Source organism: Dama dama, chromosome 1 (genome assembly GCF_033118175.1).
Source record: "Dama dama isolate Ldn47 chromosome 1, ASM3311817v1, whole genome shotgun sequence".
Classification (NCBI taxonomy): domain Eukaryota; kingdom Metazoa; phylum Chordata; class Mammalia; order Artiodactyla; family Cervidae; genus Dama; species Dama dama.
In genome coordinates, this window is record NC_083681.1 from 48421507 (window position 1) to 48477260 (window position 55754).

The window sequence follows — 55754 nt, forward strand, 5'->3', positions numbered from 1 at the left end:
GAATAAAATTAATTCCTTAATATTTGATTTACCCAATAGTTACTTCTAGTTCCTCCCTATCATGTTGCTTTATAGATCATGTTCAGTGTGTGTTAATGCAGATGGGGTATGTGTGGAAGAGAGAAATATGGAAAGAGACCAGAGGCAAGGAGAGAAGGACAGTGAGAGAGAGAGGGAGACACAGAGTCAGAGAGAGAGAAAGGGAGGGAAGAAGAAGGGAGCAGAAGAAAGGAGAGGAGAGAACACAAGAAGTAAGTAATATTGTGTATTGAGTTCTATAATCATTTTAAAATCAGCCAATTAAATGTCATGGGAATTTAAGATGATAGCCTAGATTTTCCATCTCTTAAGTCTCAGAGAAGTGCCCTGAAAGCTGGTTTTGGGAATTAATGCCTTGTGTTTTTGTCAACGGTGCACAGACCGAAGCCACAATTCTGCCTTTCCAGACATACAGCTTCAAATTTCAGTTGAGAAAGACTGCCCCTTTGTTCTTGATAAATCAATACCATAGCCTACTTTTGAGGTAAATAAAAGCTAATTCTGAATGAATTAAAACCTGAGCCCTGTGGAGGAAATATTAATGGAATTGATAAACAGACATTAACTGTCCTGTAATAATTAGGATATATTTTATCAAAATAGTGGCTATATTGATTTTACTGTTTTTAGAAAGAAATATGACTTTTTAAACATGAATTAAACTATACCATTCCTAAAATATTCTGTTTATGACAACTGTTTCTATGAGTTCTGCTCTTCACAAAGCATTTACTTTTTTTGTTGCTGCTGTTGTTTTATTTTATTTTACTTTATTTTTTAAACAGTGCTAAAACTGAGGTAAATAAGATCTGTACATCTGGGGAAGAAAAGTAAATAATAACCGCTTTATCTTGTAATAAATATTAATGGAAAATAACCAAAAAAATAGCTACTTGACCCAGAAAAATATAGATTAGATTGCTGAACCATTCTACTTGGGTAATTAAAAACTGAACAGCAGAACATGTACAAAAGAATTCTAGCTGAGTGAAATTTTTTAACCAAATACTGAAGCCACACATCTCTGGATGAAATGTCACGATTCTCCTGAAGAAAGTCAATATTAATCCTCTTAATTATACTCAGAATAGGCCCATCCTGGTATAAAACATTAGGAATTAGGTGACCTTGCCAGACTGGAATAAAGGAAAAAAACAAAAACAAAACACAACTGTCTCTCTCTCTGTGGACTTGTGTGTGTGTGTATGTGTATGTATGCTCAACAGGGCTTTAATCGAAGTAGAGCAGACATGCTGTGGATCCCTTCACAGAGTACAAGAAAGCTCATGATGGTGAAGATGGTAGTGGGCCTAAGAAGCGTTCCAGAACTTTTTAGTGGTGACCTGGATTTGCACTTTAGTCTCTGAACATAGCCCCATTTATATAACTATTCATTTTTCCTTATGTTTGCCTGAACATTTGATGTCTTATAACAACTTGCAGCCTTGTCCTTGAAGAGTTATGGCAATAGAAGGAAAAACCCATTTCACTCTTTGATCATACCAAGTAGCAAGGGTGAAAGACAGCAACTCTTGCCCCGAGACTTGCATGATGGTGGCTGCAGCAGTCAGTACAAAAGAGGGGCTCATAGACCATTCATGGCAAAGGAAGATTTAAAAAAGAAGACACAGTAGAAGAATTTGTGTATGTATATACATACACACACACAAACATGTATACAGAAATATTCAGTTCAGTTCAGTCGCTGAGTAGTGTCCGACTCTTTGTGACCCCATGAACTGCAGCTTGCCAGGCCTCCTTGGCAAGCCCTGGCAAGGCCTCCCAGGCCTCCTCCATCACCAACTCCCGGAGTCCACCCAAACCCAAGTCCATTGAGTCAGTGATGCCATCCAACCATCTCATCCTCTGTTGTCCCCTTCTCCTCTTGCCCTCAATCTTTCCCAGCATCAGGGTCTTTTCAAATGAGTCAGCTCTTTGCATCAGGTGGCCAAAGTATTGGAGTTTCAGCTTCAACATCAGCCCTTACAGTGAACACCCAGGACTGATCTCCTTTAGGATGGACTGGTTGGATCTCCTTGTAGTCCAAGGGACTCTCAAGAGTCTTTTCCAACACCACAGTTCAAAAGTATCAATTCTTTGGTGCTTAGCTTTGTTTATAGTCCAACTCTCACATCCATACATGACTACTGGAAACACCATAGCCTTGACTAGATGGACCTTTGTTGGCAAAGTAATGTCTCTGCTTTTTAATATGCTGTCTAGGTTGGTCACAACTTTCCTTTGAAGGAGTAAGTGTGTTTTAATTTCATGGCTGCAATCACCATCTGCATGATTTTGGAAACCAAAAAAATGAAGTCAGCCACTGTTTCCACTGTTTCCCCATCTATTTGCCATGAAGTGATGGGACCAGATGCCATAATCTTCATTTTCAGAATGTTGAGCTTTAGTCAACTTTTGCACTTACCTCTTTCACTTTCATCAGGAGGCTCTTTATTCTTCTTCACTTTCAGCCATAAGGGTGGTGTCATCTGCATATCAGGTTTTTGATGCTGGAATATTACTCAGGTATAAAAAAGAATGAAATTTTGCCAGTTGCAACAACAGTTCCAAAAACAACTTGGAGCTGTAGGATATTATGCTTGGCGAAATGTCAGACAAAGAAAGACAAAATCCTGTATGTTGCAACTTATATGAGGAACACAAAAAGCAAAAGAAACAAATTAATATAAAACAGCAGAAACAAACCCATAGGTACAGAGAACAAAATAGTATTTACCCATGGGGAGAGGGGAGGGTCAGGATAGGGGTAGGAGATTAAGAAATATAAACTACTGTGTATAAAATAGATTAGCAACAAGGATATATTGCACAGAACAGAAAACATAGTCAATAATTTATTGCAACTTTAAATAGTGCATAGTCCTTAAAAATACTGAATCACTATGTTGTACACCTGAAACTAATATAATATTATAGGTCAAAGATTTACAAATAATTAATTCAAATCAATGAATTAGGGAAATCTCTGAAAACAAAAAATGAGAGGGGAAATCTTTAAGTGCATGCTAATTTCTGTCAGTCAACACAGCAAAATTGTAGCCGTGATAATTTATCTCCTTTACAAGAAAATATAGGAATAGACTATACTATTATTTAGTAAGTTCTGTGAGTTTTCCATAACACTGACTTCCTGAAAAGACATGTCCAAAGTTTCCCAGAAGAAGTCCTTTCACTCACATATGCTTGACTTCTGATATCAGGGGTGTGAAATAGGGTCTTTCAAAGAGTACAAATATAAAACAATGATAAAGCTAATGGAGATTTCAATTTAATCAGTTGAAACTCAAAACCTAAAGGTGAAACCAAATGTAGTTTTTTGTTTGCTTTATGTTTTTAACATTTAAAATATTTGAAAGATTTCTTTTCCCAGAAGTCAACATGTGGAAATTTTTTTCTAAGTATAGACCAATAGTTAGAGCCTCTCTGTGTGAGGGTTACAGAAAAGAGTGAATATAAATTGAAAATGTTTAAATTCTATATTTTTTACCCCTATCATCTTTTATGGGCATATAATTCTACCCTAACTTCCAGAGAGCCAGGCAAGAGCGAAGACTTTTCTGCATGTCTGAAAATATCAGATTTTATTTGTTCACAAGTACTTGATGGGGAATGGGCCAGGTCAAAGGGGTGAGGAATCTTCATTTACCTAGCAATGATGGAAAACATATTTTGGAGGATGGAGTAACGAAAGCTGGACATTTATGAATTTCTTTGTAACAACTAGAAGTGCAGAGTCCTTTCCTTCTAGTTTACCTAAAAATATATCAGTTGGAGTTACAGAGACATAGAGCTGATAGAGTGAGAGATTTTTTTAAAAACATGTTTTGTCAGTGATGTCAAAGGTGAGAGAGAGGTGATTCTAGACACCAAGTTGTCTGAATCAGGAGAAGGTTCTAAGGAGAGAGATCATGGAAAGTAAATATATAGGCTCCTTTCCTTACTGAAAGGAAGTAGAAATTGAAGAAGAAGGGAAGATGCAGAAAGTAGAGATGGTACAAAGTAGAGGACCCTCAGGGAACTCTGAAGTTCTGCTGAGCTCAGAAATGCTTGCTGCTTTTGCTTTTTTCATTGAATCTTCTAGTACTAAGAAACAGACCTCTGTACTTTACAAGCTTTTTCTTGCTTAAGAAGGTAACAGGATTTATTACATGGGTGGGAGGACAGGCAAGGAGAGAAGAAGTATTTGAAAAGTAGATAATGAAGAACAAATTTTAGTGAAAGAAGGTGTAAATAAAGTATATAGAAAAAACAAAGTTATGGATGATAAATAAAATAGAAGTAATTCTTATGAACACAGTACTCTTAGAGGCTTAGAGGAAGAAAACAAATATTCTGATTCAAGCTGGAATACCTTTCCACAATTTTATCCCTCCTTTTAAATCACAGAGAAGCTTCTCTGTTCTTCCAGACACTTTCCCAGGTCAGTCCATGAGAAAACAATTTATAAGCCTGTATTTAGTCTTTGAACACATTGCCTTTCTCAGCGTTATTGAAACCTTAGGGTTACAATTGATTTTTTACTTATTTGTATTTCTTACTACATGGAGAGGTCTCTATGTTTTTACCTATGGATTAATGGAGTAAGTATTTCACAGGACCTCTCGATCCATACTTATTCTATTTTTCTATCATTATTTATTTGGTCATAAATTAAATTAAGAAAAAATTGAATGAGTTGATAAGAAAATGAGTATTTGTTTCCATACCAGAACGATTTAATCCCAAACAAGCGAACAAAAGAGATGCATATTTAGAAGAGGAGCAGAAGTTTTATCCATGCTGTCCTTGTAATTCTTTTGCATATTCTGAAGGCACAGGAGATGATCCATCCACATAGTCTTAAGTTGAATCATAGTGGACAAATCCTTTCCACTTTCTGGACCACGGATTCTTCATTTGTGTAGTAAGAAACTTGAGGAGGTGGTTTCTAAGAGGTTTTCTTTTTGTGATTCTAAAATCTCTACAAGCAAACTTGCTAAAGGAGAGGATTTTAGTAGCAATTTATATTGCTGGAATGACTGAGACCTAGAGATGCCCAGAAAAAGGGCTGAAGGTCTGAAGTCAGTGTCAGGAAGACTAAGGAGAGGTATGACTATCATGATTCAAGCCTCACCCTGTGGAACCACAACTTGGCCTGAGCCAATCTGCTCACAGAAGCAGGGAGGGCAGGAGGCAGGGCTGGGCATAAAAGGAAGAGCTGGGCCAGCTGCTGCTTACACTTGCTTCTGACACAACCGTGTTCACTAGCAACTACACAGACAGACACCATGCTGACTGCTGAGGAGAAGGCTGCCGTCACCGCCTTCTGGGGCAAGGTGAATGTGGATGTAGTTGGTGCTGAGGCCCTGGGCAGGTGAGTGAATGGCGCCTGGGCCTGTGAGGACAGAGGTGTCTGCTGAGATTCTGAAAGCTGCTGAGTTCCTCTGACCTTGTGCCCTTTTCACCCCTAGGCTGCTGGTTGTCTACCCCTGGACTCAGAGGTTCTTTGAGCACTTTGGGGACTTGTCCACTCCTGATGCTGTTATGGGCAACCCTAAAGTGAAGGCCCATGGCAAGAGGGTGCTAGACGCCTTTAGTGACGGCCTGAAGCATCTCGACGACCTCAAGGGTGCCTTTGCTCAACTTAGTGAGCTGCACTGTGATAAGCTGCACGTGGATCCTGAGAACTTCAGGGTGAGTTAAGGAATCCTCAGTGCTCTCCTCCTTCTTCTTTTTATGGTGAAGCTGGTGTCGTGGGGAGAGGTCTGAATGGCAGGACGTAGTTTAGAATGGAGAAGATGTATTCTGGTTAGAGTGCTAAGGACTCCTCAGAACCGTTTAGATTCATTTAACCTCTTTGCTCACAACCATCATTTCCTCTGATTCATTCTTGTTCTCTGTTGTCTGCAATGTCTTCTCTTTTTAATTATACTTTTTATTTCGAGGGTTTAATTTGAAAAAAATTATTTCTTCTTTTATCAACTTTAAAAATGGTAACTAATATTTTCCCCATGTCTGTTTCTTACAAGGGGTAAAATGTTGCATTGCTTTTTGAAATGATTCAAAATAATAAAAATGATAAGAAGTTATGGATTAAGGTACAAAGAGAGAAACATTTCTAAATATAAATTCAGGCTGATATGGGTAGCTTCACATCAGTAGTAACATCTACACTTCAGTCATCTTTGTGCTTATATCCTATGGTCACAGCTTGGGATGAGACTGAAATACCCTGAATCTAACCTTGGGCTTCCCTCATAGCTCAGTTGGTAAAGAGTCTGCCTGCAATGCAGGAGATCTCAGTTCGGTTCCTGGGTCAGGAAGAATGGCTGGAAAAGGGACAGGCTACCCACTCCAGTAATCTTGGGCTTCCCTTGTGACTCAGCTGGTACAGAATCTTCCTGCAGTGCAGGAGACCTGGGTTCAATCCCTGAGTTGGGAAGATCCCCTGGAGAAGGGAAAGGCTACCCTATCCAGTATTCTGGCCTAGAGAAATCCATGGACTGTATAGTCCATGGGATTGTAAAGAGTCAGACACGACTGAGCGACTTTCACTTTACTCACCAGCACTAACCCTGCCCTTGCTTAATGTCTTTTCCACACAGCTCCTGGGCAACGTGTTGGTGGTTGTGCTGGCTCGCCACTATGGCGGTGATTTCACCCCGGAGCTGCAGGCTGACTATCAGAAGGTGGTGACTGGTGTTGCCAATGCCCTGGCCCACAGATATCACTAAGCTCCCTTTCCTGCTTTCCAGGGAAAATGTTTTTATTCTCAGAGCCCAAAAATTGAATATGGAAAAATTATGAAGCATTTGGAGCATCTGGCTTCTGCCTAATAAAGACATTTATTTTCATTGCACTGCTGTATTTAAATTATTTCACTGTCTCTTACTCAGATGGCACATGGGAGGGCAAAGCACTGAAGACATAAAGAAATGAAGGGCCAAGTTGAGACCTTGGGAAAATATATCAGTATCTTGGACCCCATGACAGGAGTGGTTGTAAATAGGAGATGCTATGGAAAACAAGCTCTGCTCCTTAGCCTTACTCTCCCTTAAAGAATTAAATTGCAGCTTGATCTGGAAGTTAGATCATTGCTGAGTTTTAAATAAATTATGTCATTTAGCCTTGTAAATGTCTTCTCTCTCTTTAATTATCCAGAACATTATTTAGATTCATTAAGTTCTGCCTAATGACACCAATGTTTTAAGATTTTCTTTATGCATTTTACTGTCCCCATTGCTCTTTCTCCCCTGACCTCTTTTTATCCTATTTTCTCTGTCATCTTATAAAGATCTACTAGAAGGACAGAACCTTCTGTGCTGGATTCTGGAAACGACATATGAATTTTGAATAATCTTTGTTCACTCTTGCATCCTAACTCTGAATCTCAGTTCAGTTCACTTCAGTGGCACAGTTGTGTACAGTTCTTTGAGATCCCATGGACTGCAGCATGCCAGGCTTCCCTGTCCATCACCAACTCCTGGAGCTTGCTTAAATTCATGTCCATCGAGTTGGTGATGTCATTCAACTATTTCACCTTCTGTCATCCCCTTCTCCTGCCTTCAATCTTTCCCAGCATCAGGGTCTTTTCAAATGAGTCAGTTCTTCACATCAGGTGGCCAAAGTATTGAAGCTCCAGCTTCAGCATCAGTCCTTCCAATGAATATTCAGGATTGATATCCTTCAGGTTTGACTGGTTTGATCTCCTTGCACCCCAAGGGACTCTCGAGAGTCTTATCCAGCATCACAGTTCAATAGAATCAATTCTTTGGCAGCTGGCTTTCTTTGTGATCCAACTCTCACGTCCATACATGGCTGCTGGAAAAACCATAGCTTTGACTAGATGGACCTTTGTTGGCCAAGCAACATCTCTGTTTTTTAATAAGCTGTCTAGATTTGTCATAGCTTTTCTTCCAAGGAGCAATTGTCTTTTAATTTCATGGCTGCAGTCACAATCTACAGTGTCTTTGGAGCCCAGGAAAATAAAGTCTGTCACTATTTCCATTGCTTCCCCATCTCTGCAATCAAGTGATGGGACCGGATGCCATGGTCTTTGTTTTGTGACTGTTTTGTGAGTTTTAAGACAGCTTTTTCATTTTCTTCTTTCACTTTCATGAAGAGGCTGTTTAGTTCCTCTTTGCTTTCTGCCATAAGGTGGGTGTCATCTGCATATATGAGGTTATTGATGTTTCTCCTGACACCCTTGATTCCAGCTTGTACTTTATCCAGCCCTGCATTTCTCATGATGTACTCTGCATAGAAGTTAAATAAGCAAGGTGACAACATACAGCTTTGTCCTATTCCTTTCCCAGTTCTGAATCTAGTTGAGGAGATTCTGAAAGTAACACATCTAACAAGTGACTGTAAATGAGTGTATTCAAGGTTTGTATGAGGTCAGATGATGAAGCCCTTGGTATGAAATGGGTGGCAAAGGTAAGTAGTATAGACAACTGTCCAAAAGACAAGAAGACAAAAGTCAGAAAAGAAAAGGAGGATAGCACAGGCCAAATCACTGATGAATAATGTGTTTGTGTATTCTAAGAATTTCAGGTAAACAGGAAAGACAATTGAAGCAAAACTGCATGGAATTAATAGAATAGATAATATATTTTGGTGTACACTGTGGACTCATTCTTAAAGTTAAAAATTCACAAACAAGAAGATACCATCTAGATATTACTCACAGTATGTTTGCAATGCTAATTGACAAGTAAAGTAAGGTGGTTTAACAATTAAGAAGATCATTTTGAAATCAGACATTCAGGACTGAAAAAAAAATTACTACTCTGACCTTGTGAAAAATCAGCTACCATTGTCAATTTGGTATATAATGTCAGTTGCAGAAAAATGAAAAAAAAAAAATGTCTCAACACAATTCCCTACTTTGGCTTTTAACAGAAGTTAATGTCAGGTGAGAATTTACAAAGAGTAAGTTGACTCATTTAACATCTCTTCCTCAATGCAAAAGATCTCAGGCTGAAATAGCAATATTGAAGAGTAGGGAATTTTGGAGCCTTCTTTTTAACGGATCTTAACAACAAGGCAACCATGCTAGCAGCATCCATGTTTAAAAGAAAGTTGAATTGCTATGTACGTCTGGAATCAACAAGTTAAAGAAAAGTCTCTCATTTTTAAGTCAAAGGTTTTAGGGGGGTCAAATCAGAGATGAAATTGTACTCTTCATTGTCATGTGTGGACTTCTCATTACAGTGTTTTTTCTTGGTGGAGCACACGCTCTTGGGTGCACAGGCTTCAGTAGTCTGGTGAAGGCTCAGTAGCTGTGGAGCACAGGCTTAGTTGCTTTGCAGCATATGGAATATTCCCAGACAAGGGATCAAACCCATGTCCCTTCCTTTGCCAGACAAATTCTTATCTACTTTACACCAGGCAAGTCCTAGGTCTCATATTTTTAAGATTCCACATAGTGTACATCCTCTTTGCAGGGTTCTATGCTTATGGACTGAGATATGAGGATGAGAGAGGGGGGCATGAAACAGGAGCAGGAAAGCATTGTTCACCACTTTAGGGCACCCCCGACATCTGCTGACAAAGGGCCCGTGACATGCTGGGCAGATCTGACTGAGGATGACCCCAGGCAACGCTGACTTAAGGAACATCTCAGGCCCATCTTGGTGCTACTGCTCTCACGGGACAATGTCTTACATTCTTGGCCTCTGATCAGCAGCCACGAAGAGCTGTCACTGTTCATGTCACTTTGGCTAAAATTTGGATGTGTGAACATGCTCCAGAGGTATTTTCTGACTTTCCTACCTGCCTATCCCCCACCTTCATTTTATTTTATTTATTTAATGTTGGCTGCCCTAGCCCTTCATTGCTGCATGTAGGCTTTCTCTAGTAGCGGCAAGCAAGGGCTACTGTCCAGTTGAGGTGCTTAGGCTTCTCACTGTGATTTCTCTTGCTGTGGAGCATGGCCTCTAGGGTACATAGGCTTCAGCAGCTGCGGTGCATAGGCTCAGCAGTCGTGGCCCACGGGCTTAACTGCTCAGTGGCATGGAATCTTCCTGGATTTATCAGGGATCGAACCTGTACCCCCTACACTGGCAGGTGATTTCTTAACCACAGGACCACCAGGGAAGTACCACTATCCTCATTTTAAAGCAAGAACTCTGAGACCATTAGTGTGATGAACAAAGGAACTGACAAACCTCAACATAAAGAATCTCCTTGTCTGGCTTTCGCATCCTTCTACACAGATACTCGCACTCAGAAATTACCATGTACAAGAGCATGTGCATGCATGCATGCTCATACACACACCAACAGCTCAGAAATTCCACATCCTATTAGAAAATCCACTTTGTGTTAAACATTTATTTACAGGTTGACCCATTGCGACCACCTCCCTGGTGTAAGGCAATGTAATCTCCACCTAGATGCTTACTACAGACTCCTAACTGATCTTTCTACCACTGCTCTTGACAGTGTCTTCCCAATATAACAGTCAAAACACTGGGAAAACTGCAAATTGTGTATGTTAATCTCTTTGTCCAAAGTTATCTGGTATTTTCCTGCATCACTCGTAATAAAGCCAAATTTCCTACAATAACAATTGCTGATATTTATATTTGCACCTACAGACTTTCTCTGTGGCTCAGTAATAAAGAATCCACCTGCAATGCAGAAGTCACAGGAGACTCAGCTTTGATCCCTGGGTCGGGAAGATCCCCTGGAGGAGGGAATGGCAACTAATTCCATTATTCTTGCCTGGAGAATCTCATGGACAGAGGAGCCTGGCAGGCTACAAGCCATAGGGTCATAGAGTTGGATGAGACTGAAGTGACTTAGCATGCATGTATGCTTGTTGGCACCTATACATTTAAAAAGGCTTCTCTGATGGTGCTAGTGGTGAAGAACACACCTGCCAAAGCAGGAGACTCAGGTTCAGTCCCTGAGTTGGGAAGATACCCTGGAGGAGGACATGGCAACCCACTCCAGTATTCTTGTCTGGAGTATCTCATGGACAGAGGAGCTGGCAGGCTACAGCCCAGGTTGCAAAGAGTTGGACATGAGTAGCAGCATGAACGCATACCTAAGCACCCACCACTACATGCATACCAAGACATCAGTGGAGTAATGCCAGAAGAGGCAATGCCGACCAGCGCTATTTAGACTTCAGCAAACAGGGCCTTGATTGAATTAGTTAGTTTCAGATTGTGGCCCATTTGTTTGCAGGTTGAGATTGACTCTTAAAGACTTATTTTGTTCAAAATAAAAGTCACACAAGCCTAAAAAAGAAATCAATGTACTTATCTATTAATTTACATTGGGATTTACAACTTGAATTTTCATGTCTTTGTAATACATGCTTTCCTTGTATCAATCGAGTAACAGTAGAGGAAGCAAACTGTTACAAGGCAAGTAGCTGGATTCAATCATGCCAAGGAAGCATCTTGACAGTAAGTTCAGACATGGCTTATTCATCCTCTTCATGGGAAAGATAGATATGGCCTGAACATAAATATTATGTGAGGTTCAGCGTCTCTAGATTTTAAGCCAACAGAGCAACCTTCTTTTTCCTATACTTCCCTTGTTGTTCAATTCTCTAATGAGTAACACATTTGTAAACATTGGAACATTAAGATGTTCTGGCCTGGGAAGCATTCTTTTTCTTTCAGGTGATGCTGTGTCTGTTTTTTTGTATTTAAATTAGTTTTCATAACTTTTTAAACTAAGTTTATTTTTAATCGCAATTAAAATTAGAGTGAAATTTGTTCCTCTGGCTTTCAAGGTCTTGTATGTTATCTAGCCACTGTTGCCTTCATATTTTGACAGTACTCACATATTTATAAACATACACACACAGACACATATATTTTACACAGGGCATATTGACCTGGCATTTCTGAACAGTTAACCATGCAAGATCCCCAAGCACAAACCCATAATCTCTTTCACTTATCTACTTGTATGGAACTAAGGACAGAGTGTTTGAAAGCAGTAAGAGAAGCACCCTGGCTTTTATTGTCTTTAGCTGGTCCTCTCCTTTGCCACAGCTCTCTGTACTCCTGAACCCTTATCTATGTTCACACTTTCTGATCCACTGAGCTATCTCCAGCCCAGGTATGCAGAAGAAGAAAACCATTGGGTCTGTCTATCTCTATTAATTAAACACACCAAAATAAAATAAATGCCTCACACCATTCCAAGCCCCAGAAAGCATGTGAACACATAGAAGAAATAGGAGATGGAGGAGAAGAATAAGACAGAAGAGAAGAACAAGGAGAAGGAGAGGAGTAGGAGGAGGAAAAAGAAGAAGGGGAAGAATAAAGGAAAGGGAAAGAAAAAAACTAAACAAAACAGGTGCAGGAAATAATTGGTGGCGCTAATGCCTGAATGGGCTTGAGTAGAAAGCAGGGCTACAGTAGCTTATTGGTCTAGGGACCTAAGAAACTTTCCTTTCCCTCAGAGATACCTCAGACTCAGTAAGATAGGGGCTGTGAAAATTTGGTTTCAGAAAGAGTTTCTGGGGCTAGAATTAGGAAAGTTTGAACGGGGCTTGGGGCTTCCCCTGTGGTGCTGGCGGTGAAGAACCCACCTGCCGATCCAGGAGACTTGAGGTACAGGTTTGATCCCTGGGTCGGAAGATCCCCTGGAGGGGGGCATGGCACTCACTCCAGTATTCTTGCTTGGAGAATGCCATGGACAGAGGAGCCTGGCAGGCTATAGTCCACAGGGTCGCACAAGTCAGACATGACTAAAGTGACATAGCATGGCACAGCATGGAAAAGGGCTCGGGAGAGGAGCAATCTCTAACTGCCCTAACTAGACGAGATAATACAAAGGATCCTAGTTTCTTATAATTTCTCATAGTAGATGATCTTGTTAATGGGTAGGATCTAAATGTAAGCATCACTGCTTCCATTTAAGCCCTGCTTAGTTAGTAAACTTCAAATCTATCCTGTTTCAGATATGTGTAGATTTCTTTTTTGAGAGCCATGCTTTGTCTTAGTTCATAGACTACATTCAGTTCAGTTCAGTCACTCAGTCATGTCTGACTCTTTGCTACTCCATGAACCACAGCTTGCCAGGCCTCTCTGTCCCTCACCAACTCCTGGAGTTTACCCAAATTCATGTCCATTGAGTCTGTGATGCCATCCAACCATCTCATCCTCTGTTGTCCCCTTCTCCTCCCGCCTTCAATCTTTCCCAGCATCAGGGTCTTTTCAAATGAGTCAACTCTTCACATCAGGTGGCCAAAATATTGGAGTTTCAGCTTCAACATCAGCCCTTCCAATGAACACCCAGGACTGATTTCCTTTAGGATGGACTGGTTGGATCTCCTTGCAGTCCAAGGGACTCTCAAGAGTCTTCTCCAATACCACAGTTCAAAAGCATCAGTTCTTCTGCACTCAGCTTTCTTTATAGTCCAACTCTCACATCCATACATAACTACTGGAAAAACCATAGCCTTGACTAGATGGACCTTTGTTGACAAAATAATGTCTCTGCTTTTTAATATGCTATCTAGGTTGGTCATAAATTTCCTTTCAAGGAGTAAGTGTCTTTTAGTTTCAAGGCTGCAATCACCTGCAGTGATTTTGGAGCCCAAAGAAATAGTCAGTCACTGTTTCCCCATCTATTTGCCATGAAGTGATGGGACCGGATGCCATGATCTTAGTTTTCTGAATGTTGAGCTTTAAGCCAACTTTTTCACTCTCCTCTTTCACTTTCATCAAGAAGCTCTTTGGTTCTTCTTCACTTTCTGCCATAAGGGTAGTGTCATCTGCATATCTGAGGTTATTGATATTTCTCCCGGCAATCTTGATTCCAGCTTGTGCTTCTTCCAGCCCAGCGTTTCTCATGATGTACTCTGTATATAAGTTAAATAAGCAGGGTGACAATATACAGCCTTAACGTCCTCCTTTTCCCTATTTGGAACCAGTCTCTTGTTCCAAGATCAGTTCTAACTGTTGTTTCTTGACCTGTATACAGGTTTCTCAAGAGGCATGTCAGGTGGCCTAGTATTCCCATCTCTTTCAGAATTTTCCACAGTTTATTGGGATCCACATAGTCAAAGGCTTTGGCATAGTCAATAAAGCAGAAATAGATGTTTTCTGGAACTCTCTTGCTTTTTCAATGATCCAGCGAATGTTGGCAATTTGATCTGTGGTTCTTCTGCCTTTTCTGAAAACAGCTTGAACACCTGGACGCTCACAGTTCACATATTGCTGAAGCCTGGCTTGAAGAAGTTTGAGCATTACTTTGCTACTATGTGAGATGAGGACAATTGTGCGGTCGTTTGGACATTCTTTGGCATTGCCTTTTTTTGGGATTGGAATGAAAACTGACCTTTTCCAGTCCTGTTGCCACTGCTGAGTTTTCCAAATTTGCTGACATATTGAGTGCAGCACTTGCACAGCATCTTCTTTTAGGGTTTGAAATAGCTCACCTGGATTTCCATCACCTCCGCTAGTTTTGATCATAGTGTTTCTTTGTAAGGCCCACTTGACTTCCCATTCCAGGATGTCTGGCTTTAGGTAAGTGATCACACCATTGTGATTATCTGGGTTGTGAAGATCTTTTTTGTACAGTTCTTCTGTGTATTCTTGCCACCTCTTCTTAATGTTAGTATTTAAACTGGACCTAAAACCCCTGGAATTTCTCAAAAATTTAATCATAAAAATAAATGAAAGCAACGGGCTTTCCTCATAGCTCATCTGGTAAAGAATGTGCCTACAATGCAGGAGACCTCGGTTCAATTCCTGGGTCAGGATGATCAACTGGAGAAAGGATAGTCTACCCACTCCAGTATTCTTGGGCTTCCCTTGTGGCTCAGCTGGTTAAAGACTCTGCCTGCAGTGTGGGAGACTTGGGCTCAATCCCTGGGTTGGTAAGATCCCCTGGAGAAAGGAAAGGCTACCCACTCCAGTATTTTGGCCAGGAAAAATCCATGGACTGTGTGGTTCACGGGGATGCAAAGAGTTGGACATGACTGAGTGACTTTCACTTTCTTTCACTTTTGCCTAAGGTAAAAAAAAAAAAAATCAATGAAGCAAAGAAAGTAAAGTTATAAAATGGGAAAATGAGAAGTTTATGACTTTTCCAAGTTGCCAGATTCCAGCTTTAACCTTCAAAATTCATTATGTAGACAAGTGTGCAATAACTGACTGGTTTTGATTTTCCATTCCCTCTTCCTAGTAAAGATTCTTCTTGTTTAATTAATATTCTTAGGCATCTCTGGATATGCCTAAGTCACAGTGGTCCCAGAGGTCCTTCAAACCATCGATACATGTGCTGTCAGCCACCAACATAAAGAAACCCCTCTAGGAATGGACCCAACTGGGATTCAGGGTTGCCATCAATCTTTGTGAGAACTGGTGCAGAGGCCCTGTGTTTACAGAGCAAGATTGTTGTCAGTCTAGTAGTTGTGCCTATTCTCTAATTCATTGCAATTATTAATATAACAAAAGATATTCATTGGCTTACTGCCTGGCAGCCATTACAATTTCCAGCTACTAGTGGTACCCAGGGGCTTCCCTGGTACCTCACAGTAAAGAATTCACCTGCAATGCAGGAGATCTGGGTACAATCCCTGGGTTGGGGAGATGCTCTGGAGAAGGAAATGGCAATCCATACAAGTATTCTTGCCTGGAGAATCCCCATGGACAGAGGACCCTGGCAGGCTGCAGTCCATGGGATTGCAAACAGTTCAACAGGACTGAGTGATTAAGCACAGTGCTATCCAGTTTATTCTAGGCTAATGCAACACTCAGTAGGAGCTTTGATCTTATCTATTTCTACAATAGAAGATAAATTCAGATTGTAATGAAAGCAGACTAATTTATAGCCTCTCTAATCAAGAATACTAAGCAGCCTCTTTTGTATCTTCAGTGGTTTATAAACCCTGTTCATAATTTTCCAATTTTAAAATGAAAATAAAAAACTGCATTTGTGATGAAGAGTAATTTCTGAAGTACATTTTTTTTCAGCTAATAGTATGAAAAAATGTAGTGAAATCAAAGATATATTTTTATCTCTTAACAATTTATAATTTATATAATTCTCCATGTTAATAGCACCTAAGGATAATACACTATTTGACTATATACACATTATACTAATTAAGGATTAGTATATATGTCATATTTAGCTAGCAAGGTTTAATAAGATATTTTACTTTTCCTTGCTAAAAAGAAGCACCTTGTATTTTCTTAGAATCCTGAAGAGAGTTTACCAAAGTACCAATGCTACAAAATACAAAAGAGGCAAGAACAATCTTTGTCAAATTTTAAAATTTCTTTTAAAAAGTCTTTTTTATTTAAATACCTTTAGATATGATATTTTTATTTTATTAATTTTAATTTATAGGCAATAAATGAATAACCTTAACTTCTTCTGACCATTTAATCTTTCTGATGTATCATGGATAGTCATATCATTTATCGCTCTAAACTTTGGGTTTTTCACCTAGGAACAAGAGACAATAATCATGGTACTTCATAGGAGGAATAAGTAAAATATTTCAAAATGGGCAGCTGAAATAATAGCTTTAATCAGCAAGCACCCAAGTAAAAATGAAACTCTATTCAGGCTATGTGACTTCAGAATCAGAATTCATAAGCCCTCACCAAGCTATAGGCATACTGCCTTTCAACCCTATAGCCTTTTTTAAAGCCCTTTTCTACAACCTTTAGTAATAAGAAAGCAAGAGATGGATCAGATCCCTGGAGGCAAGCCAGTTCTGTCCCCAAAGGCAGTTTCTAGAGAAGGATATTGAGCCCTGAAGTGGGTATGAGGGAGAAGGAGAGGGACCAGCCTCACATCCTGAATTTAAGAGAAGACTGGTGTCCACACTCTGGAAAGAGAATGGGATGTACACAAACTGTCTGCTTCAGATAGGGTTTCTTTTCCCAACTCTTGGTTTTATAGAATATGGTTCTTGTTCCCTGGGCTTTGACAATGTCTGATCCTCATATCCAAGGTCTAAGGAAAGAGTCACTGTCCTTATACTGTGGATCTGTAGAAATTTGCCTTGGAATCCTAGAGCCCTAAGTCTACTAATTAATTTATCAAATGTAATTCAAAAAAATACATGCACCGCTATGTCTGAAGTAGCATTATTTACAATAGACAAGTAAACAATCTAAATGCCTGTCAACAGATGAATGGATAAAGAAGATGTGTGTGTGTGTTGTGTGCTGTGCTTATCTGCTTAGTTGTGTCTGTCTCTTGCGACCCCATGGACTGTAGCCCACCAGACTCCTCTGTTCATGGGGGTTCTCCAGGGAAGAATACTGGAGTGGATTGCCATGCCCTTCTCCAGTGGATTCTTCCAACACAGGGATCAAACCCAGGTCTCCCGCATTGCAGGCGGATTCCTTACCATCTGAGTCACCAGGCAAGCCCTGTATATATATGTGTGTATGTGTGTGTGTGTGTGTGTGTGTGTGTGTGTACTACTGTTGTTCTTTACTCACGAAGTTCTGTCTGATTCTTTAGCAACCCTATGGACTGTAGCCTGCCAGACTTTTCTGTCCTTGGGATTCCCCAGGCAAGTGTGGGTTGTCATTTCCTCCTCCAGGAGCTCTTCCTGACCCAGGGGTCAAACTTACATCTCCTGCACTGGCAGGTGGATTCTTTACCACTGAGCCACCAGGTAAGCTCCTGAAAAGATGATACAAATGAACTTATATACAAAAGAGTAATAGACATGCAAACAAAAACTTATGGTTACCAAAAGGGAAATGTGAGCAAGGGATAAATTAGAAGGTTGGGATTAACATAAATATACTATTATATATTAAATAGATGAACCTACTGCATAGCACAGGGAACTATATGCAATATTTTGTAATAGAATAAAAGGGAAAATAATCTGAAAAAATGTATATATATATATATATATAAACATTAAGTCCCCTCTATATGAATGAGTTCAATTCTGAAGGTCCAATCCTAGGTCCAACAAGGTTAGCCTAGGTACCGAACTAACAAGGCATTCCAGGTGGCTCAAGCTGTAAAGAATCCACATGCAATCCAGGAGATGCAAGAGACACAGGTTCAATCCCTGGGTTAGAAAGATCCCCTGGAAAAGGAAATGGCAACCGACTCCAGTGTTCTTGCCTGGAAAATCTCATGGACAGAGGAACCTGGCAGGTTACAGTCCATAGGGTTGCAAGGAGTTGGACATGACTGAGCATGCACTCAGTCAACTGAGATAATCAGCTAATATAAGCTGACATATAGTACTGTATGCAATGTGTTATAATACTTTTTACACAAATAATATAAAAAAACAAACCAATACAAAAAATAAAGAAAACATTTTTGATATTAAAGTATACTGTCTTGAAAACTACAGTACTACAGCACAGCAGCTGGCAAACAAGGGCTGGCACTGAGTGAACAGGCAAGAAGAGTTACTGCCTGGAGGAGGGAGAAGAGGTGGGAGACGGTAGAGCTGAAGGATCATCAGCAATAGGAGATGGAGAACAAACTGCAATTCCACTCACACCTGAAGTTGATGGAACACAAATTCACATCTTTGAAAGTTTGCAACTTGAAAGTTCATACATAGGGGCTTACTGTATAACTGAATCACTTTGCTGAACATCTGAAACTAACATAACATTGCAACCAAATATAGGGGAAAAAATACTCTTATTCACACAAGGGCTATTCTTCACAGTATAGCCAGACATTTCTTGTCCTTTCATTGGTCTTCTATTTCAGTGATACAATATCTGCTCTCTTGACCTAGAATTGTGCCATCCTAGGTTTGAGTTATTTCTAATCCTAAAAGTTGATGTTGTGACAGTGCTGCCCTCAATATGCCAGCAAATTTGGAAAAGTCAGCTGTGGCCACAGGACTGGAAAAAGTCAGTTTTCATTTCAATTCAAAAGAAAGACAATGCCAAACAATATTCAAACTACTGCACAATTGCACTCATCTCACATGCTAGCAAACCAAAATTCTCCAAGCCAGGCTTCAACAGTACATGAACTGTGAGCTTCCAGATATTTACGTTGGATTTAGAAAAGTCAGAGGAACCAGAGATCAAATTGCCAACATCTGCTGGATCATTGAAAAAGCAAGAAAGCTCCAGAAAAACATCTACTTTTGCTTTATTGACTACACCAAGCCTTTGCCTGTGTGGATCACAAGATACTGTGGAAAATTATTCAAGACATGGGAATACCAGGCCACCAGACCTGCCTCCTGAGAAATCTGTGTGCAGATCAGGAAGCAACAGTTAGGACTGGACATGGAACAGCTGACTGATTCCAAATCAGGAAAGGAGTACATCAAGGCTGTATACTCTCCCTGCTTACTTAACTTATGCAGAGTACATCATGTGAAATGCCAGGCTGGATGAAGCACAAGCTGGAATCAAGGTTGCTGGAAGAAATATCAATAACCTCAGATATCAGATGACACCACCCTTATGGCAGAAAGCAAAGAAGAACTAAAGAGGCTTTTGATGAAAGTGAAAGAGGAGAGTGAAAAAGTTGGCTTGAAACTCAATATTCAGAAAACTAAGATTACGGCATCCGGTACGATCATTTCATGACAAATAGATGGGAAAACAATGGAAACAGTGTCAGATTTATTTTCGTGGGCTCCAAAATCCGGGCCGATGGTGACTGCAGCCATGATTAAAAGACCCTTGCTTCTTGGGAGAAAAGCTATGACGAACCTAGACAGCATATTAAAAAGTAGAGACATTACTTTACCAACAAGGATCCATCTTGTCAAAGCTATGGCTTTTCCAGTAGTCATGTATGGATGTGAGAGTTGGACTATAAAGAAAGCTGAGTGCCAAAGAATTGATGTTTTGAATGGTGGTGTTGGAGAAGACTCTTGAATGTCCCTTGGGCTGCAAGGAGATCCAACCAGTCAATCATAAAGAAAGTCAGTCCTAAATATTCATTGGAAGGACTGATGCTGAAGCTGAAATTCCAATACTTTGACCACGTGATGTGAAGAGTCAACTCATTGGAAAAGACCCTGATGCTGGGAAAGATTGAAGGCAGGAGGAAAAGGGGACAACAGAGGATGAGATGGTTGGATGGCATCACCCATATGATGGACATGAGTTTGAGTAAGCTCCGGGAGTTGGTGATGGGCAGGGAGGCCTGGCATCCTGCAGTCCATGGGGTCGCAAAGAGTTGGACACGCCTAAGCAACTGAGCTAACTGACTGAGGTTAGGTAGCCTATCCCAGGGTGTCTTTTTTATTTTTCTGAAGGGAGGGGGAACCTTAGAAATACTTGTGAAGGCCACAGCCCAGGAAAACTGATCCACTATGGCTGATTTTTAATTATATAATTATAGGCTTCTTCTGCTCCCCAATTCCTTACCATCATATCAGTAGGACTCCAGTATAATAACAGCGGGTTGCAGATGACAAAGTTGTAAGGTGCAGACTCTATTTCATGATGATGTTGTGATCTTAGAAAAGCCTACAGACAACAGGGACATTAAAATACAAAATGAAACAAGGACACTAGAGAATTTTGAAGTCTCCATCGCTGATGGCTTCAACAAAAATTAAACACATTCCAACACCTAACATCTCATTTCAACTCATTTATTCCTCAGTGTGATCACAAGTCCTGGTTTTAAATAATTTCAGACTTCTTAGCTGCCTCACTGGTGTAGATAAGCAGAGAAAATCAAGAAGAACACTCAGGGCAATATCTCTAGAGTAGACAGTTTCTCTTGTTGTCACAGAGAAATGGACAGAGGTCCCTGGAAGCACAGGATGTAAGCTTATTCTGCCTGATCTCTCTAAAAATACCTTTGGATATTTAAATTCAGGATTGAGCTCTTAGTTCTATTTTAGATCCCTTGCATTTCCATTCAGCTTCATGAAGTAACCATAACTGCCTGTTTTGTTTGGTTCTTTTCCCTTGGAAAACTAAAATCCAGAGCTTGGCTATAATCCACTCCTCAAGAGAGCTAGAGCTGATTGAGCTTCCTGTTTCCAATTGTATTTTTTATCTTGTGCATGTTTTTGTCTTTGTCACCATCTTACCATCCTTAATGAATACTAAAATGGTTTGAATAGAACTCCTTCTTTCTCCGGTGCTTAGCTACAGTCTATGCGTCATTCTGGGAGAAGGAGAATGGGAAAGATGGATGCCATCGTGGAGGAGGACATGGGAAGAGCTGAGGGGGAAAATGGGGAATGAGTGGAAAATAATGTTGAGGATGGAGGAGGACCTAACAAAGGAAAGATGTCTCAGGAACCAACACGTTATCACACACTCAATATACGTCTTCCTTGCTGACCATCAGCTGACCTGACTCCACCCTTGAGGGACCCAGCCTAACCTTGACCAATGGCTTCAAACGACAAGGGAGAGCAAGGGGGCAGAAGTTCAGCAGTAAAGAATAAAAGGCCACAGCATCCCGCAGCAGCACAGACTTGCTTCTGATGCTTCTGTGATCACCTGTAGCTCCACGACTTGACATCATGGTGCATTTTACTGCCGAGGAGAAGGCTGCTATCACTGGCCTGTGTGGCAAAGTGAATGTGGACGAGGCTAGAGGCGAGGCTCTGGGCAGGTAGGAAGCGGACTTCATGGGGGAGGATGGTGAATATGAGCCTGGCAAATTGATCAGCAAATCCGTCAAAAATTTTTGAGTCACTGATTTTCCCTCTGCTGTGTTTCCATCTCATAGGCTCCTGGTTGTCTACCCCTGGACCCAGAGGTTCTTTGACAGCTTTGGCAACCTGTCCTCTGCCTCTGCCATAATGGGAAACCCCAAGGTCAAGGCCCATGGCAAGAAGGTGCTGACCTCCTTCGGAGAAGCTAGTAAGAATCTGGACAACCTCCAAGGTGGCTTTGCTAAACTGAGTGAGTTGCACTCTGATTAGTTGCACGTGGATCCTGAGAACTTCAGGGTGAGTTCAGGAAGTGTTCATGTGTTCCCTTGGCTTTTAACTTTGGAATAATAATGAAAGTTGAGTGTTTTATTGGAAAGACTAGCAAAGATCTCAGAAATCATAGATCAAACTAGGTGTTAGGAGGACAGACTTCCAGTGGGCATACCGAGACCACCTTGATTCAGGACTAGTGACATAAAGAGCTCAAGCAGCCTTATAGTGCATGCATGCTAAGCCTCTTTATGTGTCAGATTCTTTGTGACTCCATGCCTGTAGCCCACCAGGCTCCTCTGTCCATGGAATTCTCCAGGCAAGAATACAGGAATGTGTTGCCATTTCTTTTTCCAGGGGATCTTCCCGACCCAGGGATCAAATGTCTATCTCTTACATCTCCTGCATTGGCAGGTAGATTTTTTATCATTACAGTCACAGTGAACAGCCTTAAAATTTCTTAAAAATTTTCTGGAACTTCTATCAGAACTAGATGTATTTACCCCAGAGAATATCAAAGAATAGCATATTTATTCAAGGAGAAATAAAATCTGGCTTTTGGTAGATGAAGCCCAATCTCAAGGAAGGAGAAATATCTTATGTGATTCCTGATGACTGAAGTTAGGAAAATATTTGGGAGAATAACTTTTAGACATTCATCCCAAAGAAAAATAGATCAATTCTCTATTAAATTACCCTTTAGTATTGTGACTGAGTGGAGGCTTATTGCTGCATTGGTTGGAGGCTTTACTAAACTCATTCTAGGAACCCATGCAGTCCTGAAATCCTATGAATATAAAAGTTAGAGGGAGGGAGAGAGGCAAATAAAAATAGTGAAATAGGAGAGGCAGGGGATATAAGTAGACAAATATTGAATGGAGGGCTCATAGAATTTAAATTAAACTGAAGGATAAGCTCGTCTGAGTTTATTGTATAGGTCCAACCCATGGAGCAGTTTAAGATGTGGACTTGGGAGTGGGTGTAGTTACTAAGCCATTGTTTTCTGCAACTCTTTTAGGAAACTTCTACTTGGGATACTTAATTGTCATTCTGTCTCTCACCCAATAGCTCCTGGGCAATGTGAATGTCATTGTTCTGGTTACTCACTTTGGCAGAGAATTCACCCCTGACATCCAGGCTGCCTGGCAGAAGCTGGTGTCTGGTGTTGCCACTGCCCTGGCCCACAAATACCATTGAATCCTCTTTCAATTCACCATTTTGTGTCCCCAGTGCCTTCCTTCTGCCCATGGGGACTGGGGTTTGGCCTTGCGACCCCATCTTCTGTTTAATAAAGTGCATTCTATTCAGGGATCAAAAATTAACATTGTATCTTCTCTATCATCTCATCTTGTGCTGAAGGAGAAATGGTTCATTACCTGAAGGATGGGGAGAGACATAGGAGGAAGTAACAGTTCTTTGAGAAGCATTGGGAAATTCATCAGTGGGAGACAGACATTCTGGTAAGATTTAGGATTATTGAGAGAAAGTTAAGGTGGAGAAAGAAGTTTTCTGGGGTTGGAAATGCTTATTTTAGTGGTTGGGGACTGACTGCCACAGGGCAGTGTGGCAAAAATTTACTGTAGCAGGAAGGCAGACGTAGTGAGTGGTATCTGAGAGGTAGATTTATGGTACATGTCAGAGAGTTTGCAGAAAAAAATAAAAGTTTTGTAGGGATTTATCATCTATACTCAGGTTACTATTTCAGTTTACACCAATGTACATTTTGAGTCAACTAAGTTATCATATATCTTATGAAACTGAATGGAGATAAGATCAGTTAAAGGATGGTTGAGAATTTTCAAAAAATCTCCATGAACCAACAATAGCTTACCCTTTTCTAAAGGATTCCACTGTCTCCTTACAAAGCCAAGTCTAATACAATTGAAATCATTCTGCATCATATTCTGATTGAATGTAATATGTACTAAAGTAAAATTAGACTTAGGATAGTATATGAATTTGGATGAACAGGGGGACGACCAAGACTTCATTTAGGAGATAAGATACTAACTAAGTCTCATGGTCTAAAATTAGCCAGCCAGTGGTTTGCAACATGCATGAAAATGTCTCTCTGAAAGTGGGAGAGAGAGTAAGACATAGGTAGAGGATTAGGAAAGACTAGATAATATAAGTCTTTGAACATAAAAATAAAACTTATTACTTTGATAGTAGTAACAGTAAGCAATAAATATTCTTAGAACTTTAAATGACTCAAAGAGTAGGTTCTGTAGGGGGCAAGTAATCTGCTTAATTCACACAAAATGAATTGAAAATTGCAGAGACTAGGCATGGATGCTAGTTGAGGAGAATAGACATAATGGCCTCAATCCAAGAAAAGCAGTGTGTTTATTTGTGTCTGACTTTTTGTGACTGTGTGGACTATAGCCCACCAGGCTCTTCTATCCGTGGGATTTTCCTGGCAAGAATGCTGGAGCTGGTTGCCATTTCCTCTCCAGGGGTTCTTCCTGACCCAGTGATGGAACTTGCATCTCTTGCTTGGCAGGCAGATTCTTTACCGCTGACCTCTGGGGAAGCCCTGAAAGATGATCAAAGAGATCTGCAAAAAGTGAAGGATGAAGAAATGGAGAGTGAAGAGGACATATTTTCTGATTGACTGGGGTGGATGAGAAGGAAGGGGGTGGCAGCAGATGAGAAAACTCACAGCCTGGCTCTAAAAGAAGAGGCCTGCAATGTCCTGGGGACTTCATGTAAGAGAAGCATTAACTGAATTATTCTTGAGGGTGTCACTGCCAGATTGCTTAGGGAATCATGAGCTCCAGGCTTTGAGTCAAACTGTCCTCTTGAGGACTGGCAAATTTAACTCTATGAGGCATTCATTACTTCCATACATTAATTACAATCAGTTCAGTTCAGTTCAGTAGCTCAGTCTTGTCTGACTCTTTGTGACCCCATGGACTGCAGCAGGCCAGGCTTCCCTGTCCATCACCGACTCTTGGAGTTTACTCAAACTCATGTCCATTCAATCAGTGATGCCATCCAACCATCTCATCCTCTGTCGGCCTCTTCTCCTTCTGCCTTCAAGCTTTCCCAGCATCAGGGTCTTTTCAAATGAGTCAATATGTCTTGTGAATTACCTTCTAATTTGGCCCTTTATCTTCACAATGGGGATAAAAGACCAGTGATTACATTGTTGCAGACTGTCAACACACAGGTCTGTCTGTGCTCCCTTGCCTATTTATATATTTGACTGCATTGGATCTTAGTAATGGATGGGAGATCTTTGTTGCATCATTTGAGCTCAGTAGTTACATCTTTGGGTTTAGTTGCCCCACAGCATGTGGCATCCTAGTTGCCCAACTAGAGACTGAATCCATGTCCCCTGCATTGTAAGATGAATTCCTATCCAGGGGACCACCAAGAAAGTTCCCCATTGCCACTTAATTTGCCCCTAAATAGAGTAAAGAAAGGCTCTCTGTGACATGAAAACTTCTCATCCAGTCAGTCAACGATTAACAGCTAAGTACTCCTTAAAATCAATCGATCTCCTTTTTATCCTTTTTGCCTCTCAACTATTATTCTTACTCTGAATATCAAGGAATCAGGGATGGTGATAGTGAAGGAGCAAACAGAAGATACATTCTTCAACCGTTAGTGATCTAGGTTTAGATCTGGACTTTGCCAGTTCAGGATAATTGAACTGAAAACAAAAGCATATAATTTACACACACACATGTATATGCAAATATTCAGGTCTAGAGGGCTCAAATCTTTAATAGATGAACAGATGTCTAATTGTTGATAGACCATAAAAGTCAGCTGAGAAAAATAATGTGATAACACAATTATCTGGGAATAATAATCTAAGTAAGAGTCAGAGGGTTTAGAGATCGTCATTACTAGGTTTAAAATCCTATAATGACTTCTTATTCCGTATCACTGAGGAGAAGTTCTAAGTTATTAGGTTTATGGTTTCTCTACAACAGTATTTTCTGCCATTCTCACTTTTACTATTTACATATCAAACAGCACATCACTCATATCTCTAGCATACCACACGTTTGTTTTACCTTCCTTAGAGGTTTGGATCCACTATCCCAACTCTCAGGACCTCTGTACCAATGCTCTCCACTGACAGATTCCTTCTTTTCATTCTGGGTTGCCTCAACTATGATCTTCTTAGTAAGACTTATTTCTGATGGAATTGTGTCCCTTTCTCATTATATCCAGATATTAATTTCCTTAATTACAAATGATAATAGCTCAAATTATTTGTTGATGGGTTTACTTATTCATTTTCTGTATCTCCCACCCCAAAATTAGATTCTTCTTTGTCTATCTTAAATCTCCAGTACATAGAACAATTATAACACAAAGTCATTCAACAAAGAGTTATTGAATGTACATTTGAGGACCCATGGAAATGAAAGTTTGAAAAAACGTTATAGCTAATTTTATTTGATGTAAGAAACATAGTGTTTGATCAGCTGTCCTGAGATGGAATGTGTTTCTCAGAGTACAATCAAGAGCCTTTGGCCTTTCCCCAGTGTTGTCATTTGTATTAATGGGGAGCCAGCCTTAAGACCTTAGAACCTGCTGTTTTGTTTTGAATTTGAACATCCTGCTAGCTCTACAATTTGAGATGCATCACTTAAAACCTTAAGCTCTCATTCACTGATCATGTTTATCTAAGTTCATTTTTTAGAGAATTAAATGCATTAATATATCCCACATCTTTAGTTCACTACTTGGAACATAAGCTCTCTTTATCTCTTTCTCTAAAAATAATTGACTGTATCTATACTTCTATCTTTTAGCAGTAGTATTTATGTTATCTATAAATTCTATCTATATGCATTATATATGTGTATGTATTCATAAATATATGTGATCTTTTGTTTCTAATAATAATACTTTAAAAATTTAGCTATAAGGAGAGTTATCATTGTTGAAACTGAATGAGCTTTGGTGGAAATAAAAGATTATTTGGTGAAGAAATGGAAAATTCAAACCCTGAATTTGAGAAATCAGCAAGACAGGTCTAGAGGAAAGAGAAAAGATGAGTCCAAAAACAGAGGGATGGTAAGGAAGCAAGAATAGCTGTGGGAGGTGAAACTTTTGGAAATACTGAGGTTGAAAGGAAAGAAACTCCAGAAGACTGAACTAAGACCAAGAGGTAACGCATCAGGGACTAGAGACTGCTTTCAGAAGTCTAGAGGGGTTTGTTTGGACTTTGTTTACTTTTAGAAGAAACCTATATAGGGATGAGGAAAGTGTCTTCTGGAAAGTATAACTGTATGAAAGGAACTGTGCCTTTGTTATTTTTCACTTTTCAACTCCTGGAAGCAGGAAAAAAAAATGCCAAGGAGTAATGTCTATGCAGCATATACTGGCTCTGTATAAGGGAAAGTACCTAGAGTTCACAAATATATTGCTAAGGCTATTCATACATAAGGGCTTCCCTGGTGGCTCAGATGGTAAAAAATCTGCCCTCAATGTGGGAGACCTGGGTTCCATCCCTGGGTTGGGAAGATCTCCTGAAGGACGGCGTGGCAACCCACTTCAGTATTCTTGCCTGGAGAATCCCCATGGAGGGAGGAGCCTTGTGGGCTGCAGTCCCTGGGGTCGGACATGACTGAGTGACTAAGCATACAGCACATTCATACACTGGCTGAGCATATGTACAGAATTGTTTCTAGACAGCCATTTCAAGTTTGCATCCTATAAGTCCAGAAGTGGGATAAGTGTCTCTGAGGGAGGAAAACAGCTGGAACATGTGGGTTGGAGTGAGTACAGTAATAAAGTTGTGAGTGTTTATTCTTATGCCCACAAAATATGAAATTTCTGGTGCTAGGCATATAGGAGGGAAATCATGGTCAAGTCCTAGTCTAGCAAGGGGAACAAACTAGCTGTGCTTAGAGAAAAGGCAAGACCCCAGGCTTTGTGGGAAGTTGATATCACTCAGTTCAAAATGGGATGGAGAGGCCAGCCTGGAACTCTCTGCTCACTGTGCACATCTGTTATCTCTCGCCACCCCCACAGCTCCTGAAAATTGTGCTAGCGATTGTCTGGCAAATCACCTTGATACAGAATCAACCCCCCAGTGTGGGCTGCCTGGAAGATGACAGTGACTGGGCTGGTGAACACCCTGGCCCACAAATATCACTGAAGGCCCTGCCTAGTAGTACAGTGTCACCAAGGAAAAGCTTTATTGAATTAATAATAATAATAACAGCAACAAGAGAAGCAGTAGCAGTAATGCCCTGCTAAGAGTTCTTCTCAGAGTAGTTGTCCTCAGGTCTGCTTTTCTCATATGCTTTTAAATACGTGAAAACCTTAGGGATTCTATGTTGAACCGTATTTGGGGTGGGGGGGATTGGAGAGGCTCACCATTCAGTTTTGCATGAAGTAGAAATTTCTGCAGGAAAATTAAACAGAGCACCAAAGGGATGTGGTTGGGACATACACTTGGGAGAAATACATACTCGTGAGTTTTTCTAGTTAAAGATATAGTAGCATTCAGGTGGTAGGGGAGGGGTATCAGGAGACAAGAACTCCTCAGGATCAGATGGTTAAGTGGGTCTGAAAAAAGACTTCAGTGAAGGCAAAGGTTCTGCATGGAGGTAGAGTAGCAAAGTGGAGATTCTTTACAGGAAAATTAGCCAAGGTCTTAAGATGGCGATGTCCAGGTAAGGATGTCATTCCATTCTAAGAACACATTTTCTGAAAGTAGCTGGCTTGTCCCAGCCCTTGTGAAGAGAGATTCGGATGGGAGGGGTTGGAGATCGGAGCAGGGGGATACCTATTTTCAAAGTCGACTTCAAAGAACTGCACATGGGTTTTACTAAAGAACTGTCTGGTTAAAGTGAAGAGAGCTGCTTGAGGAAGGCTAATTACCACGACCTACATATTCCCCGCCCCCCCGCCCAGGACTCTTTTGTTTTTTTAATATTTATTTTTATTTATTTATTTGGCTGTGCCAGGTCTTAGCTGTGGCAGACAGGATCTTTGACTTTGCACCATGCAGGAACTTTAAATGTGGCATGTAGGATCTAGTTCCCTGACCAGGGTTGGAACCTGGGGCCCCCTGCATTGGTTGTCGGGAATCTTAGCCACTAGACCACGAGGGAGGGAATGTTAAATTGATTGTTGCTATGAAGAGACACACGTGAGCAGGCTGGCTATAGCATTTCAAGGAAGAGAGACCATTGTAAACTGCTCAGAGTGAGGGACTGTCTAAAAAGTGTGAGAGAAAATCAGGAGTTAGAGGCAACTTCCAGAATCATTGCCTGCTTTGCTGAAAAGATGGGCAGTTATTCCCCAACATTCAGAGCTGCAGAAGCCCCTGAGTCTGGGGCCTTACAGGGGGCACATACTCTGCTGAAGATGGGCATCAGGGCTAGAGATAGACAGTATCCAGAACCAACCCTGCAGGCCAGACCCCAGCTGAGTGTGAGTGATTTTCCTGGCTGTGGTCATAGTTTCCTCTTCTTTCTTTTATTTCTCTGACCTCTTTCCTTGAAGCAAATCCTTTTGGCATTAATCCAAACTATTTTCTTTATTCTCTGTGCCAAAGTGCTCGAATGAATCAGTGCTCACAGATTATCCACTCTGTCATGGTAAACCAGCTTCCAGAAACAGAATTTTTTTATCCACATTTTACATTGAAGTCTTTTCCAGGCTGAAGAGATAAAAGTGTCTCACTATATCAAATAGACAGAAAGGATTTATTTTCTAATAGTAGAAATTTGGCTATTAATTCAGTACGCTGGGTTGAACTCTAAATTTTAGAGTCCCTCTATAAATACACATGAAAACTATTTTTATTATATGTACATATATTTGTAAGAGTGATCTCAGAGAGAAACAAACCAGCTTTCTGGAGGTCAAAATGTGGGAGCAACAAATTCTGAGATAAAATGAATCATTCCCTCTCCCACTATAAATGTGTCTTTTCCAGTCTTGTAAATGCTTATTTGGATGCATGAGAACAAAGTACCTTAGATCACAGTGGCAGTGGTGTGTGGAGTACTGTCAGTGAGGGTTGCCTCTGACTGATTAGATACAGAGAAAAGCCACACTCGGCCAGGAGTGTGGACCCAGCACATGAGACAACTCCGTTCATCCGGAGTCACTGCCAAGGAGAATTCTTATACCCTCTTCATTAAACACAGAATCACCTATTCCCCAATATTCAATAGTGTGTTCTCTGATAGGAATGCATAGATACATGTCCTGGCCAGAGACACTTTCCATATAATCAGAGTGAAAAGAATTATTCAGACAAGTGTACCTCGTACTGACAGAACTCAACTACAAAGGGGTGATGTTAAATTCTTCTCTAAATTACCGAGTTCTTACCTATCTTTTATCTAAATTGATGCTGGATTGGGATCATTTTTACTTGGTTACAAGAACTACAAAATATGAGCCCCATATAAGCTTTAGGAGCATTGGTAACCCAAGAAGAGCTGTGGCTTCTTCTATTAATATACCCTGGCTGAACAGCAGAACAGTGTCTTGTAAACACCTGACACAGTGCTCACCAGAGTTCTAAACGTTGCTCTTCCTAACTCTAGCTATGCTTCATGGTCAGCTTACTGGTCACTTCAGGAACAGTGGTGGGGACTTTGAGATATGAATTGCACAGTAGAGGGTAGGGGGGAAAACAGCAGAGTATCCCTGATAGAGCCACCAACACTATCAGAGACACAAATGTCCATCTTGCTGACCCTCCCTTGCCCAAGTCCCACCCCTGGTGGTGGCCACCCATCTTTGACCAATAGTCTCATTTTATTGGGAGAAGGATGGGCCTGGGGACAGGAGATGAGGAATAAAAGGCCACACAGTGAAGAAGCAGCATGGACTTGCTTCTGGCCCATTAGGCTCACCAGTAAGCTCCCAGACACCATGGTGCATTTTACTACCGACGAGAAGGCTGCTGTTGCCAGCCTGTGGGCCAAGGTGAAAGTGGAGGTGGTCGGCGGTGAGAGCCTGGCAAGGTAAGCACTGGACACAGGTTGGACAGGATGTAGAAAGGCAGAAAGTGTTCCAGAAAAGAGGGACTGGTTAGCTTTCTTACATACTCTGACTTCTCATCTGTTCTGTGACTATGATCATCCCATAGGCTCCTGATCGTCTACCCATGGACCCAGAGGTTCTTTGACAGTTTTGGTAACTTATACTCTGAGTCTGCAATAATGGGCAACCCCAAGGTCAAGGCCCACGGCAGGAAGGTGCTGAACTCCTTTGGAAATGCCATTAAGCACATGGATGACCTCAAGGGCACCTTTGCAGATCTAAGCGACCTGCTCTGTGACAAGTTGCACGTGGATCCCGAGAACTTCTGGGTGAGTCTGGGCATGTCTGTGCTTTGTTCTTTCATCCAGGTGTCTGTGCTGTGGTTATAATAGCGAACACTGACTTAAGTCTTGTGTCTATAGAAATATTTTTTGGAGGTAATATTTCATATAAAGGCTGGATTTTGATAGATTGTTCCGGAGGTCAAAGGTAAGACCAAGTTATTACTCTGTGAGCAGTGGAAGCCACTGGCCATCTGATAATTCTGAAGAAAAAAAAAAAAATGTTGTGAAGAACACTAATCAAACTTGAGCTGTATATTTTGGCCTGGCGAACATAAATTGAGCCAAGGAAAAGAATATCTTGACTTTGATAACTGAAGTTTTTGATGAAAATTGATGAATACATTTCTGCATGGTTTTTGAGTTTTGAATCAGGACTAAACAGAGCAAAATAAGAGCAACTTTTCAGGGTTTGGACCTCCTCCTTTCATCTCCAGCAATGAAGAAATGTTCTTCTATACAAGGTGCTGGATTCTTTGTCAAGCAGGTGCCCAAACAACCTGAATGTATGTAATATCTGATGACAAAATAAGCATATCAAGTCCCATTTGAGCACTATAATCTTACTTTTAAAAAAAGGAGAGAAGCAATCCATAGCAATGCTCTCCATTTGGAAGTTGACAGAGAAAATGGGAGAAGGATATAAAATAATGGGGGTTCAAGCTGGGAGTCACTGAAGCTAACGTCAAGTCTATAATGATGCACTTTTGTGGGAACATGGATATGAAAGCTGCTCAACCTCTTATGAAGAAGGAAATGGATGTTGTATCTATTTGCTGGAAGGGCAGCTTGAGACCTTCTCTTCATTATGTACTATCTTCTTTTTATTCCCAGCTCCTAGGCAACATGATATTGATTGTCTTGGCAACCCACTTCAGCAAGGAATTTACCCCTCAGATGCAGGCTGCCTGGCAGAAGCTGACAAATGCTGTGGCTAATGCTCTGGCCCGCAAGTACCACTAGTTGCCTGGCCAACCATGTTGGTGCCTATCTGAGGGCTCAGTGTCCCAGCAGTTCATCTCCTGAAGACAGAGGGAAAGAACCCTGATTCCAGACATAACTCCAATATAATACAAATGAAATAAAAGTCATGGTCTACAATGAATGTCCTTGTATTTTCTCTTTGTTTTTATTTTTTATAAGTTGATTTATCTAAATGAAAGCATTCTTATTGGAACTGGGAATATTGGAGATTGAGAGTTTGTGGAGGTTATAGAAGGAACACTAATAAGATTCTGTAAGTGTGGTTTCAATGGGTAGTCAATCCTAGGAGGGGAAAGTAGACTCCAGAGGTGGACAAAGTCTTTAGAAAAAGGAAAGAAATGGAGTTACTTTTGAGAGACGCAAAATGATTGCTAATAGTGAGTTGTTAGGACACAAAGTAGGGTTACCTGTATAGTTTGCAATTTGTATCAATTCAGGATAAGAGCTCTTTTGGGACCTCTTTTATTTAATATAAGAATCATATTTTTAATAGTTATTAAGTGCAATGAAAATGGTACTTTTTAGACATCTAGTCAAGGGATTTACTCTCAACTTTTTCCTTGCATCTTCAATGGTACAAATGCTATGTTACTCTGGAGCTCTGTGTCCTGGAACACATTTTTAATTCTACTAAGGCTTTGGTAGAGATAAAGTCTATTTATGAGGAAAAATGACAAATTCAAGATTCATCCTGTCAGATCTAATTGTCAGAAGAGAAATTGGCCCTTTAAAAACAGTGGGGTAGTATAAAGTTAGAGAATTTATTAGGGAGACCAGAAACATCAGGAAAAGAAGCTATTGTTGCATGTAAAAAGAACCAGTGAAGTTTCTCGCACAGAAGAGTGACATAATGAATAGGATATTGTAGCGAAATTGATCCACGTGTGTGTATAGACCTGACAAGGCAGAATCTACCCTGAATCTGGGCTTAGGAATTGGCTGTGATTATAATAAAGCGATTGGTAAAAGACTCAACTTGACAGGAATAACGGAACTATGGAAAAATATATATATATATATATATATATAAGACCATTGTGGCAAAGATGCCTGAAGACTTGAAACAGTGAAATGAGAGTGGAGAAGTCATGGTTGACAGCCAGGTCCCCTGTCTGGTGAATGAGAAGAGGAAATTCCTTGAAAGAGGAAGAAAAAACCTAGATGTCTCTTGCTTGGAGCTGGTAATGGGCATAGCCACCTTTGTAAAAATTTTTTCAAATTTCTGTACTGAAACCACTGACATAAAGTGAAAAGCCAAAACTTCAGAATTAGCAGACAAGGTCTAAGTATTGCTCCAATACCTTGAAACATTTAGTTAATATTTTTTAGAATTAATTTCCTTGTTTGTGAAGTGAGATAATGATCTCTCCCTCACAAATGATCTCTTCCTCCCCTACCTCTAAGGTTCCAAGGAGATGTTAGTAAAGTGTGTTGTCTGTCATTTTGCAAAGGTAGCGGTAGTGGTTTATATGATGTACTATGATCTAGTTCTCTGTGCCCTGTTTCATTGTATATTCTTGAATTGATTACATTGTTTCTGAGCTTCATATCTAGATATCTAACTGTTTAATATCCCATTTTGGATTGCTCAAATGTGAATCAAATATAGTATGTCCAAAACTGAACTCTTGATCATTTCCTAGTTTATTTACACTAACTGAGCCTTCTTTTTGTGTTCCCCATCTTAATGACTATGATGCTCAAGCCTGAAAATAGAGATGGTATTTCTTCTGTCCACAGAATTCTCCAGACAGGAATACTGGAGTGGCTTGCCATTCCTTTCCCCAGGAGATCTTCTTGACCCAGGGACTGAACCCTGGTCTTTCACATTGCAGGCAGATTCTTTAATATTTGAGCCATGAGGGAATCCCGATAACATCTTAATGACTATGACATCATCAGTTGCTCAAGCCTGAAAAAAGAGATGATAATTTTACTTTCCTACTACAATATCATTCTATATGTCTCTTGTTTATTTTATTCCTATATCCATTTATACCCTGAAGCCACAATAATTTTTGACGAATACAAATCAATTATGTCACTTCATTCCTTGAATTATTCAATAGTTTTACTTGACTTTCAGGTTAAAGGAAAAAATCTGTAATATAGTGTAAAAATCATTCATGGCATCTTCCTATCAAAACGTTCCCCCTTGTTATCTGAATCTTGGTCACACTGTCCATCTTTCTATATTTAAATTACATAATTTGAATTATTGTTCCTGGTAATTTTTAATCAGCATTATTTTATACAATGAATCTGGAATATAGCACATGATACAGATTCTTTTCATTGTTGTGTAATCATTCATTGTTTTACTGTACCATAATTTATCTGTTCCACTAAATTAGGACCATTAAAGTTGCTACTGAATTGAGATTCTGAAGCATGTTGATGCTGTAAGTGTTCCCATACGTGTCTTTGGATGCATACAAACATGCTTCTCAATTGCCAGATCATAGGTGTTACACATCTTCTGCTTCAGTAAATGAAAGTCAAAGTCAAAGTCACTCAGTCGTGTCCAACTCTGCAACTCTATGGACTATAGAATGCATGGAATTCTCCAGGCCAGAATACTGAAGTAGGTAGCCTTTCCCTTCTCCAGGAGATCTTCCCAACCCAGGGATCAAACCCAGGTTTCCTGTATTGCAAGCAGATTTTTTTTTTTTTTTTTCACCAGTTGAGCCACCAGGTAAGCCCAAGAATACTGCAGAAGGAAGTTTCTCCCTTCTCCAGGAGATCTCCCCAACTCAGGAATCCAGCTGGGGTCTCCTGCATTACAGATGGATTCTTTATCAGCTGAGATACCAGGGAAGACCCTCTGCTTCTGTAGACCCCACCAAATACTTCCAAAATCAGTTATACTGTTTTATATTATCACTAGTAAAATAGGAACATTTTTCCTTATCTACAGCCTTGCAAAATTTTGGAATTGTCAAGCTCTCCTCTTTTTTATATTCTTTTCCCTCTTCTTTCCCTTAATTCCATTATTTTCCTTTCTTTTAAACCCTTCTTCCATCCAACCTTCCTTCCTTCCTCCCTCTCTCCCTTTCTTCTTCTTTTCTTCCTTCCTTCCAGGTTTGCTGGTAGTATATATTTGTATATCATTATAGTAGTATTTGAATTGAGAAGAATGAAATTTGCTTTGAATTGTCATTCCTGGGTCCAATTCCACTTTTTTCCTGAAGATGCAGATGTAGAAATTTCTGCATTTGGTGCTTTTCCAGAAATCCTGTCAGACTTTAGCAGGCTGAATAAGATAAATCTTGCTTGCAATTCCTCTGCATTTTCTCTACCGTCATATCATAAGTATCAGATTTTATTCTTTATTTCTCATTAAATTGTTCCCATTTTCATCCATGTTCCATAAACCTATTTCAGTAGCTGCTAGAAAGACATTATTTATTATTTTTAATTAACTTAATGTACATCTATTTCAATGAAGGGATGGGGGAAACAGAATTTTGTGACCCAAAGTATTTATACAAGGAGAAAGCAAGCAAGTTAAATCTATGACAAAATATTCATCAATTTCAACCTCTTACAAATATTTCTAGAAACAGAATGAAGCTCCATATAAAATCAGCTTGATATAATTTTTGCTTTCTAGGTCTTAGTTTTCTTACCTATGAGTTTAACTTTTTAAATTCATAGGTAAACTGTAATTCATAGGTTTAAACTGTAAGATACATTACACAATATCAGACTAAAATATTTATGCATGAGTGAGATTGGAAATGTATTTGTAAAAGCAATGGATGAAAGAAATGAAGCCAAGAAACAAGAATAGGGAGAGTAGAATTTCTGAGTCTAGTCATACTGGATCAGCCAATCACAGATGAAGGGAACTGAGGAACAAGAGTGCATCTTAACATTCCCCCAAACCAATGAACTTGTGTTGTGCCCTGGGCCAATCTGCTCTTAGAAGCAGACAGATCAGGAGGCTGGGTGGGGCTCACAAGGAAGACCAGGGCTCCTGCTGCTTACACCTGCTTTTGACAAAACTTGCAGCTACACAAACAGATATGATGGTGCATCTAACTCTTGAGGAGAAAGCTACTGTCATTGCCTTGTGGGGCAAGATAAGGTTGGATGAAGTTGGTGCTGAAACGCTAGGCAGGCAGGTATTCAGCTTACAAGGCAGGCTTAAGGAGAGTGAATGTCAGCTGGGCGAGTGGGGACAGAGCCGTCGCCTGAGATTCTGGCAGGCACTGACTCCCTCTGACCTTGTGCTGTTTTCACCCCTTAGGCTGCTGGTTGTCTACCCCTGGACTCAGAGGTTCTTTGAGCACTTTGGGGACTTGTCCTCTGCTGATGCTGTTATGAGACACCCTAGGGTAAAGGCCCATGGCAAGAAGGTGCTAGATGCCTTCAGTGAAGGCCTGAAGCATCTCGACTACATCAAGGATTTCTTTGATCCACTGAGTAAGCTGCACTGTGAGAGGATGCATGTGAATCCTGAGAATTTCAAGGTGAGTCTATGGGACCCTTAAAGTTTTCCTTTTTTTGGTGGTCAAGCTCCTATCATGGGAGAGGGCTAAGCAGCAGGACACAGTTCAGAATGGAGAAGAGGTATTATGACTACATCACCATGAACTCCTCAGGACCTGTTAGTTTCTTTTACCTTCTTTGTTCTCAGCCATTATTTCCTCTTATTCATTCTTGTTTTTCTCTGTTTGTTCTCTGCAGTATCTTCTTTATATTTAAACATTTTGAGTGTTTAAGTGTTAAGATCTTCTTCTTTTTAAGTCACTTAAAAATTTTGTCTCATGCTTTTCCCTTATCTCTTCCTTTCAAAGCAACGAAGACAAAATGATGTATTGCTTCTTGATATAGTTCAAAAGAATAAAAAATGATAAGTTCTGAATTAAGACAGAAAGAGAGAAACATTTCTAAGTACAAATTCAGGCTGATATGGGTGGCTTCACATCAGTAGTAACAACTACACTTCAGACATCTTTCTGCTTATATTCTAGGAGCAAAGCTTGGGATGAGACTGAAATACTCTAAGTACAAATTGGGTGCCTCTGCTAACAGTGTTCTTGTTTTTTATCTCTACCACACAGCTCCTGGGCAACATGCTGGTGATTACACTGGCTCGATACTTTGGCAAGGAATTCACCCCAAAGTTGCAGGCTGCCTGTCAGAAGATGGTGGCTATTGTGGCTAATGCCCTCACCCACAGATACCTTCGAGATCCTGTCCAATTTCTTTTTTAAAAAATAATATTAATTTCTAATTGATGGTTGGTTTACAATACTGGTTTGATTGCTACCATACATTAAAATGAATCAATCATAGGTGTATATATGTCCCCTCCCACCTGAATCTCCCTCCCACCTCTGGCCATTCCTGCCCCTCTAGGTTATTACAGAGCTCCCGTTTTAATTCCTTGAGTTGATGCCCATTGTGATAGCTTATGTTGAATGGTGTCAGATTTGTGGCTTCCAGAGGAGACAGTTTTGATCCAGGGCCAGAGACAAGGCTTGATCACTCAGAGCTTTTGTGTGGTAGAAATTTTATTACAATGCAAAAGGGACAGAGAAAGCTTCTGACATAGACATCAGAAAACCCACTTCCACAACATACATTTAAAAATACCAGGATTAGTCAGAAGGTTCTTAAGAAGGAGGTGGCATCACCAACTCGATGGACATGAGTTTGAGTAAACTCCAGGAGTTGGTGATGGACAGGGAAGCCTGGCATGCTGAGTCCATGGGGTGGCAGATAGTCAGACACAACTGAGTGACTGAACTGAACTGAAGAAGGAGAACCATGTCCTCAAGCAACGTGCATTGTTGCTATATAACCATTAGTACAAAGTTTAAGGAAAAACATACCCCTGAGCAAGATGAATTATTTTGTTGTGCAATCATTAGCTCTAGGTTTAAAGAAAGCTAATCTCAAAGACTGTTGTCATAACAACTCAGAGTTTAAGAAAAAATGTCTCATGTGACTAAGACAAAGTAATGTAGAAAAAAGTAATCTGCCCTTTTCTCCTGGAGAGTTCCAGATTCCTTATCAATCTACCTAAGAATTAACTGTCTCAACTGGAAGACCCTATTTCTCTATAGTCTTATATTTGTTAACAATTTAAATTTTTTAAAGTCATTTTTGAGTTACAATATTGTTTCTGTTGTTTTTTAATGTTCTGGTTTTTAGGCCACAAGGCATGGGGCTCCCTGAACAGAAATCAAACTCCCATCCCCTGCATTACACTAAGCCTTAAACACTAGACTGTGAGGGAAGTCCCAGTATTTCCCCAGATTTTATCTTCTGAACTTGAGGAAATAATGTCCACCCTCAACGATATGGCTTCTTCCTAATAAAAAACTTTCAACTCAATATCCTGATTCATTTTACTCATTTTTGTTGGTTTGTTTGTTTGCTTTTTCCTCTAAGGATATGGGAAAGCCCCTGAGGGTCTACAGATAGGGAGCCTTTGTGTCTTATACAAAGAGAACAAGGGAAATGAGAAAACTAAGGAGCCCACACACAGTCAGTAATGGATGACATTTCTGCCTCAAAGCGTAAGAACTATAAGAAGGTTTAAAATATAGTGAAGATACTAGCATTACAGGGGCTCGTGGGAAACTTCAAATCTAGACAAAAACTTCAGGCTAACACTCTGATCCATATCCACTAATTACTCAAGAAATAATGTGTTCAATCAGAGACATAATGATTGCTCAAGAAACTGTTATTAACATTTCCTTTTTTCATACTTCTCTTGCCTGCATATTGTAGGCAACAATGGTATGTTATATTAGATGTTCCCATTCCAATACACATCCTCCCTCTCCCACTTGCCCCAAAACACTTCCAAAATTAACCCCAACCTCCCATTTCAGGCAAAGCTCAGTGCTCACATAACACTTGCTTGAATCTTTTGACCCTGCCATCAGTGAAATTTCCATTACTGCCTAAGGAAATCCTTCCAAACCCTTCCACTCCACATTTTTCACATCTCTTCCTGTCTAGCATACATCATGACAAACACTGGGCTGGAGGAAGCACAAGCTGGAATCAAGATTGTCAGGAGAAATATCAAAAGCCTCAGATATGCAGATAACACCACCCTTATGGCAGAAAGTGAAGAAGAACAAAAAGGCCTCTTGATGAAAGTGAAAGAGAAGAGTGAAAAATTTGGCTTAAAGCTCAACATTCAGAAAACTAAGATCATGGCATCTGGGCCCATCACTTCATGGCAAATAGATGGGGAAACAGTGGAAACAGTGTCAGATTTTATTTTTGGGGGCTCCAAAATCACTGCAGATGGTGATTGCAGCCATGAAATTAAAAGACGTTTACTCCTTGGAAGGAAAGTTATGGCCAACCTAGATATCATATTAAAAAGCAGAGACATCACTTTGTCAACAAAGGTCTGTCTAGTCAAGGTTATGGTTTTTCCAGTGGTCATGTATGGATGTGAGAGTTGAACTATAAAGAAAGCTGAGCACCGAAGAATTGATGCTCTTGAACTGTGGTGTTGGAGAAGACTCTTGAAAGTCTCTTGGACTGCAAGGAGATCCAACCAGTCCATCCTAAAGGAGATCAGTCCTGGGTGCTCATTGGAAGGACTGATGTTGAAGCTAAAGCTCCAATACTTTGATCACCTGATGTGAAGAGCTGACTCATTTGAAAAGACCCTGATGCTGGGAAAAATTGAGGGCAGGAGTAGAAGGGGAAGACAGAGGATGATATGGTTGGATGGCATCACAGACTCAATGGACATGGGTTTGGGTGGACTCCAGGAGTTGGTGATGGACACGGAGGCCTGTCATGCTGTGGTTCATGGGATTGCAAAGAGTCGGACATGACTGAGTGACTGAACTGAACTGAACTGAGATACTCACCCTTTGTGCTGTGTAAGGGTTTGTGCCTTTTGTTCTATCCTACAGGATTGCCATGTCTTATACAGTAGATCCTCCATAGACAGTAAATGTATGTTTATTAAGTGAAATAATCAGTGAATGAACAATTATTTCTTGTGTCAAAATACCTGGCAGTAAACGACAATCTGAAAAGTGCACAATTGCATAATGTTTCTTTGATGTTAGTGCTACAATATACAATAAGGAAGCACACAAGAAAGTAAATCATTGATTAGATGTTTGCTTTTTGATTATAGGTAGTACAATATCTTTGGAAACATTTTTACTTTTCATTTTATACAGCGTATATCCAATTAAAACTGTTGTGATAGTTCAGGTGCACAGCAAAGCAATGAACCATATATGTACATGTTTCCATTCTTCCCCATATTCCCTCCCATCCAGGCTGGCACATAGCATTGGTCAGACTTTCCTGTGCTATACAGTAAGACCTTGTTGGTTATCCATTTTAAATACAGTAGTGTGTACATGTCCATCCCAAACTCCCTAACTATCCTTTGTGAAAGTATTTTTGTCATATGTAAAATTGACTTCTAGAACCTTCTAACTTGTATGCATTTCTTTAAATCTATATCATAGTCCAGTTGATCAACTTTAAACTTGACTGCCTGAAACAGAACATATTGCTTGCTTCTATAAAAAGTATTTTTAGAATAATTCTATCTTACTACCAGGTTATAGACAATGCATTACAGTTTACTGTTTCACCACTATATTTTGAATTGTCTGAAGGTAAATAAGTTTTTAAACATTTATTTGTTTCTTCTCATGTATTTATACATAGTAGGCACAGAGAATCCTTTACACCCCAACACTATATTTAATAACCACAGGGTCACATCCCAGAAGCAGAGACATCTTAGGAAAATTTTAGGAAGTTTCCTTTCACTCTCCTGAGCACAGAACAGTCATCATAAGAATTAAACATTAGGAGATAAAGAGATTTTCAAATGATTTGAAAGAAGGTAAGAGAAACTGTTAGTTTCACAATCTGGACTTGGATAAAGTTTAAACGGTATTGTTGGTGTTGGTGTCTCCACGTTGGGACTGAGGAGGAGGTCAAGGGATGGAAAGAGACTTGGCAACTTGTTGTATGTTTTCACTCCTTGTTAAAGCAGAACTTCAGTATTTGATTTTATTTGATAATTTACCCAATAATTACTTCTAGTCCCTCCTTATCATGTTGCTTTATAGATCATGTTCAGTATGTGCTAATGAAGATGGGGTATGTGTGGAAGAAAGAAAGATGGAAAGAGACCAGAGGCAAGGAGAGAAGGACAGTGACAGAGGGAGATAGAGAGTCAGAGAGAAAGGGAGCGAAGAAGGGGGGTGGTGGGGAAGAAAGGAGAGGAGAAAGACAGAAATGGAGCGAAGAAGCAGGTGGGGGTGGGAGGAGAAGAGAGAGAGCGAGAAGTAAGTAATGTTGTGCATTGATTTCCATAATCATTTTAAAATCAGCCAATTGAATGTCATGAGAATTTAGGATGCTATTCTAGATTTTCCATCTCTTAAATCTCAGAGAAATGCCCTGAAAGTTGGCTTTGAGAATTAATGCCTTGTATATTTGTCAAGGGTGCCACGATTCTGCCTTTCCAGACATACAGCTTCAAATTTTACTTGAGAAAGACTGCCCCTTTGTTTTTGATAAGTCAATATCATAGCCCACTTTTGAGATAAATAAAAGCTAATTCTGAATGAATTAAAACCTGAGCCCAGTGGGGGAAATATTAATATGGAATTGATAAAGAGATACTAACTGCTCTGTAATAAATAGGATATATTTTATCAAAATTATGGCTATATTGATTTTACTGTTTTTAGAGAGAAATTTGACCTTTTTAAACATGAATTAAACTATATCATTCCTAAACTATTCTGTTTATGACATCTGTTTCTACGAGTTCTGCTCTTCACGAAACATTTACTTTTTTTGTTGTTGTTTTCTTTTATTTTACTTTATTTTTGAAACAGTGCTAAAACTGAGGTAACTAAGATATTGTATATTTGAGGAAAAAGAGTAAATAATAACTGCTGCAGCTTGTAATAAGTGTTAATGGAAAATAACTGAAGAAAATAGCTATTTTATCCAGAAAAATATAGATTAGATTGCTGAAATATTCTACTTAGATAATTAAAAATTGAACAGCAGAGCATGCACAAAAGAATTCTAGCTGAGTGAAGTTTCTGAACCAAATGATGAAACCACACATCTCTGAATGAAATGTCATGATTCTCCTGAAAAAAGTCAATATTCATCCTCTTAATTTTACACTCAGAATAGGCCCATCTTGGTATAGAATGTTAGGAATTAGGTCACCTTGCCAAACTGGAATAAAGGAAAAGAAAAAAAAAATGTTTGTCTCTCTGTCTGTGGACTTGTGTGAGTGTGTGCATGCTCAACAGGGCTTTAAACAAAGTAGAGCAGATATGCTGTGGATCCCTTCACGGAGTCCAAGAAAGCTCATGATGGTGAAGATGGTAGTGGGCCTAAGAAATATTCCAGAACTTTTTAGTGGTGACCTGGATTTGCACTTTACGCTCTGAACATAACCCCATTTATGTAACTATTCATTCTTCCTTATTTTTGCCTGAACTTTTGATGTCTTATAACAACTTTCAGACTTGTCCCTGGAGTTAGAAGGAAAAACCCATTTCACTCTTTAATCATATCAAGTAGCAAGTGTGAAAGACAACAACTCTTGCCCTGAGACTTGCATGATGGTGGCTGCAGCAGTCAGTACAAAAGAGGGGCTCATAGATCATTCATGGCAAAGGAAGACATGAAAAAGAAGACACAGTAGAAGAATTTGTATATATATACATACACACACACATATGAATACTGGAATATTATATATTATTCAGGTATAAAAAAGAATGAAATTTTGCCAGTTGCAACAACTTGGATGAACCTGTAGGATACTATGCTTGGTGAAAAGTCAGACAAAGAAAGACAATATCCTGTATGTTGAAACTTTTATGTGGAACACAAAAAGCAAAATAAACAAATTAATGTAACAAAGCAGAAGCAAACTCACAGGTATAGAGAACAAACTAGTATTTACCCATGGGGAGAGGGGAGGGTCAGGATAGGGGTAGGGGACTAAGAAATACAAACCACTGTGTATAAAGTAGATTAGCAACAAGGATATACTGTGCAGAACAGAAAACATAGTCAATAATTTATTGCAACTTTAAATGGTGCATAGTCCTTAAAAATACTGAATCACTATGCTGTACACCTGAAACTAATATAATATTATAGATCAAATATTTAAAAATAATTACTTCAAATCAAATGAATTAGGGAATCATCTCTGAAAACAGAAAATGATAGGGGAAGTCTTTAGGTACATGCTAATTCCTATCAGTCCAGACAGCAAAATTGTAGCCCTGACAGTTTGGCTCCTTTACAAGAAAACTTGGCTCCTTGACTTCCCTGGTGGCTCAGACAGTAAAGCGTCTGCCAACAATATGGGAGACCCGGGTTCGATCCCTGGGTTGGGAAGATTCCCTGGAGAAGGAAATGGCAGCCCACTCCTGTACTCTTGACTGGAAAATCCCATGGACGGAGAATTCTGGTAGGTTCCAGTCCATGGGGTTGCAAAGAGTCGGACACGACTGAGCGACTTCACTTTCTTTTTTTCTATACAAGGAAATATAGGAATAGACTATACTATTATTTAGTAAGTTCTGCGAGTCTTCCATAACACAAACTTCCTGAAAAGACATGTCCAAAGTTTCCCAGAAGAAGTCCTTTCACTCACATATGCCTGACTTCTGATATCAGGGGTGTGAATTAGGGTCTTTAAAAGAGTACAAATATAAAACAATGATAAAGCTAATGGAGATTTCAGTTTAATCAATTGAAACACAAAACCTAAGGTCAAACCAACTGTAGATTTTTGTTTGCTTTTTGTTTTTAACATTTAAAACTTTGAAAGATTTCTTTTCCCAGAAATCAACATATGAAAATGTTTTTCTAAGTATAGACCAATAGTTAAAGCCTCTTTCTTTGAGGGTTACAGAAAAGAGTGACTATAAATTGAAAATGTTTAAATCTATATTTTTTACCCCTATAAACTTTTATGGGCATATAATTCTGCCCTAACTTCCAGACAGCCAGGAAAGAGCAAAAACTTTTCTATATGTCTGAAAATATCAGAATGAATTTGTTCACAAGTGTTTGATGGTGAATGGGCCAGGTCAAAGGGTGAGGAATCTTCATTTACCTAGCAAAGATGGAAAAAATATTTTGGAGGATGAAGTAATGAAAGCTGGACATTTATAAGTTTGTTTTTTTTTTTTTTTGTAACAATTAGAAATGCAGAAGTCCTTTCCTTCTCAGTTCAGTTCAGCTCAGTTCAGTCACTCAGTCATGTCCGACTCTTTGTGACCCCATGGATCGTAGCACGCCAGACCTCCCTGTCCATCACCAACTCCCGGAGTTTACTCAAACTCCTGTCCATCGAGTAGGTGATGCCATCCAGCCATCTCATCCCCTGTTGTCCCCTTCTCCTCCTGCCCCCAATCCCTCCCAGCCTCGGGGTCTTTTCCAATGAGTCAACTCTTCACATGAGGTGGCCAAAGTATTGGAGTTTCAGCTTCAGCATCAGTCCTTCCAATGAACACCCAGGACTGATCTCCTTTAGGATGGACTGGTTGGATCTCCTTGCAGTCCAAGGGACTCTCAAGAGTCTTCTCCAACACCACAGTTCAAAAGCATCACTTTTTCAGCACTAAGCCTTCTTCACAGTCCAACTCTCACATCCATACATGACCACTGGAAAAACCATAGCCTTGACTAGATGGACCTTTGTTGGCAAAGTAATGTCTCTGCTTTTTAACATGCTATCTAGGTTGATCATAACTTTCCTTCCAAGAAGTAAACATCTTAATTTCATGGCTGCAATCACCATCTGCAGTGATTTTGGAGCCCAAAAAAATAAAATCTGACACTGTTTCCACTGTTTCCCCATCTATTTGCCATGAAATGATGGGACTAAATGCCATGATCTTAGTTTTCTGAATGTTGAGCTTTAAGCCAACTTTTTCACTGTCCTCTTTCACTTTCATCAAGAGGCTTTTTAGTTCCTCTTCACTTTCTGCCATAAGGGTGGTGTCATCTGCATATCTGAGGTTATTGATATTTCTCCTGGCAATCTTGATTCCAGTTTGTGCTTCATCCAGCCCAGCGTTTCTCATGATGTACTCTGCATATAAGTTAAATAAGCAGGGTGACAATATACAGCCTTGACGTACCCCTTTTCCTATTTGGAACCAGTCTGTTGTTCCATGTCCAGTTCTAACTGTTGCTTCCTGACCTACATATAGGTTTCTCAAGCTAGTTCACGTAAAAATATATTAGTTGGAGTTACAGAGACATAGAGCTGAAAGAATGAGAGATTTTTTAAAACATGTTTTGCCAGTGATGGCAAAGGTGAGAGACAGGTGATTCTAGACATCAAGTGGTCTGAATCAGGAGAAGGTTCTAAGGAGAGAGATCATGGGAAGTAAATATACATGCTCCTTTCCTTATTGAAAGGAAGTAGAAATTCAAGAAGAAGGGAAGATGCAGAAAGTAGGGGACCCTCAGGGAACTCTGAGATCTAATGCTCGCTCAGAAATGCTTGCTGGTTTTGCTTTTTCCATTGAATCTTCTAGTAGTAAGAAACAGACCTCTATATTTCCGAAGTTTTTTTCTTGCCTAAAAAGGTAAGAGGATTTATTACATGGGTTGGAGGAGGGGCAAAGAGAGAAGAAATATTTGAAAAGCTGTAGATAATGAAGAATAAATTTTAGTGAAAGAAGGTGTAAGTAAAGTATATGAAGTGAGGTGAAATGAAGTTGCTAAGTCGTGTCCGATTCTTTGAGACCCCCTGGACTGCAGCCCACTAGGCTCCTTCGTCCATGGGATCTTCCAGGCAAGAGCACTGGAGTGGGTAAAGTATATAGAGAAAACAAAATTATGGATAATGAATAAAATAGAAGTAATTCTTATGAACACAGTACTCTTAGAGGCTTAGAGGAAGAAAACAAATAATCTGATTCAAGCTGGAATGTCGTTCCACAATTTTATCCCTCCTTTTAAATCACAGAGAAGCTTCTCTGTTCTTCCAGACCCTTTCCCAGGTTAGTCTATGAAGAAACAAGTTATATGCCTCTACTGAGTCTTTGAACACATTGCCTCTATCAGGGTTATTGAAACCTTAGATTTATGATTGATTTTTTACTTCTTTGTATTTCTTACTACATGAAGAGGTCTCTGTTTTCATCTATGGATTAATGGAGTAAGTATTTCAGAGGACCTCTCGATCCATACTTATTCTATTCTTCTATCATTATTTATTTGGTCATAAATTAAATTAAGAAAAAAATTGAATGAGTAGATAAGCAAATGAATATTTGTTTTCATACCAGAACGATTTAATCCCAAACAAGCGAACAAAGAGATGCATATTTAGAAGAGGAGCAGAGGTTTTGTCCATGCTGTCCTTGTAACTCTTTTGTATATTCTGAAGGCACAGGAGATGATCCATCCACATAGTCTTAAGCTGAATCATAGTGGACAAATTCTTTCCACTTTCTGGACTCCAGAATCTTCATTTGAGTAATAAGAAAATTGAGGAGGTGGTTTCCAAGACGTTACCTCGTTGTGATTCTAAAATCTCTACAAGCAAACTTGCTAACGAAGATGATTTTAGTAGCAATTTGTATTGCTGGAATGACTGACACCTTGAGATGACCAGAAAGAGGGCTGACAGTTTAAGTCAGTGCCAGGAAGACTAAGGAGAGGTATGACTATCATCATTCAAGCCTCACCCTGTGGAACCACAACTTGGCCTGAGCCAATCTGCTCACAGAAGCAGGGAGGGCAGGAGGCAGGGCTGGGCATAAAAGGAAGAGCTGGGCCAGCTGCTGCTTACACTTGCTTCTGACACAACCGTGTTCACTAGCAACTACACAGACAGACACCATGCTGACTGCTGAGGAGAAGGCTGCCGTCATTGCCTTCTGGGGCAAGGTGAACGTGGCTGAAATTGGTGCTGAGGCCCTGGGCAGGTAGGTATCCTGTTTACAAGACAGGTTTAAGGAGAGTGAATGGCACCTGGGTGTGTGAAGACAGAGCCGTCCCCTGAGATTCTGAAAGCTGCTGAGTTTCTCTGACCTTGTGCCCTTTTCACCCCCTAGGCTGCTGGTTGTCTACCCCTGGACTCAGAGGTTCTTTGAGCACTTTGGGGACTTGTCCTCTGCTGATGCTATTATGCACAACGATAAGGTGATAGCCCATGGCAAGAGGGTGCTAGATGCCTTTAGTGATGGCCTGAAGCATCTCGATGACCTCAAGAGTGCCTTTGCTAAGCTGAGTGAGCTGCACTGTGATAAGCTGCACGTGGATCCTGAGAACTTCAGGGTGAGTTTGTGGAATCCTCATGCTCTCCTTCTTTTTATGGTGAAGCTCATGTCATGGGGAGAAGTCTAAATCTCAGGACACAGTTTAGGATGGAGAAGATGTATTCTGGTTAGAGTGCTAAGGATTCCTCAGAACCGTTTAGACTCTTTTAACATTTTTGCTCAGCCTCCATTTCCTCTGATTCATTGTTGTTCTCTGTTGTCTGTAATGTCTTCTCTTTTTGCTTATACTTTTTATTTTGAGGGTTTAATTTGAAAAAAATATTTCTTCTCTTATCAACTTTAAAAATGGTATCTAGTATTTTCCCCTTATCTGTTTCTTTCAAGGGATAAAAGTTTGTATTGCTTTTTGAGATGATTCAAAATAATAAAAATGATAACAAGTTCTGAATTAAGATAGAAAGAAAGAAACATTTCTAAATATAAATTCAGGAAGATATGGGTAGCTTCACATCAGTAGTAACATCTCCGCTTTAGTCATCTTTGTGCTTATATCCTATGGTCACAGCTTGGGATGAGACTGAAATACCCTGAATCTAACCTTGAGCTTCCCTCATAGCTCACTTGGCAAAGAGTCTGCCTGCAATGCATGAGATCCCAGTTAAATTCCTGGGTCGGGAAGAATGACTGGAAAAGAGATAGGCTACCTACTCCAGTATTCTTGGGCTTCCCTTGTGCTCAGCTGGTAAAGAATCTGCCTGCAGTGCAGGAGACCTGGGTTCAATCCCTGGGTTGGGAAAATCTGCTGGAGAAGGGAAAGGCTACCCTCTCCAGTATTCTGGCCTGGAGAAATCCAAGGGGGTTGCAAAGAGTCAGACATGACTGAGCGACTTTCACTCCACTCACCTGCACTAACCTTGCCCTTGCTTAATGTCTTTTCCACACAGCTCCTGGGCAACGTGCTGGTGGTTGTGCTGGCTCGCCACCATGGCGGTGAATTCACCCCGGTGCTGCAGGCTGACTTTCAGAAGGTGGTGACTGGTGTTGCCAATGCCCTGGCCCACAGATATCACTAAGCTCCCCTTCCTGATTTCCAGGAAATGTTTTTCATCCTCAGAGCCCAAAAATTGAATATGGAAAAATTATGAAGCATTTTGAGCATCTGGCCTTTGCCTAATAAAGACATTTATTTTCATTGCACTGGTGTATTTAAATTATTTCATGATCTCTTACTCAGATGGCACATGCAAGGGCAAAACTCTGAAGACATAAAGAAATGAAGGGCTAAGTTGAGAACTTGAGTCCAATATCAGTATATTGGACCCCATGACAGGAGTGGTTGTAAATAGCTGATGTTATTGGAAAACAGACTCTGATCCTTAATCTTACTCTCCCTTAAAGAATTCAAGTTGCAGCTTGATTTGGGAGTTAGATCATTGGTATGTTTTATTTATATAAATTATGCTATTTAGCCTTTCTTGTAAATGTCTTCTGTCTCTTTAATTATCCAGAATATTACTTAGATTCATTAAGATCTTCTGCCTAATGACACCACTGTTTTAAGATTTTCTTTATGCATTTTACTGTCCCCATTGCTCTTCCTCCCCTGACCTCTTTTTATCCTAGTTTCCTCTATCATCTTATGAAGATCTACAAGAAGGGCAGAATCTTCTGTCCTGGATTCTGGGAATGACATATGAATTTTGAGTAATCTTTGTTCCCTTTGCATCCTAATTCTGAATCCCAGTTCAGTTCACTTCAGTGGCTTGGTGTGTACGATTATTTGCGATCCCATGGAATTCAGCATGCCAGGCTTCCCTGTCCATCACCAACTCCTGGAGCTTGCTTAAATTCATGTGCATCGAGTTGGTGATGCCATTCAACCATTTCATCCTCTGTCATCCCCTTCTCCTGCCTTCAATCTTTCCCAGCATCAGGGTCTTTTCAAATGAGTCAGTTCTTCATATCAGGTGGCCTAAGTATTGAAGCTTCAGCTTCAGCATCAGTCCTTCCAATGAATATTCAGGACTGATATCCTTCAAGTTTGACTGGTTTGATGTCCTCGCATTCCAAGGGACTCTCGAGAGTCTTCTCCAACATCACAGTTCAATAGCATCAATTCTTTGGCAGTCAGCTTTCTTTATGATCCAACTCTGACATACATACATGACTACTGGAAAAATCATAGCTTTTACTAGATGGACTTTTGTCGGCCAAGCAATATCTCTGCTCTTTAATAAGCTGTCTAGGTTTGTCATAGTTTTTCTTCCAAGGAGAAAGTGTCTTTTAATTTCTTGGCTGCAGTCACCATCTGCAGTGACTTTGGAGCCCAGGAAAATAAAGTCTGCCACTATCTCCATTGCTTCTCCATCTCTTTGCAATCAAGTGATGGGACCAGATGCCATGGTCTTCATTTTTTGAATGTTGAGTTTTAAGCCAAATTTTTCATTCTCTTCTTTCACTTTCATGAAGAGGCTCTATAGTTCCTCTTTGCTTTCTACCATAAGGGGGGTGTCATCTGCATATATGAGGTTATTGCTATTTCTCCCAGCAATCTTGATTCCAGCTTGTGCTTCATCTAGCACTGTATTTCTCATGATGTACTCTGTGTAGAAGTTAAATAAGCAAGGTGATAATACACAGCTTTGACCTATTCCTTTCCCAGTTCTGAATCTAGTTGGGGAGATTCTGAAAGTAACACATCTAACAAGTGACTGTAAATGAGTGTGTTTAAGGTTTTTATGAGATCAGATGATGAAGCCCTTGGTATGAAATGGGTGGTAAAGGTAAGTAGTATAGACAATTGTCCAAAAGACAAGAAGACAAAAGTCAGAAAAGAAAAGGAGGATAGCACAGGCCAAATCACTGATGACTAATGTGTTTGTGTGTTCTGAGAATTTCAGGTAGACAGGAAAGATAACTGAAGCAAAACTACCTGGGATAGAATAGAATGGATAATATATTTTGGTGTACATTCCAGACACATTCTTAAATTTGAAAATTTACAAACAAGAAGATACCATCTAGACATTACTCATGAGATGTTTGTACTGCTCATAGACAAATAAAGTAGGGTGGTTTAACAGTTTAGAACATCATTTTGAAATCAGACTGCCAGCACTGAAAAAAAGTTACACTCTGACCTTGTGAAAAATCAGTTACCCTTGTCAATTTAGTACATAATGTCATCTTTAAATGTTGCAGGAAAATGAAAAAAAAAAAAAAGTCTCAACACAATTCCCTGGCGAGAATTTACAAAGAGTAAGTTGACTCATTTGACAACTCTTCCTAAATGCAAAAGATCTCAGGCTGAGATGGCAGCCTATACTTCCCTTGTTGTTCAATTCTCTAATGAGTAACACACTTTTTACACATTGGAACATTCCAAAGATTATAATTAGGAGTTTCTGGTCTGGGAAGCATTCTTTTTCTTTCGGGTAATGTTGTGTCTGTTTTTTGTATTTAAATTAGTTTTCATAACTTTTTAAACTGAGTTTATTTTTAATCGCAATTAAAATTAGAGTGAAATTTGTTCCTCTGGCTTTCAAGGTCTTGTATGTTATCTAGCCACTGTTGCCTTCATATTTTGACAGTACTCACATATTTATAAACATACACACACAGACACATATATTTTACACAGGGCATATTGACCTGGCATTTCTGAACAGTTAACCATGCAAGATCCCCAAGCACAAACCCATAATCTCTTTCACTTATCTACTTGTATGGAACTAAGGACAGAGTGTTTGAAAGCAGTAAGAGAAGCACCCTGGCTTTTATTGTCTTTAGCTGGTCCTCTCCTTTGCCACAGCTCTCTGTACTCCTGAACCCTTATCTATGTTCACACTTTCTGATCCACTGAGCTATCTCCAGCCCAGGTATGCAGAAGAAGAAAACCATTGGGTCTGTCTATCTCTATTAATTAAACACACCAAAATAAAATAAATGCCTCACACCATTCCAAGCCCCAGAAAGCATGTGAACACATAGAAGAAATAGGAGATGGAGGAGAAGAATAAGACAGAAAAGAAGAAGAAGGAGAAGGAGAGGGGTAGGAGGAGGAAAAAGAAGGAAGAATAAAGGAAAGGGAAAGAAAAAAAACTAAAGAAAATAGGAGCAGGATATAATTGGTGGCACTAATGCCTGAATGGGCTAGAATAGAAAGCAGGGCTACAGTAGCTTGCTGGTTTAGGAACCTAAGAAGATTTCCTTTCCCTCAGAGACACCTCAGACTCAGTAAGATAGGGGCTGTGAAAATTTGGTTTCAGAAAGTCTTTCTGGTGCTAGAATTAGCAGAGTTTGAAAGGGGTTTGGGGCTTCCCCTGTGGTGCTAGTGGTAAAGAACCCACCTCCCAATGCAGGAGACTTAAGAGGTACAGGTTTGATCCCTGGGTCAGAAGATCCCCTGAAGGAGGGCATGGCGCTCACTCCAGTATTCTTGCTTGGAGAACCCCATGGACAGAGGAGCTTAGCAGGCTGCAGTCCATAGCGTCGCACAGAGTCAGACATGACTAGAGTGACAGCATGTCACGGCGCGGAAAAGGGCTTGGGAGAGGAGCAATTGCTAACTGCCCTCACTAGACCATACAATACAAAGGATCCTAGCTTCTCATAATTTCTCATAGTAGATGATCTTCTTATAATGGGTAGGATCTAAATATAGGCATCACTGCTTCCATTTAAGCCCTGCTTAGTTACTAAACTTCAAATCTATCCTGTTTCAGATATGTGTAGATTTCTTTTTCAAGTGCCATTCTATGTCTTAGTTCATAGACTACATTAGGTAATAGTATTTAAACTGGACATAAAACCCCTGGAATTTCTCAAAAATTTAATCGTAAAAATAAATTAAAGCAATAGGCTTCCCTCATAGCTCAGTTGGTAAAGATTCTGCCTGCAGTGCAGGAGACCTGGGTTCAATCCCTGGGTTGGGAAGATCCCCTGGAGAAGGGAAAGGCTTCCCACTCCAGTATTCTGGCCTGGAGAAATCCATGGACTCTGTAGTTCACGGGGACGCAAAGAGTCGGACACAACTGAGCTAGTTTCACTTTCTTTCACTTTTGCCTAAGGTAAAAAAAAAAAAAAAAAAAAAATCAATGAAGCCAAGAAAGTAAAGTTATAAAATGGGAAAATGAGAAGGTAATGACTTTTCTAAGTTGCCAGATTCCAGCTTTAACCTTCAAAGTTCATTATGTAGACGTGTGCATGGGTTTTTTTAATTATTATTTTTATTATTTTTCATTTATTTATATTAGTTGGAGACTAATTACTTTACAATATTGTAGTGGTTTTTGCCATACATTGATATGAATCAGCCATGGATTTACATGTGTTCCCCATCCTGATCCCCCCTCCCACCTCCCTCCCCATCCCATCCCTCTGGGTCATCCCAGTGCACCAGCCCTGAGCACTTGTCTCATGCATCAAACCTGGACTGGCGATTGTTTCACAATTGATAATATACATGTTTCAAAGCTATTCTCTCAGATCATCCCAGAACTGGCTGGTTTTGATTTTCCATTCCTTCTTCCTAGTAAATATTCCTCTTGCTTAATTAACATTCTCAGACTATGCCTAAGTCACAGTGGCCCCAGAGGTCCTTCAAACCATCTATGTCTGTATTGTCAGCCAACAACATAAAGACATCCCTCTAGGAATGGACCCAGCTGGGGTTCAGAGTCACCTTCAATCTTTGTGAGAACTGATGCAGAGGCCCTATGTTTACAAAGCAGGATTGTTGCCTGGCTAGTAGTCGTGCCTATTCTCTAGTTCATCGCAATTATTAATATAACAAAAGATATTCATTGGCTTCCTGCTTGGTAGGCATTACAATTTCCAGCTACTAGTGTACCCAGGAGAAGGAAATGGCAACCCACTCCAGTATTCTTGCCTGGAGAGTCCCAGGGACAGAGGAGCCTGGTGGGCTGCCGTCTATGGGGTCGCACAGAGTCGGTCACGACTGAAGTGACGTAGCAGCAGCAGCAGCATTGTACCCAGGGGCTTCCCTGTTGGCTTAAACAGTGAAGAATCTGCTTAGAATGCAGGAGACCTGGGTTCAATCCCTGGGTTGGGGAGATCCTCTGGAGAAGGAAATGGCAATCCACACCAGTATTCTTGCCTGGAGAATCCCCATGGACAGAGGACCCTGGCAGGCTGCAGTCCATGGGATTGCAAACAGTCGAACAGGACTGAGTGATTAAGCACAGTGGTATCCAGTTTATTCTAGGCTAATGTAACACTTGATAGGAATTTTTATCTTATCTATTTCTACAATTAAAAAGAGAAATTCAGATTATAATGAAAGCAGACTAATTTATAGCCTCTCTAATCAAGAATACTAAGCTGCCTTTTTTGTATCTTCAGTGGTTTATAAACTCTGTTCATAATTTTTCAATTTTAAAATTAAAAATAAAAAAAACACATTTGTGATGAAAAGTAACTTCTGAAGTACTTTTTTTCTCAGCTAATAGTATGACAAAATGTAGTAAAATCAAAGATCTATTTTTATCTCTTAACAATTTATAATTTATATAATTCTCCATGCTAATAGCACCTAAGCATAACACATTATTTGACTTAAAGGATTAGTATATATGTCATATTTAGCTAGCAAGGTTTATTAAAATATTTCACTTTTCCTTGCTAAAAAGAGGCACTTTATATTTCTTAGAATCCTGAAGAGAGTTTACCAAAGTACAAATGCTACAAAATACAAAAGAAGTGAGAACAGTCTTTGTCAAATTTTAAAATTTCTTTTAAAAAGTCATTTTTATTTAAGTATCTTTAGATATAATATTTTTATTTTATTAATTTTAACTTATAGGCAGTTCAGTTCAGTTCAGTCACTCAGTCATGTCCAACTCCTTGTGACCTCATGAACCGCAGCACGCCAGGCCTCCCTGTCCATCACCAACTCCCAGAGTCCACCCAAAGCCATGTCCGTCGAGTCGGTGATGCCATCCAACAATCTCATCCTCTGTCTTCCCTTTATCCTCCTGCCCTCAATCTTTCCCAGCGTCAGGGTCTTTTCAAATGAGTCAGCTCTCCGCATCAGGTGGACAAAGTATTGGAGTTTCAGCTTCAACATCAGTCCCTCCAATGAATACCCAGGACTGATCTTTAAGATGGACTGGTTGGATCTCCTTGCAGTCCAAGGGATTCTCAAGAGTCTTCTCCAACACCACAGTTCAAAAGCATCAATTCTTCGGTGCTCAGCTTTCTTTATAGCCCAACTCTCACATCCATACATGACCACTGGAAAAACCATAGCCTTGACTAGATGGACCTTTGTTGTTAAAGTAATGTCTCTGTTTTTTAATATGCTGTCTAGGTTGGTCATAACTTTCCTTTCAAAGAGCAAGCAATTTTAACTTCATGGCTGCAATCACCATCTGCAGTGATTTTGGAGCCCAGAAAAATAAAGTCTGACACTGCGTCCACTGTTTCCCCATCTATTTGCCATGAAGTGATGGGACCGGATGCCATGATCTTAGTTTTCTGAATGTTGAGCTTTAAGCCAACTTTTTCACTCTCCTGTTTCACTTTCATCAAGAGGCGCTTTACTTCTTCTTCACTTTCTGCCATAAAGGTGGTGTCATCTGCATACCTGAGGTTATTGATATTTCTTTTAAAAAGTCCTTTTTATTTAAATATCTTTACATATAATATTTTTTATTAATTTTAACTCATAGGCAATAAATGAATAATCTTAGTTTTTTCTGACCATTTAATCTTTCTGATGTATCATGGATAATCATATCACTTATCTCTCTAAATTTTGGGTTTTTCATCTGGGAAAAAGAGACAATAATCGTGGTATTTCATAGGAGACATAAGTAAAATTTTCAAAATGGGCAGCTGAGATAATAGCTTGAATCAGCAAGCACCTAAGTAGAAATGAAACTCTATTCAGGCTATGTGACTTCAGAATCAGAATTCATAAGCTTTTACCAAGCTATGGACATGCTGCCTTTGAACACTATAACCTTTGGAAATAAGAAAGCGAGAGATGGATCAGATCCCTGGAGGCAAGCCAGTTCTGTTCCCAAAGGCAGTTTCTAGAGAAGGATATAGAGCCCTGAAGTGGGTATGAGGGAGAAGGAGAGGGACCAGCCTCACATCCTGAATTTAAGAGAAGACTGGTGTCCACACTCTGGAAAGAGAATGGGATGTACACAAACTGTCTGCTTCAGATAGGGTTTCTTTTCCCAACTCTTGGTTTTATAGAATATGGTTCTTGTTCCCTGGGCTTTGACAATGTCTGATCCTCATATCCAAGATCTAAGGAAAGAGTCACTGTCCTCATACTGT

At 39.9% G+C, this 55754-nt stretch overlaps 4 protein-coding genes and 1 pseudogene across 4 annotated transcripts; all 5 read left to right on the forward strand.

Moving 5' to 3' along the window:
- Positions 1–5264: 5264 nt before the first annotated feature.
- Positions 5265–6898, forward strand: LOC133060881 (hemoglobin subunit beta-3). The gene is made up of 3 exons (XM_061148770.1): positions 5265–5413; positions 5511–5733; positions 6645–6898. Exons 1-3 carry the CDS (start codon positions 5328–5330, stop codon positions 6771–6773), a joined length of 438 nt encoding a protein of 145 aa, XP_061004753.1. The 5' UTR covers positions 5265–5327; the 3' UTR covers positions 6774–6898.
- A 14583-nt stretch (positions 6899–21481) lies between these two features.
- On the forward strand, positions 21482–23083 carry LOC133060887 (hemoglobin subunit epsilon-1-like; annotated as a pseudogene).
- Positions 23084–30754: 7671 nt separating this feature from the next.
- Positions 30755–32169, forward strand: LOC133060894 (hemoglobin subunit epsilon-4-like). The gene is made up of 3 exons (XM_061148793.1): positions 30755–30846; positions 30972–31194; positions 32041–32169. The coding sequence occupies exons 1-3, from the start codon at positions 30755–30757 to the stop codon at positions 32167–32169; spliced, it is 444 nt and encodes a 147-aa protein (XP_061004776.1).
- Positions 32170–36221: 4052 nt separating this feature from the next.
- Positions 36222–37412, forward strand: LOC133055597 (hemoglobin subunit beta-like). The gene is made up of 3 exons (XM_061140767.1): positions 36222–36313; positions 36443–36665; positions 37260–37412. The coding sequence occupies exons 1-3, from the start codon at positions 36222–36224 to the stop codon at positions 37410–37412; spliced, it is 468 nt and encodes a 155-aa protein (XP_060996750.1).
- A 9583-nt stretch (positions 37413–46995) lies between these two features.
- LOC133060900 (hemoglobin subunit beta) lies at positions 46996–48641 on the forward strand. Its single transcript, XM_061148808.1, has 3 exons — positions 46996–47150; positions 47280–47502; positions 48389–48641. Exons 1-3 carry the CDS (start codon positions 47065–47067, stop codon positions 48515–48517), a joined length of 438 nt encoding a protein of 145 aa, XP_061004791.1. The 5' UTR covers positions 46996–47064; the 3' UTR covers positions 48518–48641.
- Positions 48642–55754: the final 7113 nt, after the last annotated feature.

What these genes read in the sequence shown, in the direction of transcription:
- LOC133060881 (XM_061148770.1), top strand. Translation starts at nt 5,328, where the DNA reads ATGCTGACTGCTGAGGAGAAGGCTGCCGTCACCGCCTTCTGGGGCAAG. An exon ending in GGTGCTGAGGCCCTGGGCAG is followed by an intron (nt 5,414 to 5,510) that starts GTGAGTGAATGG and finishes TTTCACCCCTAG; the next exon opens with GCTGCTGGTTGTCTACCCCT. An exon ending in TGGATCCTGAGAACTTCAGG is followed by an intron (nt 5,734 to 6,644) that starts GTGAGTTAAGGA and finishes TTTTCCACACAG; the next exon opens with CTCCTGGGCAACGTGTTGGT.
- LOC133060894 (XM_061148793.1), top strand. Translation starts at nt 30,755, where the DNA reads ATGGTGCATTTTACTACCGACGAGAAGGCTGCTGTTGCCAGCCTGTGG. An exon ending in GGCGGTGAGAGCCTGGCAAG is followed by an intron (nt 30,847 to 30,971) that starts GTAAGCACTGGA and finishes ATCATCCCATAG; the next exon opens with GCTCCTGATCGTCTACCCAT. An exon ending in TGGATCCCGAGAACTTCTGG is followed by an intron (nt 31,195 to 32,040) that starts GTGAGTCTGGGC and finishes TTTTATTCCCAG; the next exon opens with CTCCTAGGCAACATGATATT.
- LOC133055597 (XM_061140767.1), top strand. Translation starts at nt 36,222, where the DNA reads ATGGTGCATCTAACTCTTGAGGAGAAAGCTACTGTCATTGCCTTGTGG. An exon ending in GGTGCTGAAACGCTAGGCAG is followed by an intron (nt 36,314 to 36,442) that starts GCAGGTATTCAG and finishes TTCACCCCTTAG; the next exon opens with GCTGCTGGTTGTCTACCCCT. An exon ending in TGAATCCTGAGAATTTCAAG is followed by an intron (nt 36,666 to 37,259) that starts GTGAGTCTATGG and finishes TCTACCACACAG; the next exon opens with CTCCTGGGCAACATGCTGGT.
- LOC133060900 (XM_061148808.1), top strand. Translation starts at nt 47,065, where the DNA reads ATGCTGACTGCTGAGGAGAAGGCTGCCGTCATTGCCTTCTGGGGCAAG. An exon ending in GGTGCTGAGGCCCTGGGCAG is followed by an intron (nt 47,151 to 47,279) that starts GTAGGTATCCTG and finishes TTCACCCCCTAG; the next exon opens with GCTGCTGGTTGTCTACCCCT. An exon ending in TGGATCCTGAGAACTTCAGG is followed by an intron (nt 47,503 to 48,388) that starts GTGAGTTTGTGG and finishes TTTTCCACACAG; the next exon opens with CTCCTGGGCAACGTGCTGGT.